Source organism: Eriocheir sinensis, chromosome 3, assembly GCF_024679095.1.
Source record: "Eriocheir sinensis breed Jianghai 21 chromosome 3, ASM2467909v1, whole genome shotgun sequence".
NCBI classification, from domain to species: domain Eukaryota; kingdom Metazoa; phylum Arthropoda; class Malacostraca; order Decapoda; family Varunidae; genus Eriocheir; species Eriocheir sinensis.
In genome coordinates, this window is record NC_066511.1 from 28,581,218 (window position 1) to 28,653,306 (window position 72,089).

Genomic DNA, 72,089 nt, shown 5'->3' on the forward strand with positions numbered 1-72,089 from the left:
GGAAGAGTAAGTACAATTTTCTAAGAGTGAGGGAGAATGTTTTAACGTTAGGCAAAAAACAAAAACGTCTATCTAAAGACGTTGCCGAGAGAGAAGGAAGAAAAATAAAGAGATCGATTGAGAAACGGGAAAAAAAGGGCGGAAGAAGACACATGGCGAGTAAGGCAAACAGGCAAAGTGTTTAGCATGAGCAAGAGTTTACTTCGTTATCCGTCCTATTTTGGGTTAAGGAGAGACGACGCCCTGTTTACACGAAGGATGGAAGGTGTGTGTGTGTATGTGTGTGTGTGTGTGAAAGAAATTACTAAAGACACAACCCTTTCAAGAACGAACACGTAATAATCCGTATAAGATGACACGCCAGAAGTATTTATAGACAGTACAATAATGTCCAATTTATAAACGGATAACGTGTCTAAAGGTGGCTCAGGAATACGTGTCTTTCCTCACGACACCAAGCTGAAGAGGAGAAATATGGATGGTTGTTGAGAGCTAGCTATATATACTAGTCACTCGCACGCGCTGCTCTCACCACGGTCAGGCTTACACACACAGACACACACACACACACACACACACACACATAAGGTTCAAGTTTTAATAATACAAAGTGAAAAAATATAAAAACTCAAAACCAATAAAATACTATATACATTAGGCTCTATAATAAGACAAAAAATCGATATACATACCTTTTAAACACAAATTACGTGAAAAAAACATCAGAAAAAAATAAGAAAATCAAAGGAAATTAAAAGTATACTATAACTATTCATATTACCCTCAATGACGATACATGAATATTAGGAAAACCTTAGCACATACACAAAAAAATACTTAAAATAAAGGGAGATATATTACGGAAGACTTTCGCAGCTGCTTCCGTGTATGGGACAGCTGCACTACACTTGCTGCTCCTTCTGTCTCCAGCTATAAGTACACTTGCTGCTCCTTCTGTCTCCAGCTATAAGTGACTTTCCTCCAGAGTGCTGCCCTCTACGTGGATGCAGCTTTAAGAGTATACCCCATTACAGAAGACTACGGCCCATGTTCTTAATGTACCGGGCTCCCATTACGACTGTTCCAAGGTCATAAAGAAGATTAACCGGATTTTCACGAGTGATTTTCCCATTCAAGATGTAGAAGTCGAATAAAACTATCATTAGGATCACAAAAGTCCATAAAAATCCCAGCAACTTAAACGAGAGACTTTTCAAACAAGCGAACTGAGATGCCGATACGTTCAAGAATACGGTCTTATGATCTCCCTTTTCTCTCAACCAGCAATTCAATATAACAACAGAAAAAATAGAAAACCTTTTTCAATTACAAAAATGGATTATTCATCGTTCTTTTTACACTCTTCCTCTCTCGCGTCTCATCACAGCTGCATTGTCTTCGCCCAGGAAGAGGTGATGCAATTTCCATTACGTTTACTCCTCGAGACAGCAAAGAAGAAAAGCCCCCACGCACACTGGCCCCACGCATTCCCCTTCTCCCCGCCTCCTCTCAAGTAGTCCCTCCACGCACACCTCTCCCACCCTCGCCGCCTCCACCCCTTCCACCTCCTCGTCAGTAGGTACACCGAGCTCCTCCTCCCACGTCCCTCGCGTTCACCTTTAATTAACCTTATTACTGCGCGTTGCAACAGCCGCGTGAACAGGCCTGAGAGTGTGTGTGTGTGTGTGTGTGTGTGTGTGTGTGTGTGTGGTGAAAGAGATGACAGGGTAAAAGTATGTGGAGAGAGAGAGAGAGAGAGAGAGAGAGAGAGAGAGAGAGAGAGAGAGAGAGAGAGAGAGAGAGAGAGTGCGCAAAACTCTGCCAGTACACATTGCCATGCACACAGGAATGAAAACCCTACAAGCACTACACGAGGGGTGGCCGGCAACAGGAGGCAGACTGCAGGGTGGCCAGGGCAGGGCAAGGAGTAAAACAGGATCACTTCACAAATTGATAACTAAATGCCAGCAGACGGAAGGCAAACAGATCTTAGTGTTGTTAAAAGGCTTGAGGTGATACTTCAAAGGTGGGTCTCTGTAAGCAGTCTGAAGAACGTGGAAAAAGTGGAGGGAAGGTAAGCAGCCCCATGCAACACTCCGGCCTCCCTGCGCCTCGCACCGCCCGGGATATGCTCTCCTGAGGCATGAACAAGTAATTGTTTTCAGAGGTAAAATTGCGCTGAGTGCAAATAACCCACTTCATTACGATGAATTTATTTCTAATTAAAACCTTAAATATGGTACTAAGAGCCCACAGTAATTGTTTCATTAGGTAATTAATAATTTTCTTTCGTAGTAAAGTAATAAAAATATATAATGATATATACCTTCCCCTGATATATATTTGTTTAGGTCTTCATGTTAGTGAGATTGTTCCCAGCCGATCAAACACTTCCAAGAACAACATATTCAACAAGAAGCCCTTGCACACCTAATAACACCCTAATTGCAAGGCAAATTCAGCGTCAACATATAATCTTTATTTATGATGGTGTGTGTGTGTGGGGGGCGCGCACAAGCACGAGCAAGGATGAATAAACTAACATTCGGTGTGCTAATATCACGTAACACAAGATCTCGGCTGTTGATGCGCAACTCTTTTCTACAGAGAAAACCTTGAAGCAATTTCTGCACTGCAGCACACAGAATCTGATCACGTAGCAGCAAATTTTTTTTTAAATAAATAAATAAATAAATGCCGATAATTCTCATTAACTACCATTTTAGGATAAATTTTGGGCTGTAAAACCGAAATAACAAATGATAAGAAATTATACACGCCAGTTGTGGAAATCCTCCACCTAAAGAAACACCTTCACTGCTTAAGAATATTTTTCTTTTATTGTCATCGTTTTCATTCTGCCAAGCATAGCGTACTAAGCTCGCCATGCCCATAGAGGGAGATAGAGTGGAAGGTGCCAGAATTTTCTCATTTATACACTCCAACACGACCACCGCGTGTAACGAAACACACGAGAAATTAATCCAGACAAGGAAAGGTTTTGCCGGCCAAAGAGGTACCTACCCTCCCTCGCAAAGTGAGTTATGGGAGGCTCGCCCATCAGGCAAGTCGCTGCACTACAGACGAACTACAGCACGGCCTGCAGACGCCACGCAGCGCCTCTAAAACTTTAGGATTCATAGCGAGGGATACAAGGAGCTGCGAGGGATGGACGAAGGATGAGGCAGAGATGAGGGAATGTGGGAGAGGAGTAGGTCATGAAGGCTGAGAGAGAGAGAGAGAGAGAGAGAGAGTCGATGAGTCAGGGTTATCTCCGTGGATGAGTCTGCATAGCCTCGCCTTTACGTGTTTTAGGGATCAAGTCTGCGATGATTGAATGGGAATTTCCAGACTTTTTTTCTTCTTCATTTAAAACAACTTTTACTTACATTGTACATTCGTCCTGGCATTCACTAGAGATTTCCCACAATCTCTCTCTCTCTCTCTCTCTCTCTCTCTCTCTCTCTCTCTCTCTCTTCGAACTTCTGTAAATTTCTTCCTTAACTTCTTTCTTTCATTAACTTTTTCTTCTAAGCTACAACCACTTCGCTCTCTCTCTCTCTCTCTCTCTCTCTCTCTCTCTCTCTCTCTCTCTCTCTCTTCCCCCCCTTTACTTGCACCACTACCCTATTGGCCATTCCAACACGCACTCACTAGCTTCCTGACCCCAATCGTGCACTGCAATCATAAATTTATCCCCATCGGTATTGTCTCACTTTTTACCTCGCACCTACTATCCCCATTCCACACAGGTGAATGTGCAAGAAACCCATGGACACGTAAACATTGAAAGGCTAAACCAAACACCCATCACCACCTAACCTGATATATGGAGAGCTACAGTGGGCAGCAAGAAAATGGAAGCTAATGGATGGGGATGTTTTCTAGTAGGCTAAAGATGGCGAAATGAGGGTATAAAAATCATATGAAAATGCTAAATCTATGTATGAGACAACGAATGGAAGATGCATTAACAACAATATATGAAAACAAAGCATCATAGAAAAGAAGGCCGAGAAGCTACTGTAACGATGGAGAAAAAAATACTATAGCTACTATGCCCCTGCAGAATCTCTCTCTCTCTCTCTCTCTCTCTCTCTCTCTCTCTCTCTCTCTCTCTGAACTACCTAAACACCAAACCATCAATCAGCTTCCTCTCTTCCCTTCCCTTTCATCCCCAAAAATAACAACAAACAAACAATCATTCAATCAACCTAGATCCACGTGGTCACACACACACACACACGTATAAAGTGACACCCAGCCAAGCACAAGGAAATTATGGCAGGCAAAATCTTATTGAGAGGTAGCAAATGTCACTCAACCTTCACACACCCAACTCCTCTCCCACACCTCTTCCCTCTCCCACCCCACAGCTGCCAGCACCACCCACCCTCGCCACTCCTCCCTCACTCGCTCGCCGGCTAACCCCGTTTTAGTGATTGCTGGTCGCCCCGTGCATCAAAGCAGGTTGTCAAGGAACACAGTGGTCTGTTACCGACGTAGACTCTTGTCTGTTGGGAAAGTTTTCTCTCAATGAAATGGTTCCATCGAGGGACTGACCGACAGTCCCTTGCTGGCTAACTGGCTGGTTGGTTTTTAACTATACTTGGATGGTTGAGAGCCGAAACTATCAAAAGTTCACTGACAGCAGCAGTGAAATTCACGTTAGTCATGTTTTGTGGGAAAATTACCAAGTGACAACGAGTTATTCCTTCGCAGATTGCCATTAAATGTCCCGTAAATGATTGGTCATTCAGTGACCAGTCAAAAAAAATAGAGGAACTGGTTACTCTACCACACCAACACAGGACCTTTAAATTTCCAAGTTCATGACAGACCTGCGTGGTCGTCCGGCATGCCGAGGTGACAGTGTACAGGTTATTCACCGCACAGAAGGAAAACAAAAGTGTACACGCGTGGGATAAAACAGAGCCACACACAAAATAAAAGCACCGGCCGGAGGTACTTTCCCGTTACTCCCACATTCAGTGATGCATACGGAGGAAAATCGATGGTGACAGTCGCTGCTATGCACGCTGCCACAGCCTACCTCGGCGTGCCCGGGCACGAGAGGTCTCGCCAGCTGGACACTTGGCTGGTGGCGGCACGGGCACCACGAAGCTTGGAGTCACCAGTGACAGTGACGGAGGAAGGAAGGAAGCGAGTCCAGTCCCGTTAGTACGAACACTCACTTGTACAGCCAACACTCACCTTGCTTCCGGACTGGCATCTTGACAGGCCGATATATCCACAGAAGAGGACGTAGGATTTACCAAGCGAATGTCTCCACGAGACTTGACCACCGAGAGGCAAGGTCAGTGTTACGATGCCTTCGCCACCACAACACTCAAACCATCGACCCGGCACCGATTTTACAGGAGTTCTCACAAAATCACACTGAAACCATAATTTCTGCACTGTCGTAGGGAACAAGGGGCACTTTAACAAATCAGTGGGCTACACCTCACGCCAGAGACCTTCACTTATCTGCACGTACACCGGGGAAACACTCAGCACGGCGGCGACAACCGAGGCTCGCCACCCTACAGTGATGGCGCTCGGCGGACGGGGAGTTTGCGCTCTGACCCCTCACACGGCACACGCGCGCACACATACACGCATACATTTTGTTAAGTGCTCCCAAATAGACAGTTCTGCCTTTCTCTAGTATACCGTCTAAGTAACCTTACTACGCAGTTATTTAATCATTCATCAGATGTAAGTTCTGGAGCATCGTTCTTTTGGCAACTCGAGTCCTGGTGGTGGCAGTCTCTGGCAGGTCTCCTGGATGAAGCCTCATCAGCTGGAACGCGAGTTGTCATGTTTGGATATTTTCACTTAATATCTGCAAAGCTTTAAGTTAAGCATTCTCCCAACTACTTTGAAGAATTAAGCCTCTGCGACTGGAGTCTGTTCAGTGTGATGGTGGGTTCCCTGAAGGATGAGGTGCCCCAATGTGTCATATCGTACTAAGTTTGCTGAACTAAACGATCGGATTCAGAAATTTAAGTTCAGGTCGTTTACATCACCGAGCCGCCGGTTTTACTACAAGTATGACATGCGGTAGTATTACTCGACAAGGCCCAAAACTGCTTCCTATCCCATTACCGCTAAACATGGACTGTGCCATAACACAGATTCTCAAACTTCCCGACTGCCGATCAATATGTAACACACCAGTACCGCCCCACTTTGTCTCGCTCCTGAATGAGCCCTTCGTCACCACCCCCCCCCCCCCCCCTTCCAAATTGATTTTTGTATATAGCACAGTAGTGTTCCAACCACTGGGTCACTCACCCAGCCTTTGTCGGCGCTTTGAAGCAGCCGTGCTGATTCAGAAGCGCACCCTGTCACCTCTGTCGTACTAAGACGCCACTGCATGCACTCCCTGACCGAGCCTTCAACAGTCCACACCATAAAGCAGTGGTATTCATTGCGCGGCTCAGAGCCAGCTGGCGGCGTCATGACTCAATCAACGGCTCTCGAAAAAAATATAAATTAAATTAAAAAAAAAAAAATATAGAAATAATTTAATAATTTATCAAGAAAGATATATATTTTCATGAGGTGAGAAGACAAAAAAGTCACAGTAAGTAACATTCTAACATCCCTGCCCTAGTCGTACAGAAATCAGAATCATACTACTACTAAACTCTAATTACTATATTATATTACTGCATTGCACTCCTTAGCCTTAATAGTACTAGTTAATTTAACTTGCAGTAGCTGAGCTGCTGCTATCAATGTGTTAAATCAATGTGTTCTACCAAAAAAATTAGAATAACACTGCCATAAAGTGTCTTCCATTAAGAATTTGAAGAATTTACATACTAAAATGCTTTCACTGTAATTTGATGTTAAATGGTAGTCACCCATTTCTGTTGAGGAGCAAGAGTGAGGAGCACACGTGGTCCCCTTTTTTAAGTGTACTTCCCCAAATCTCTTATAAGGCAATGAAAAATGCCCTGTCAGGCTCCGGTCTTGGCCTTGCTCAGGCCGAGATTTTTCCACGACATTGGAGCGGTTACTGTCCCCCCTTGAGCAAGGGGGATGGGGTGTGTGGCGTGTGCATGGAGGTCCCAGCAGAACCCAGAGATCGACTATAATCAGCTTCCTCTCATCGGGAGGGTACTTAATTACTGACGATGAGGAGTCCAGCTAGTGATCAGCCCGTGGTGAATTACCCACTGTAGTATAATGGGTAGCGTGCTCGCCTCACAACCGAGGGATTCCGGGTTCGGTTCCCCAGCGGAGTGTCCATTCAATAGTGAATGGGTACCGGGTGTCAGTCCCTGGTGTGTGGGGGCGTGAAGTTTCAGCCGTACCCAGAAAGCAATCACTTCTGAGCTCTGCACTGATCTCAATCGGGGAGAGTACTGACTGAGGAATGCGAGTCTATTGCGTGGTCAGACCATGGTAAATTACACACACACACACACACACACACACAAACTTTAGGCTGTCAGTCCTGTTCCGTAGCATTTTTTTTTTTTTTTGTGCATGTAAATGACAGTTTTGGTAATGGATAAAAAGTGTGATATAAATCCCTCTCAAAGATACTCCAAGCTAGTAATTTTCATGGCCTCATATAAATTCTCATTGTTCTAACATTTAGAAATAAATTAAGTAACTGTTCCGGGATTCGTGAGACATTAATGATTTCGGAAAGTTTCACAACTTTTGCGAAGTCCTTCGGAACCCATTAAAGGCGACGCTGTAATGATTGAACCAGCAATTAATGAACGCTCGTGGTCTTAGCACATCAAGGTTAAAGATAAAACAATGAAAATATATGTATTGCTATCCCTAGGTAAACTATAATGGATCGAGTGTACTCCAAGCAAGCACCATACTGGAGTGACGAGAGGACTCTTTGCTTCTATATAATAATCGTGTGACTGAAATACCCATACTTTCAATTAATTTGCATAAGCAGCTATATTATTGAGAAAAGGGAGGACACGGGTTTCGCGTCGAGTAGGGGAAAAGTCTCGTCCGGGCGCGTTGTCTCTACAAGGATAGCTGCTCCAGGCAGTATGGTTTACACGCAGAGCTTTGGCACTCCAAGTTCCACCCTAGGACCGACCCATGCAACTACAGACGGAGAGAAGGGGAACATAAAACCAGACCGTTACTCCGTGGTGTGCATTGTGCCCCGAAGTAATGAGCCTTATTCACTACAGGTTCAATGCCTGAAATGATGGAGATGAGCGCCGACGCAACACGCACCTACAGTCCCCCTGACTTAACCTTTTACCTTATAGAAATACGTAGGGCGGTCAGCATTGAGAATAGAGACTAACAATATAGACAGAAACCGTTCAAGAGACCGTCCATGGTGATTTAAGAGTTAAAAGATATAGTTGAGACATCAAAATTAATAGAAGCAAATAGATGGAAGTCCAACGTTGCAGAAAGACCCATAAAAGAGTTTATGAGCAAAAACTTAATCAGCCAAGCGAAAACAAAAAGGTAGTCTTGAATGAGGAGAAAGGATAAAAAAAATGGTAAAAAGGGATCGGCATGAGCAATTGAGCAAGAAATCGTTCTTGGGGGTTTACGACGAGGTTCAGAGATAGGTAGATGATCAAGGGCGGGCGTGCCACTGGGTGGGAATAAGAGAAGGTGCGAAAGAGCCAGAGCAGGAAGCAGGGCAGTAGAAGGAACATCTGAGCAGGAGGATGAGAGGTTGAAGAAGTGAGGAATGAAGAGGCAAGAGGGAATCACAGGTAGTCATATGGAAAGGGGTGCTCGAATAAATTTGTAGTCATGAAACAGAACAGAGAAAGAGGGGGAAGAGGGAGAGGAAGGATTGGAAGGCATGATGATTGGAGGAAGGAGCAGGGGAGTGGAAAGGTCGGGAGGACAAAAAGTGGTTAAATAATCCCCCTAATCTGGGTAGCTATGATCATATAACTCTGCTAGGGACACAAGAGATCGCTACCTGTGTGGAAACGAGAAATAATGACACAAAAATTTAAACAAACTCACACTGCACCATTTTTTTCTTCAACGTTGTTGCAAGAAAATGGAATAAACTCCTACCTTCAGTGATCCACTGCAACATGATTACTTCAATTAAAAACAAACTCGACCGCCACTTCCTCCATCTTAATATTCGCTAATAAGGCTCACACTAAGGAAAAAAGTGGACAGTGGGATTCTCAGGGAAGGGTAGATTTGTGGGACAAGGACTGGAGCCTAAGGCTGGAGAGTAGACATAAGATCTTCCCTCTGGCATCAGGCAGTGATTCCCCCAAAGCCTCGCCACAGCAACAACAGCCTTGGAGAGGATGGGGAGGAGGAAAGCAGAGCAAGAAAACAGCGCACCAGGATACTCTCGAGAAATTAGATGTGAATAGAAAGAATAAGAGTGATTTTTTACTTTTCTGCATTATTAGTGGTTACCAGTAATAATGATAGTAAAGGTATAGTTGAGTCGAAAGCTATGCTGTGCGTAGCCTTGGCGCTCATCTCCGTCTCATTGATCCTTTAGCCTGTGATGGGTAAGAACCGACTACCCTAGGAGAAAGGGCATTACATGACATATGGGTACCTTCAGCTTACCTTCACATGGTTTCCCGTGGCACACATTTAATAACAAGCCTGAGAGGGAGAATGAACAGCTGAGTCGAGTTGAGCCGACTGCCCTGGCCTGGACTGAATCAGAAACAGTGTATTCATTAGCTTGGCATTTTAGCCACTACAACACGGAGGCGACAAAAGAACAGTGTTGATGTTGACTGATTCTTTGGTCTTGAAGTCCAACAGTTAGGTACTCTTCTACTCCCCAACAGATACTAAGAACCAAATATTCCTGCATGATGGCTACAATGTACTACATTATTAATCTTGACCGAAAAGAAAATGTAAATAAAATGAATGCAAATTAAATGTATGTAAATCAAATATATACTAATAAAATATGCAAAGCTGAACAAGTACCCAAACAGTTAAGTAATTTTTGGTACATAACTACCAACAAACTATACTTCTAAGGCGAACCTTCAGCTGGGTTTCAGCAAGTCACCTGAGCAGTAGCATCTTGGCCCTACCTTCCACCATAAGCATGTTCCTTCTGTAAGTTTTGGGTCTGTCTCTAAATCATAGGTATCCTGATGCCCAGAAATAAAAGAATAGCATACAGATATATACAAACAAAATTTGAATTATGTGATACACAGGAGTGAAAGAAAAGCATACTGAAACATATACACCAACACCTCCACAAATTAATGTATTGATACCCTAAATTGAAATATATATATACATTTTATAGATATATGGCATAGGAATACTTAATAGACCTGAGTTCCCATGCGGTGTCCCTATATCCAGATATGAAATAACAGTATTAGGATACAGGCAAACACAAAAAGCTCCCAAATGACCCAAATTTCAACTTAACTCAAGCTCACCTTCATTGTTTACTTTGTTATTTTTTCTAATAAAACCATTTATTTTATGATATACCACATCAGTGGAAAAATTTTCAAGACAGAAAATTACACGGTGGGAACAGCTTATTGGTACATGTTACCCAGACTAGCGTACAATCTTAAGTACAGATATTAACAAATGAAATATTGAAATTTATCATAATTTTATTATTATATATGCATACATATAAAAAATTATAAACTTAATATATATGACCCTTATACCCAGAGATGATAAGTGGGTTTCAAAGAAAAGTATATGTACACGGTTTAATTTTCGTAACAGGGTCAAAAAATAAAATATATGTTGTATATTTAAGAAAATTATGAAAAAAAAAAACGAACATGAAACACCTTAATACATGACTGGTGAACTGGTTGACACTGACATGAGTGGTAAACAGAGAGCTGCAAGGCTTCACAAACTACCTTCAACTTCCTACAGGGTGACAGACAGCCTCAACTTTCTGAAACTTCGGCACAAAGAAGCAAAGGATTTAGAAGCTGTTGTAAGAGTTCCACAAATCCAAAAAACTTCATGTTCCATGTTCGATTTTTACTATGTACTGTATATTTAAGGGTCACATCTGATTATTCTGCATTCCTCCTTCCAACACAATCTTGACAATGAGCTTGATGCCAAACCATCCTGTCTAGCTGTTAAAATACTGTAACTCAAAACATACTATCCATAAGAGCTCATCCCTGAAATTAATTAGTTATAAAGCAGATTTTAAAGTACTTAATAGTTACTACTGTTGATATGTGAAATACCAATGTGATAATTTTTTTTCTAAAACAAATGTAGGCTGTTTTATATATATATATATATATATATATATATATATATATATATATATATATATATATATATATATATATATATATATATATATATATATATATATATATATATACACACACACACACACATACTAATGAATTTATTAATAATGGCCACAGTTATTCATAAAGCTAGAGTAAAATGACAATTAAATATTAATACTTTGGTAAAGAGTTCACAGTTGTTAAACATGAGAAATCAGCATAGTACAAAATAATAATAGAATTAGTGACTATTGTGATACACTTGCATTCCTGTAATTATATTGTTATACATACCTAATGGCTAATTAGGCCTTAATTACCCATTGTTTACCTCAAGGTGTCCCAGTTATGTTACAAAAAATAGTAATATACAATATGCTTTAAGGCACCCTAAGGAACAAGGCATTCTGAAGTGTATGAACATTGACTTACACTGTAATAGAAAAAGATATACAATATATATATGTATATATAGCATTTACCAGGACCACTAAATTTAAATTAGGTATATTAGTTCTAAAAAGAGTTATTTATCCAACACACAAGGTTGCAAATAAGCCTCAAGAGAACTAACTAACTAAATAAAGGTGATCTGTGCCACATGATAAAGAAAGCGTCTTACACTATTACTACATAGTAAAACTGGGAGAGAGAGAGAGATAGAGAGAAAAGGCTCGTTGCTGTTTTTTCTGGAACGTGCTGTGGTGTGTTGCTTATCTCACACTCCCGGTTTAAGGCCACTTCGGAGAGTAAACAACTGATAAGATACATTGAAAATGGCAGTTGTTAGAGTAACAGACATATAAAAAAAATCAAGGTACCTACATTGCAATACAAAAATAAAAATGCTGTGTATATCTAAAGAGGGTTTTCAACTAAGTAAATTCATAAAAATGGACCATATTTTTGTAGTGAAAGGTCTCCACTCCCCATTTTGCTTTAAGTAAGTGAGGTATCTGAAGTCAAACTGATCATATCAGGGAAACATGTATTCTCACATGACAAAATTCATAGGGAACAATTATTATGAAGTAGACCAATTGTGATCAGGGGCAAATTTGAACAAAATGCATCATTTACATAATCCTTTCCTCAAATGAATCCCACTGAAAGACAAACTCTGAATATTCAAGAATACACAATACTCACAATCACACTTGAAGTAGATGAGAAATGTTCAATTTGTACGCACCAGGCACACCTTTAACAACGAACCTTTCTGTGTGGAGAGAAATGTCTGGATACAAAACAACTGCAAACATTAACTATACCTATAATAAAAAGAGATAAATCATCTTTGAGGCAAACACAGTTCATCCAACAGTCTGAGTGTACTTGTACAGTCCAAGAGCCCATGAAGCTTTCCACACATCTATAAACTCCAGAGAACTTACATGGCTCACATGTGGTCATGCAGACTAGCCTTCTTAGCACGCCCTCCTAAGCTGTCTGAATATTGGTCACATTCCTCTACAGTCTACTTGAAAATCCTTTAATAAAAACGTGGACAGTAATTGATCCTTGTGCTCGTGACTATGAAACTGGCAAAGCATCACAAATCTTGGAAAGTAAATCAGGTTAAGTATACTGCTTCAAATGTTAAAGTCTAATATAAACTATCAATAATGAGCAAATGAACCAAACACATCTACATTAATAATAAATGTTAAGTGAATTGGGCACAATGTAACATAAATTCTTTTGATTTTCTTTGGAACAGAGGGAGATGCAAAAGAGGGTCAAAAGAGGATTTGATGGCTGTTCACTATGATCATCAAAGCCCTGCTCTCTTGCTTTCCTTTGCATTTGTTCACAAGGTTTAAACTTATCAACCTGCTCGACATGTGTTACGATTTTCTCTCAAACAAAGCCTGTCTTTATGAATATAAAGAGACCAAAGAATAAGATTATTAATGCTAAATTGGCAGATACATTAAGCTGCAAGTACAAAATTCTTGTATCTCTTATAAATCATCTTTGTAAAGACCATCTTACAAACATATTCTGAGTCTAGAGAAAAACAATCTTTGGAAACAAGCCTGTGCTTCTCTTAACAAACAACCACACCTGCCTGTATCTTACGTAGCCTGTGTGCACCGCCCATGGAATGTCAGCTAGACTGACGCCTTGAGTGAAGCAGATAACACTCGAGAAAAATCTGGTGGTTAGGCAAAAAGAGTAGTGGTAACAATCAATACATGTCAACATAGAAACAACAACTATGAATGCACAACTACTAACACAGTGCATACATGCAAACCCATGCTTCATAAGTCTTATCAAACTATGGGATCAGCTAAGCCCATCCCTGTAAAAATATGCACTCCAGCATTACATACAATGATAAGTAATTACATAGGTACTATACTACAAACTTCATGGTTGTCAGTTTCTCTAAACAACAAGCAACTTCAGTACGTCAAGTAGCCAAAGAGTTTGCCCCAACCCACCTCCCTTCTTTATAAACACTAAAATATTGGAAACCCTACAACAATAACTTTATTAGATATCTAAGCTGAAATCAGATGAGGTACTAACTCTGCTTTTAAGGATAATTAAGACCTTATTTGCCTTATCTTTTTTTTCCACAAGTGACTTTACTGTTACCAAGATGTTGTTTTGGAGCTGTGAAACAAACAAATAAATAAAACTATCATCATGAAAACATGATAGCCATGATTTGAAAGTAATAAGTATGTTATAAAACCCTATGAATACCAGCAACAGTAAACACCACTATAAAAAAAATCTGAAGGTAATATAACTGGCATCCCTATGTAAGGTGCAAACCATCATATGGTATGCTTAGATAAGAATCCTTTAGATAAATCTTTGGGGGTTCACTTAATATTGCCGTTTCCTTTGACCTACTTGTCAAAGCCATGTTGCATAAGCTGCTCAATGTAAGCAGAATAAACTTTGATACAGAATTCACAGAAAAAAATACATCATGCAGAAGACTTTAGCAATTTACAGATAATTTTCAATGAATGTACTATTAATACAGTTAAATAGGCAGGTTCACTCTTTGAAAATTAATATATTATTTGAGAAAACTGTAACATCTAAATAACATCTGATGTAGGTCCATGTACCCTATCACAAATATAAAAATGTGGTCTCAACTTGATACATCATTCTGGGAAGGAAGAAAATAACCATGGCACTTCAACACATTTAGTTGAACTACCCTTACTAGAGCAGAAAAAACATACTGGGCCACACTTCAAAACACAAACTTACTTGCCAACGCACTGTATTTGGGGGACCTTTAACAGAGTCTACATCACTTTGATAAAACTATTTCTACCATACTGAATAAAAGTCCTTAGCCTTGTTGTACCATTACTTGTACCATATCAAACGCTATGGTGTGAGGATAATGCCTCTGAGCTTCTCATGACATATCTTGAGCCCAAAATAGATATGCAACTTGCTTTCCTTCCTTGATAAAGCACACCAAAGAACAGACAATATTCAGACACAGGACTGTCCTTGAGATATTGTATACAGTTTCCTTGCTTCTCATTATTCATAATTTCCCTGACAAACTTTTTATATCACTTTCATTTGGTATCAAACTTTTCCAGTTCAACCATTCCACATCAAACACAATGCAGTCCTGACTTGAATAGCAGTGCCATATACATCTCCACACCATACACATGTTGCCATTACATTTAACCATAACAACAACTTTCTCCAACGTCTGTTTCATGCTGTATAGCAGTGGTAAGTGGAGGGGCAAAAATTGTGCTGGATTAAATTCAAACTCATCTTAAAATAGACCATAATAGCATAATCCATTTTGCACCTTAAGATGCATCAGCATACACACTGTTTCCATCATCCTCGACTATAGACTGGAAGGTTTCCATGGTATGAGGGGAAGTCTGGCCATTATCTCCTGTATTTGCCTCCTGAAGTGCCAGGGTGGGTCTTGCCTGCCTTGTATTGTCCAAGACCTCTGCCTCCTCATTGTCCCCCTTCTCTCCATTCAACTCCACTTCCATATTTTCTGCCAGGCTCTCTGCATTGCTATCGTCGCTTGCCTGGCCACCACCAACATTGTTCCCGGGTGGATTGGAGTCCTCACCTGCAGGATCCGCTGAGGAAGGGTTTGCCGAGTTGGAGTCTTCACTGTGATTGGCATTAGCATTAACGTAGGAGGCAGTGGCAGCTACTGTGGTGTCACTGGATGTGGTGGTTGTGGGTGTAGTTGTGGTAGTGGTAGTACCATCAGTGCCCAAGAGAAGTGCCACACGCACTTTGTTCTTTCCATTATCAGTGACATGGGCAAAGAAGGTATTTGTGTCCACTCCCAGCCTCACTGCTGCAGCTGTCAAGGAGAGCTCCTTGTTGAGTACCCTTTGGATGAGCTCCTGTGCACGGGCCTCCTCCCATATGGAGCGCTCTTTTTGGGCTGCTCCACCACCTCGTCCCTGCTTGTTCACCTGAAGTAGACAGCATCCAATTCATACAGATGATCTAAGAACTAGCTGTTTGCTGACTAAAACAAATATAAATTATTAATGCCATCCAAAATAACTTAAACAACATTTATGTAAATTACCTAAGAATTTTAAATTTACTGACCACAAAAGCAGCTACTTAGTGTTGATTCTTAAGAGGACAGTATTTCTCAAAATTATCTAAGAATCTAATAAGTGCTGATAACAAATAATCAGCTGAAATTGAATTAAAGAAAATCTTTCCTGTTAAAAATAATCTGAACTATTCATATAGATGCTTGCAAGAAACCAGTGACATGCACTAAAGGTTATTGAATATTAGTCTTATTACTCAAGTATTCTTTGAATACATATAACTAAAGGCATTTTCCAAATGGACAATATATGATTTTTTTTTTTCTGGAGATATGTTCAGTGCTCTGAAATCCATCACAAATTTGCTTGTTGCTGCATTTATTTAAGATTTTTTATCTGATGTCATTTAGTTATTCCAACCTCTGCTAACAAGTTTTGCCTGATTCACCCACAAAATCACATTAACACCTTGCTACTGTACTGTCAAATTTTTCAATGACTTCCAACCATTCATTATCCGAACATAATACTGTATGACTGCTCATAGCCATGAAAATCTAAACCTCTGAATTCCAAATGTCTTGCACTATATCCTCATTTTTCTTGGTTCTTGCATTCTCTCTTTTCATTACTCTTGCATATATTCTACTCATTACATTATATGATTTTTTATATGGCCTCATATGTCTACATTCTTCAACAATCTCATTGCAGTAGACTCCCCTGTCTTTCAGTATGGCTTATCATCATCGTTTCATCCCACCACACCACCTAACAATCAGCCCAATACATTTTTTGCACTTCATACACAACAGACAAGTTTTTGATTTTGATAAACAGTAATGCTGATGGGGAGGACCATAAAAATGGGACACGGAAATTCTAATACGTGTATTTACTTTCCAATATTCATTAAAACATGTGATGCTACATATCCACTGATCGAGACGTCTCAATATATCCTGTATAAACAAAGCCACTATGTTCTGTCATCACTTAAAGTTCAGTGTATCTGTCAAGTGGTGCCGGATCCTGATTCTGGTTATGAGAATATAAAACATCTTAACATCCTGACTTGGTACTTTATACATGGAAAAATATACATTCTTGAGCCATAGCTGGTACTTATGTGTCCACAAATAAGAATATTCTAATGCAGTGGTTTTCAAATTATTTAGTATGACAGCACAATAAGAAACAACTAATATTTTTGCGGCACACTTGCCCTTTTCCATATATATATATATATATATATATATATATATATATATATATATATATATATATATATATATATATATATATATATATATATATATATATATATATATATATATATATATATATATATATATATATATATATATAAATGGACTTGTCTTTTCCTTTTAAAATATATTTAAATTTCATTATTGATATACAGTAAACCCTCAGTTATCCGGGTGCACCGTATCCGACCTCGCCCGTATCCGGGAGTTTTAAAAAATATTTGATAAGTCATGGGCCGCCAAAAGTCGTTCAAATTGCCCATGCGATGCCTCAAAGCTCTGCTCTGGCAGCGTACCGCACCCACAAGGCACGCCCCAGCTTGCACGTAGCAATGATATTGATGTCCTGGTGTGAAGGTTCACAGGAAAGCTGTGTGCTTCGCAGTACAACTGGCATGTAAACGTTCTTGCTGAACGCTGCAGACCATATCAAACTGACGAGAGTCAAGGCAGTGCAGGTTTAAATGGCAGGAGTGTCAAAGGACTGTTTAAATGAAACACAGTGCAAACCCTAGCTTAAGCCATGATGACTGCCTAAATCCAGACTGGACTAGGTGAGTAGGGCTTCGTCCCCGTGGAGAAGGCATGCGGGTCCGCTAGCACTCCTGCAGGAGTGAGGGCGGAATAAGAAATGCGGATAAGTACTGCCCTCGGTCCGACATGTGAAAGAAGGATTTTATCATGCTTACAGTAAGGCGAGTAAAGGGGCCCGCAGGGGTTTGGGAGTCCCGTGGGCCAGCCCGATCTGGAGGTGCGAGCTGGCCGTAAATCGTGGTTACTCCTTGTGGCTGGCCTCCCCATGGTCCCGCTGGATGCACTGTGCAGGAGGTACCCACCCCCCCTGGCTCGCAAGGGCAACACAGTGTAACTAAACAGCCACAGATCACCGCGCAAGCGGATGTGCCAGGTTGTCATGACTCCTTGATAATGACAGTGCCTCAGTATAGGCACTCAGTAACCCACGCAGCTTGTGATATAGGCCTGTCAAGGCAGGCTGCTGACGACTTTGAGAGGCAGCAGCGCTCAGAGGGTACCGAGAGACTTCACACAAGTCTGGGTACTTCTCTTTGAGTGTTGCTGCTGTGATGGATGGATTTAACAATACTTATTGCTGTAAAACATTATCGGCAGCGGTTGGGAAAGTCTTTCTCTTACTTACATATCCCTTCATCGCCTGACCCTTGCCTGCAGGGAGGGACGCTGCCTCCTGAACGTCGTGAGCCTTGATAAAGTTGTCATGGGCCACGTGGCTGACACACTACCCAAGCTCCATCAATGAAAAGGCACTTTGCTTCCTTTCCGTTACCTGCTTGCAGTAAACTTTAGCATATGGAGAGAAAATTAGTGTAAAGTAATTATGTAGGGGTGGAGGGGGCAGATTCCATTACTCGCAGTGCTGCTATCTTTCTTGTGTTATTACACACACACACACACACACTAGGATGTAGTTGCTACAATAAATGTTCTGTACGATATCAAGGTATTGTGAATATAAGTCATCAATGATTATTAATTATAGTTCAATAACATTTAATTTAACCGAAATACTTATTGTTGATTAAAAAAATAATACAGTAAAATACTAAGGCCATGTAAACGAGTTTCATTTTGCTTGAGAGTCAAAATAGGTTTAGAGAATATTGTAGGAAAATGTCTTCAACATATTGTAATGACATTGGTACCAATGAAAATGAAGACTGTGTAACCTTATAAATTAGGCTATTAACCTGTAGCGTACTGGCCAATTTATATATTTTTTACATCCCAGTACCAGCCTTTGGGCGAGGGGCTTAAAAAATGTTCCATGTGAAGGGAAAAGTGGAGATATGAAGAAAAAACATATGTCATGGACCTATTTTTCGCAGGAGACCTCCATGCAGTGTTACAAAAGTGTGGCTGGAAATGGCCCCAGTGATGGTTTATGGAGGATTTGACAAGTGAGAGGCCAGGTAGCCCATTTTTGTTGCACACAGGTGTAGAGTACTCCAGAGAGCACCATTTCATGGAGTATAAGTGTGGGATTTTCAGAATTTTGGCTCACTCATACACATATAATACCTTACACAAACGGTATTTTCTTCACTCAAAAACTTATTGACAGGTATGTGCACTTTATTACTGATTTATTTTCAATAAACTAAATTATAAATGAGTTGGTAATTGTTTCTCAACCCTCTTAAAATATAACATACTTACAATATTCACTATAATATTATTAAGAATTACGTCAATATCGCATTCCACTATTTACACATGCGTCTATATCGCATGCCATACACTATACCACACTAATACTTCACGAGAGTGTGGTATTCTCTGAAGCACAGGTCAACACACAGCCCCACATCACACTCAGGACAGTAGAATCTTGTGTCCTTTCTGCGGCACTCTCTGCGTGATGTGTGTGCACACACATGGCACCTCCTGGTGGGTTTCTCCTTTGGGGGGTTTGGTGGGAAGATTGAGAAGTGGTGTTCACTCTTCTTCCTTGTTCCATAAAACGTGCGAGGTGTAGAAGTTGTAGCAGTTGTGGTGGTGGTAGCAGCGGTGGTGGTAGCGGTGGTAATAAGAAGCCGTGAAGTAGACATGCAAGGTAACCCTTTGTTCACCACTTCCTTTTCTGTGTTCAGCAGAGCCAGGAGGATATAGAAAGGCATGATGGGTAAAGCCTTCAAATACGTCACCATCATCCTTTGATGAAAAATAAAAAAAAAAAAAAAAAAGGAGCAGATATGCTAGGAAACACACGCTTGGCAGGGCTGGGCTCGGGTACGTACGATGTTGTTGGTAACAAAGGCGGCTCAATATAGCCTATATCCTCCTCATCTGGCACATAATCCTTGTCCGAACTAGAGTCTGACAGTGCTCCCATGTCTTCTTCAGATGAGGAAACCTCAAAATCACTGTCTATCGCCCAAGCCGTGGCTGTAGCTAAAGGAATGGGCCGCGTGCTACATCCACTGTACCAGTGTCTAGCTAGCGTGACGTGCATACACGTCGCCAGTATTTCCTGCGTCCATAAGCGCTGACGTGTATATGCATCAGCAGTATTGTATGGGTTAAATAAAGATGGACTTAACTCTACCTAGAGGAGTTTCAGCTGAAGACACTTCACATGATCAAATAGTAACCTAACCTATCACCGCTGAAATAGTAATATTTCCCCGTATTTTAAAATCTCAGAAACGAGTAATAATGGAAACAGTTACCAGAGTGATGATTAGCAAATACAATCTAAAAAAATAATGTTAACTTTTAGTGAGTTGGGTGTGATTCTAGTTTTACCAAGACAGGTATGGCTCACCAAAAGCTAGCTTCTGTTCATCTAAACTCCTGTAACACGTCCAGTCTATTAGACTGTGGCCTTGACATGACTGTGAAATATCCATTGTAAGTCTGTTATTACAGCTAGAGCCCTGTGGGAGAGATCACATCCAATAATTTTGGCTATAAGGGCAACAGCTTCCCTCATCAGCTGCGATGTCTGGACCTGAGGTGATCGATTGTTTCAGTCCTTGTAGCTGTGTCTCTCACAATGATTTCCATAGACAGTAAAAAGGGAGGGCGGTTATGACAGCAAGACACACACACAATGGCAGTATGTGTCTTGCAGTCATAAATGATTTTTTTTTTTTTTTTTTTTAAACACCGCGGCCTATTGTGCCGTTAGGCTTTTTCACCGGTGAGGTCTGATGGTCGGGCCAGCCCACTGTGGTGCAGACGAGTGTTTATAGTGGCACCATCTTGTTTTGGCTCATACTGCCCCCCAGAGCTCATCTTTGAGCCTCTCTTTGGAGAGGTAATCTAGAGTCCGGGTTGATAGGTAGTCTTCAGGGCAGCATGTGGGTAGTCTTAGGCCATTCGACAGTGACTGAAAAATCCAAGCTGTGTGGTGGCCAGGATTCGAGCCCGTGTCCCTCCTGGATCTCCCGGACGCGGTGCGGGCACGCTAACCACTCAGCCACCGCCTCCCCAAACGTTTTCCGTTTGGTTTCCTCCCAAAATGACTGACTGTTAGCACATCTGTCTTCTCAGCGGCCTTACAGTTAATTTATAAACTTTGTATCCCCTCTGTGGCATGTTGCTACAGCGACTAAGCCTGATGGGCGAGCCTCCCATAACTCCCTCTGCGTGGGGGGTACCTCTTTGGCCGACTGGTTAAGGAGTGGCTCTCCTGTCTCGCTGGTTGCAGGTTCGATCCCCGGCGCCGGCAAAACCTTTCCTTGGCTGGATTAATTTCTTGTGTGTTTCGTTACACACAGTGGTCGTGTGGGAGTGTAGTAAAGAGAAAATAAGGGAGTTTCACTGGTGGCAAGGCGGTGGCATCCTTTCCTGTGATTCTGTTGTCACCCCAAGTGGGTAACAGGTAGAATGATGGCCCATGCTCTCTGAAGTTCATAGAAAATGGGAAATCTCAACATACAGAAATTAATCTACATAGGAAGGGGAGCCGTGTAGTGCAGCGACTAAGCCTGATGGGCGAGCCTCCCATAACTCCCTCTGCGTTGGGGGGTACCTCTTTGGCCGACTGGTTAAGGAGTGGCTCTCCTGTCTTGCTGGTCACGGGTTCGATACCCGGCGCTGGATTAATTTCTCGTGTGTTTTGTTACACGCAGTGGTCATGTGGGATTGTAGTAAAGAGAAAATTTGGGCATTTCAAAAGCAGCCGAATCCACTTCCATAATAGGTAAAATTATGTTTTTAATACCTCAGTTCAAAGTCGGCGCAGTGCTCGACGGGCCATTAATGGCACCCAGCAGCCTTATACACAGGGCCACCTATGTCGGTACTCTAATGGCTCTTTGTCTCATCAACTCCCCTCCTCTTACTGGCAGTCTTCTACCTCTTAAATTCTGCTGTAATGTTGCCTCTCTATATTCTATTTTCATGCTGGCAGTGGTTCTGAATTTGTTAACTGCATGCCTGCCCCCCTTCTGCAGCCCCATTGCACACGATTTTATACTCCAGCTCATCCCTATAATGTCCAAATCTCTTATGCAAGAGTTAACCTATACTGGTAAAACCTGAAAGAGGCTTTTTAGCCTGTATTTCCTCCTGCCTACAACGACCTCTGTCAAGAGGGGAATATCAAGATGCCTCTCTACCTAAAACTGATCTCCCTTTTGGCCACTTTACTCTCTTTTATAGAAGCACTTACCCACGAGTGTTTGAGATAGCCAAAGACCTCCCGATACCGCCCATACAAGGTACCATATGACACACCGAGGAGTTCTGCTGCACTCTTCATATCAATTTCTTTGTTCTTGATGCCTTCCAAGATGCGTCTAACAGCAGGTTCCTCCCAAAACTGTTGTCTTGTTCGGAAGCCAAGATAGTCATTCAGCTTGAAAATGGTGTAGGATTTCAGGAAGTCAGCTATAAAAGAACATGATTCAAGATTACATCATTTATCATGTAAGATTAATCTACATATAAATATAGTTGCTTCAATAGTTTATGTGAAGATTTCACAATGACCCATGGGAATGTATTACTGTTACAGTAAGGAAATACACATGATGGAATTTATTAAAAAAATGACCTTTTTTTTTTTTTTTTTTTAAATACCCAGGTAGAGGGACAAGGAGAGCAGTTTCAACATACAGTAAAACTTCTTTTAGTGGGCAAAATAGAAGAGGGTTTTACTGATGTAACAGACTTGCCAGCTTATGGAACTGGCCTCTCCACTGCCACCACCACCACCACAAAAAAGCACTTACCAAGTCTACAAACAAGAATAAGGTGTAATCCAAGCAGAGGGAGGGCCTTTTGGTAAAATATGAAGCTGTTAGGGGGCTTGTGAACACTTCTGAACATAACTGAGCATGGAAGTCAGTGGGCAGCATTGGACACTGACGTGTTTTTAAGTCTCTGGGCACTTAAATGTGTCATATTACTGAGAATTACTTACAAATACATGTTTCTTTCACTAGAAATTGAGTAATGAAAATACCAATCACAATCAGGAAATGAACTTTAGTTGGTCAACTGATGCAAAAAAAAAAAAAAATAATAATAAATAAATAAATAAATAAATAAATAAAATAAATAAATAAATAAATAAATAAATAAAATAAAAAAAGGAGTGTGGGCATCAGTGAGCAGTGTAGGCCATACACACTTTCAATTTTAGGGACACTTAGATATCAACTTACTGCAGATGGCTTACTAATGCATGTTTATTTCTATAAAGATCTGGTAATGAAAACATCAAAAGGGATGCTGGTGCATGTAATCGAAGGATGTGCAGAGTGAGCAGCATCTGCCATTTTCATTTTTAATTTCTTTACTTTTTGCCATCACCCCTCAGGGACCTCATAGCAGTAGTGTAGCACCCAGGGTCAGTGTATTATTTTCCAGAGCATAACATGGTTATTAAGTAATGCATGACTGTATACACATACACATATACACCACTCAAAGCTGTCCACAGCAGACAGCAAAAAGTTATGTGTCTGAAAGGGGCCTTTGGATATCCAAGAGACAGCACACTGCCAACTAGACTATTTCCAATTTTTCTTGCATGTCACAATGACAAGCTGCCATTCTGGGTTTGGAACTACAGCAGATGACACATTGCTCACTAAACTAATTATTCCAACTTTAATCCAGCAGTTCTAAAAAAAGTAAAATAAATAAATAAATAAATAAATAAATAAATAAATAAAATAAATAAATAAAATAAATAAACTACATTTTTTGACATATTGACTTATCTATACTTTCGACTTGAATTTTTTTTTACTGTATAAGCAAATTGATGGAAGCATGTAATCATTAGATGACAAAGCAACAGTCCAAGCCATTAACATTTAAGTCTGTACCTCTTGGTAAAACTGGCAAAAATTTATGGCGTATGATAATGAATGGCCAAGAAGCCCCACACAATCATATGCAATATGTGTATGTATGTGCATCCTTTATTTATAGTCTTCTGGTTGGCCAAATACCCGGTATCACTGCTTTTATACAGCAATTAGACTGTTACTTATCATCAGTTTAGGTGATCCAGGTACAAAGCAAGAAATAAAAGTAAGCATTTCATAATTTATGGAAGACTTACGCAGCTCTTGGCGGGCATTGACCGTCAGTTCATGAGGAATGGGGGTGAGGACATTCTGCATGGGGGAGCTGGTCGTGGCAATCTTATCTTGTGGGCTCATAAACATAGATGAATGGGGAAGCTGCTGCTGTTGTTGCTGCTGCTCTTGTCGCTGCTGCTGTTGCTGCTGTTCTTGTCGCTGTTGCTGCTGGTGGTGGCTCTCCTTCTCCTCTTCCCGTTCATGGCGTGCCATCTTTGTAGGTGGCTCATGGATAGTGGTTGCTCCTCCACCTAATGCTGCACTTGTTGCTGATCCCCCTCCACCAATCACACTGGCCACCCCAGCTGCCTCATGCTCTTGGCTCATGCGCTTGAGAAGGTTTGCTCGTCGTTCATCTAGACCCAGACCCTGGAAAAGCATCAATATTATGGTGCAACGTACCTAACTATAATGCCATTGCCACCTCTGGAACTGAGTAAGGTGGGAAGGACTTAAATCCAATATTAAGGGAAAATAATGTTTCTTTAACCTGTTCGTGGTCAACCACGTCACCTGATGTGTTGATGTAGTTACTCCTTCTGGTCAACTACGTCATATGATGTTTTTTTTTTTTTTTTCCACGCGAATGAAATGCCTCTAGCGGTTTATAATTACGTTTATTAAAGTGTCAGGCACATTTTCTCAAGTGATGACTTTATGTGCGGCAGTTTTATTGGTTCAGAGCATGCTTATACAGTATGGCACGTAGATGTCGACTTGGCGCTCTCACTGATGAGCAAATTCAGCTTCATTTCAATGAAGAGGAGGGTGATACTGACAGTGAATCTACAATAGATGATAGTGATAAAGATGAAGATTATGTTTTTCAAGAAAGTGAAGAAAGCCAATCAGCAAGTGGATCTGAATATTATCCAGCAGACACAGCAGCAGCTGACTACTACTCTAACATATGCTCAGGACCATCACCTACTCAACTATCTTCTCCACCTAATTCCACCTCTAGTTGTTTATATCCACCAAGTGGTGGCAGAACGAAGATGGCATGACGTCGGAGTTCATCAAACGAAGATGAAAGCAATGCATCTCGTCCAAGAGTGACTCCCGCACCCGCCTGTGGTCTCACTCCAGCCAGACAGACGCCTTCCTGCCGATCCTGTAGGTCACGTGTTATGCCACATTTCCTTTTTATGTTTCCTGTTCAGAATTACAAGCCTATTTTGAGACAAATTGTGTTCTTATAGCCTAGTCATACACTATCATAAGAATGTAGTGTTGTGTACAAAAGGAAACAATTGTTATGCCACATTTCCTGTTTATGTTTCCCGTTCATAATTATTATTTTGAGACTAGTTGTGTTCTTATAGTGATACAATATCATAAGAATGTAGTGTTGTGCAAAAGAAAAATAATTGTTAGAGGAAGATTTGAAAATATCATCTCAGTGGTGAGATTACGTCTGGCAGCGCCGCGCCACAGGTGCCAGTTAAATGCCGGCGGGGCATTTAAAAAAGGTAAGGAGGAAATTTCCATGTTATTTTCTTTATGTGGAGATAATTTTGGGTTCATTAGGCCAAAAAATATGTTTTCCATTTTTCGTGACTACACACATTGTAACATAGGTAACCATGAATGGGTTAAATGAAACCCATTCATTTATTCATCATACCACAATGTGACACAGATAGAATTAAATAAATGAGAGAGAGAGAGAGAGAGAGAGAGAGAGAGAGAGAGAGAGAGAGAGAGAGAGAGAGAGAGAGAGAGAGAGAGAGAGAGAGAGAGAGAGAGAGAGAGAGAGAGAGAGAGAGAGAGAGAGAAAAAAATAGTTTACCATAAAATAAACAGGCTTGAGGCATTTTCTACAGTGGAGCAAAATAGGAACTCAAGGGCAATCAATATAGGGAGTCCCTAGGTACAGCCAGAACAGAATACGAGATCACTCGGCTACAACTAAAACAAAATGTAATAATGACGCCAACATAGGCGTCGTCGTATATGCCACTGGCGCTTCATGACACTGACGTCGGCGTCACCGTATGGAAAGGGTTAAGTGCAAGTTTATGAGTGGGACAGGCCACAGAATCTAAATATTGTGAAGACTATAATTTAAATCCTGATGTGCCCTATCATCATCAAGTGCATTTCTCTCCATTGACAACAGTGAAAGCAGCCCTCCTTTCAGCAGACAAAACATTCACCAAACGTTGTGCAACGTTACATGACAGAGCAAAGTGTGTGAGGATGGCGGTGTTAGCCAAGCTGCCCAAGATGTTGCGCAGGGGGTTGTGCAGTTGTAAATAAAGGTGGCCGCAAATATACGTATGGTGGACCAGTGTTGCCTATGCTGCACCTTCTTATCTTCTATGAATGTTTTGTTTAACTATCATTACTGTTTCTGGTGAATGATTGCCTATAAGAGCTGCTGAGGAAATACTGTGGGGGAGCTGTTATTATTGGTAGCCATTTTTTTTACACTAAGCTGATCAACTGTCCGATTAGGATCACCGCTCCACCTGCAGGGAGTTGTGCAGCTAACATGTGAACCAAACCTGCATGTGTGTTTTTTATGATAATGGTCATGCAACCTTGCAAGAATCCCCCAGCCATCAGTGAGCATAATCAGTTGCATTGTGAGTGTTATAATAAGCATAGTATGTTAGTACAGTGTTTGGTGGGAAAATATGTGCAAAGAAAAGTATAATAGGCACAAAATGTAGGCAGATCAGGCGCTGAATAACCAATTAGAATTATTTCCATTGATTCCTCAATTCAGCAATCATGCATTTCGGCTATGACACACAGTTTCATAACCAATTAGGTGAGATAGCAGGGGGATGGGTGTAGTCTTAAGCCACTCAACAATGACTGAAAATTATCAGCTTGTAGCAGCAAGTGGGACACTTTGAAAACACTATGTTTGAAAAGGCACTTTTGCAGCATAACAACACACTTTACTGCTTCAAATGGTTCCAGTACAGCCTGGAGCAGCCTTCCTTTAAACAAAGATACCCAACACTCAGTTTTATCCCTCCTTAAACTATACCACAACATATTTTTGTTTACAACAAGGAGTAAAAAAAAAAAAAATAAATAAATAAATAAATAAATAAATAAATAAAAATAATAATAATAATAATAATAATAATAATAATAAATAAATAAACCTGGAAATCATTGGTCCCACACAGAGAATATAAAAAGTATCAAAATCATGGTCAATTTAGGTTAGAGAAATGTTTTGATAATCCCCTCTTGAAATGGTTGAGGTAAAGGGAAGGAGGTAATACAGATGAAGGAAGGAAGGACCCTAACAATAGGGTTTTGGAGAGCACAGGGAAGAACAGGAGTAAAGAAGTGTGTACAGCAGGACTGCAGAAAGGAGGGAGACATGCACCTAGCAAGTTCAATGGAGAAGTCATCATGAAAATAAGGTAAAAGATAGAAAAGGAAGCAAAACTGCAACAGAACTTGAAGTAGAAGGCAGTCAGAAAGAGGAGAGGAGCTGATTAAACAAAAAGAACTGGACTCCGTGTAACCATCATACACATGGGCATTTGAAAGGGGGAAAAGAATTGTTGGAGATAAAGCAAAGTGCCTACACTGAGGAAGCTGATTTAGCAATAAATTAGATTCAAAATTTACAGTTGAGATTTGGAGTTAGGAATAGACTGAGAATATTCAGTATAGAAGGGAGCAGCTGTGTGTTATTGAAAAATAGGATGAAGATGTTTGGATGGTTGTGTCAAATACTTATTCATAATCATTACTAAACAGAAGATTCTACATTATGGAGTTTTATCATAAGGTGGTACAGCTACACCATTAACCAATAATTAGCTTAACTTACCTCTGGCGTTAGCAGTGCTGCAAGTGGGGCAAGGGTGGGTGGCGTGACCAATGGTGCATTGAGGGCTGTGGTGAGAGGAGAGGAGGTGGGAGGCATCATCTGGGGTAAGGTCGCCTGCAGAGGGAAAGACAGATGTAGATCAATCTGAGTGTTTAAAGAACTGATTTATTCATTGGACTCGCTATATATTAAGTGGATTGGATGAAGAAACTACAATTTGACTAACTGGCTTTAGAAACTGATGACACCACTTGCATGAAGGCTCTTGAACATGCTCTTACATTACAGAAGAACCTGGAAGTTAACAACCTAAAAATCTGATCTTAATGTCTGTCCAATGTACACTAAAAACAACTGATAAGTGACTGAAAGGAGAGAGAGAGAGAGAGAGAGAGAGAGAGAGAGAGAGAGAGAGAGAGAGAGAGAGAGAGAGACAGAGAGAGACAGAGACAGAGAGAGAGAGAGAGAGAGAGAGAGACAGAGAGAGAGAGAGAGAGAGAGACAGAGAGAGAGAGAGAGAGAGAGAGAGAGAGACAGAGAGAGACAGAGAGACAGAGACAGAGAGACAGAGACAGAGAGACAGAGAGACAGAGACAGAGAGAGCACAAAAGGTTCACTACCTGACTCACTGTAGACAAACTCAGTAAAAACAACAACTTCAGATTCTCAATATTCACACCATTATTAGAAAAGTTTTGATAATTGAGTTTTATATGGAAAAAAGCTCTTAGAAAATTTGACAATATCAAAACAAATAGCTGAAAATGCTCAATCATTGTAATTTAAGGCAAACCTTGTAAAGCACTTGCAGAAAATGTGGCAAAAGTTTTGAATACATAACTGCAACTTCTTTATAGAAGATGAACATCCTTCAGTGACCTGAATCCAATCAAGGGGCAATCATTTCATGGAACTCAATTGTACAGTGGGGGATACCTGTATGCTGTTTAGAAGGCACAAAGTATTTTATTTATTTATTTTTACAGCAAGGGAGACAGCTCAAGGGTGCAAAACAATAATCCAACAAAAAACTCTGCTAGGCACTGCTCCAAGTGGTTATAAAAGTAAAAAAGAAAAAATTAAAAGTTTGCAATTTTTGCCCATTCTTCTGAGTATTTGCTGACTGTAATTAGGTTAAGCTGAAACATTTTAACCATTGGAAAGGGAAGAAATAATAGTAAATATCAACAAAGAAGATCTTACTTTGTTAGAAAGTCTCATTACTGAGAAAATCATATCTGAATTCAATGAATATACAATTGAAGTAACTTCAAGTTATTGTTTAGGTTATGGACAATACCACTGTGAGGACTTCATGTTACAGTTAGAACAGAAGAGTATCGTCAGATGCATGACAGCAAGGAACAAATTAAAAATATATACAAGAGGGTCTTGCTTTGTTAAACAGAAAGGCTTGAGATTAGCATACATAAATTTATTGAGTAGCTAGATGACTGTAAATGGTAACTTCAGAATCTGCTTTAGAAGACTTCAGGGGGATGGAGGTTGTGCCATGATGAAGGAATAATAATTTATTTAAAAACAGATGTAAGGGCTAAGGGGGACTGTTATTTTTTTCCCCAGCTGTTGAAGCTCCCTCAAACCCCTCCTTGGCACCACCACTGACTACTGTTTGGGTTACAATTAAAAAGTTCTGTCAGGCTTAGGGTATTTTCAAATACATGACAGAAATTACCAGAAAGAAAACACCATAAGGTGAAAGACTCTCCTTTGCTAGATAAAGTGTCAAAAAGACTTCAATGGGCATGGTATCATGGGGGAACAAACATAAGAACATAAGAACGTAAGGAGTCTGCAAGAGCCCAGTTGGCCTATACAAGGCAGCTCCTGTACGAAGGAACATATTTTCTTTCTTTGTTCCATTCTTTCAACACTAAACTGAACCATTTCTCAGTCACATATGCAAAATAATATGAAAACAATTAGCTGCCAAATCCCATGCAACCATCACCATCATCTACTGGGATTGGAAACACCAGTATGGACATGCAAGTAAAATTACCCCAAGCCGCAGGATGGGTGGGATTGGGTTGGTTGTCTGTGCCGCAGGCTGATCTCCTGACACCTCTGCAAGACCCTTCACCTTCAGAGTCTCAGCAGTCTTGAGGAGGCCTGACAGCATGTCCTGCAATGGAAGGAAAACATCCATTGCTAAAATGTTGTTGTCCCAATGTCATGTCAAGTTAATAACTATTTTCATTATTTCAGCAGTATAAAGTTGTAATAGGAGGGCCTAAAATGTGAAAAATATGTGAATGTTCTCAGGTAGCAGCACCCCCCCCCCCCCCACACACACACACCTCTTTCCTCTATACATGTATTTTTAACTCAAACAAACCTTTTGTTACTAACTGCATATTTCAGGCACTAATTAGATGCTACTGTACTTACCTGTGTGATGTTGATTTCTCCCCTATACATGAAGTTGACAAGTTGTGAGACATGAGTGAATTTCATATCCTTCAGGATAATGATTGGAGATTTATCTGGATGCTCCTCAAACAGCTGCTCAAAGTAGCTACTGCAGGCTGACAGCACAACCTGTGGAATGCAGCATTATAAGAAATGTGTGGAGCAAAGCAAAACCCAAAATATTACAGTATTCCCTGACATTTGCGGGTTTAACCCTTTCAGTACATGACACAGACGTCGGCGTCACAGTATGGAAAGTGTTAAGAGGAAATGGAAGAGGATTAATCCTCTTCTAATCCTCTTAATCCTCTTCTAATCCTCTTCCATTTCCTCTTAATTCTCTTCTAAACCTCTTAAGAGGAAATGGAAGAGAATTGAGAGGTTTAGAAGAGGATTAATCCTCTTCCATTTCCTCTTAACCCTTTCCATACTGTGACGCCGACGTCTGCGTCACTGTATTGAAAGGGTTAACCATTCAAGATTCACAAGTGTTTTGAAGAACCACATTAACATTATTAATGAGCAATTTCAGAGCATCTTTTGGATATCCTACAAATATGAATCATGAATTACAGTAAAGTTCACACCACTTATTTGAAGACTGTGATGATGTATGGAGTTTCCAGGTACCAGAAAATTTTAGTTAATTTTTCATCACTAACAGCTTAATATGCAATGGAAGAAGCACTTATGATTATTCACTGGTTTGGTACCCTGACAGAATGTTGAGGGTTAATTGCACTGTATTTCAAGAATATAAAATCATAAATAGCAGTTCAACAATTAACTTAATATTGTTGGGTTATTTCAGTTTGACCAAACACTGGTGGTTAGTTTGTATTATCTATTTTGCCTCACAAACCCAGCCTCATACACTACCCGAGTGTATAGAACTGCATTATTCACTTTTAGAGCCAATTAAAGTCTTGCCCTTTATCAACAGTGGGTACATTAAATTATTCTACTTTATTTGTACATATTATCTCTCTTCTTAACCTATGATCAAGTGGTACAAAAAGTCAGTTATTATGTGTAGAATGACATCCACATGATATAAATATATATAAACAGGCCAAGTACTTCTCCCTCATATCTTGAATTTTTTGATCTGCTGACTACTGAAACTAACACCACTATACTTTATGGCTGTACAGATATATGATGATCATCAAGGACTAATGTATATGCAATATTAACTACACTCTGACAAAAATACCATGATCTCAAGACAAAATACTGAGAAAATTGGCTGGATATATGGGGCATAAAATATACATAAATGTTGAATAGTGTGGAAAAGGGTTGGAGCCCAAGTGCAAACCATCTTTTGTGGATATAGGAGCAAAAGATGGATATGCTGTTGAGAGCAAAAGATATAACCAGTAAGAGAAGTTACTGTCTGAGGAGGAAAGATTATTTTGCAATTTGCTCTCTCTCTCTCTCTCTCTCTCTCTCTAACATGCATAGAATCCCACAAACACATACTTTGTATGTTTGCTAGGTAGGTTAAAATCCACTCAGCCTGTTACCCATTATCAGTAAACAAATTTAGCTTAAACTTGTTGCCTTAAGCTTGGGTGCCAATCACTATGGTCTGCTGTTCATTAAGCCCATGATCTAACATGCTCTCTAATATTTTTGCCAGCTGGGAAGAATCATGTAATCAAATATATTTTGCTTTAGTAACATCCTATAACTGACTAATAATTGCCAATAAATCAATGATGCAGCTGCCTGTTTCATTCTGTCACAATAAGCAGGTTGGAAGTAGGGGAACAAAGATGTTGCCATTAAGTGAGCATTATTTTCAAAATCACTTGAATGATCTATATATAGGTCGATTGCCTGCCTCCCCAGCTCCTAATGCAAGCTTAACCAGTTAGAAGTTTAGCACTATGAGCTAAATGTAGCAGGGGCATTATGAAGTAGGTGACAGGAAATAACATTAAAATTACTAAACCTAATATTAATGGAATAAAAAATTACATGTTTGAGCTTTACACCACTAGCACCTTCCACACCTAACAATGCTGGTGTGCAGTATCACAAATGTGCATCCAACATATCTTGAACATAACAACATAGCTGATGAATGACACTCAAAAGAGGGCAGCGTACCAGGCCCAATGAGTGCTTGCCATCCCATCACCCTCCACGAGACTGCTTCAGATATACCTCCTTTCCACTTCCTCTTGAGCCTTTTCTTTTCACACATCAATATTCATTTCTGGGTAGCTCTTTCCCCTCCCAGCATCCCAAAGCACTCTCTCCATCTCCCAATTTGAATTTTGCAATGACTGTAAAACAGCATTTATAGCCATATAAAATATAAAATAACACATTGAATATGACAGCCACAACTGTGGGTGGACAGGACTGATGAGTGGAAAGTGTTGACATGATGGCACATGACAGAAGAAAACAGATATGGCTAATGCTTGACTTATGATGAAGTCTCTCACTGCTCTTAGGGATAGAATCCCAATGACCCCATTTCCCTACCACCTCTCTCACACCAATATCTATCTATTCATTCTGGGGTAGTAACTTCACCTTCCATTACTACAAGTAGTAATTCCTTTTCCCCTGGAAGCCTCTGGATGGCCAGCAAAACTCGTGTAACTTCCATCAAAAGAGAAAGTGGCCATCCATTTAAGACTGCCAATAAGGTAAAAATACCCTAAAAGTACTTACAAAATAGTGATGATAAAACATAAGGCAGCAGCATGCATTGGATATACCAACATATAAAGAAAACTGAAGTATTGTTAAGAGAGCAGCTTCACTGACTCCAATGTTGAATAAAACTAAATAATGTCAAGATTATGCAGAATTTATCAAACTATTTACAAATTGTAGGACTGCTGATGATATCCTAATGCAAAATACAAAACAATCATCATACAGATTCAAATAAAATTGCTGCTCAAAAACTGACTCAATAAATTATGCTCAAATCATAGCTAATCCCTGATGAACTCATCACAAAATAGTTATCACCTTCAGTATGTTTTATACCATGTAAGTGAAAGATAAAATCTAATTAATGACTTACAGAAAAGATTTGTAGCTCAGCCAGAATAACTTCATATACTTTTATCTAGGTCTATTGCTACTTGATACTCAATTACTTTATCTATTACCTATGTTGAAAAGATTTACAGGAATTTCATGTGATCTATGATCATGTAAATAATTGGTGAAAAAGGTATCTGTGAGCAAGAGTATAAAATCAGGCTTATTTTTGGCAACAACATATAATTCTACTTAGTCCTATCAAATATTTGATGTAGACGTAATGAAGAAAGTAGATGAAATAAAGAGGTCATATGAAAGTGTGTGTGTAATTCACCACAGCTTGATCACGAGCCAGACTTGTCACAGCCAGCAAGTACCCTCCTGATTTAAGCAAATCTCATTATAATTGTTCTCAGGGTACTGCGCATAAAACACCCCATCCCTGTTGCTCAAGGGGGCACAGTACCCACTCCTTGTCAGCAGAAAAATTTTGGCCCAAACCTCTGCCTGCCAGGGAAGTCTTAGTCCACTAAACTATTGGAGAAGTGTGCATGTGTGTGTGTGTGTGTGTGTGTGTGTGTGTAATTTTCATACATGGATATTTCCAATTAATAAAAATGTAAATCATGGGATATATGTAGGTGCCAATGAAAACAACGTAAATAACCCTATCATAAGTGATATGAATATGTCATGTAAACATAAAAAGGTTGTGCTAGAATGGGGGCCTCTAGGAAGGAATGACAAAGGTGACTACCTTGTGGAAGTCTGTGCAGAGAAAGGGTCGTTTCTGGCAAACACCTTCCTTGAGCACAAGGTGATCCACAGGTACACCTGAAGAAGAAGAGTTGCAGGAGAAGAGAAAATAGGATCCATTGATCATAAAGCTGTATATGAAAGCTTGAAAAAGGTAAGGGCCATTTAGTTAATTTAGTTCTAGATTAACTATGTGAAGAGTAAAAAGCTCTGATGAAGAGTGTATTGTCAGGTAAAATTTTATGTGAAATGGGATGTATATGAAACAAACTATTAAGTTAAAGAAGACAGAGCAAAAGCAGGGATGAGGAATGTGCAAAACTCTAAATCTTGGTGAAATCAGGCTGCCATAATAGTTAGATATACATAAGATATCATCATGCCATTACTTGGTATGTAAATAAGTAAAGGGTGCTATGAGAATTAGTAAACAGCCGTATGTAATAGCTAATCCAATGAAAAAAAAATACACCAGAAGCGAAAAACTGGGTAAGAATGAAATACATGTTACCGTATTAAATACAATATCTTCCATCTTTAAATCTCTAACACAAGTGCATGGGCACACACGCACAGACAAACACACATGTGAACACACACACACACACTTCACCTCAAAGTATAAAGGGCTAAATGGCAACAAAAACTTGGGAATGAAAAAATCAACACAGTAGGGTAGGGTAGGCGGTGGCTGAGTGGTTAGCATGTGGGCCCCGCATACACCGAGTGATGGACGACGAAGGTTCGAATCCGCTGCTACCACCTTGGATTTTTCAGTCACCACCGAGTGGTTTAAGACTACCCACATGCTGTCCTGAAGACCACCCATCAACCCAGACTCTAGAGGAAACTGTAGTTACAAGCATGCAACCAAACTTAAACCACACCGCAGCCAGCCACCACCGTCCCCACCAGCGCGAAGGGGTTGTAGCCTGGGGAAGGAGGTGATGGTGGGTGGTGGTGAGGGAGGGGTGAATGGGGGATGGATGGTGTGTGTGTGTGTGTGGTGGTGGTGGTAGGGTTTACAGAAGCTTAAAAAGAAGGAAGAAGAAAGATTGGTCATACTAGTAGAAAATGGAAGATGTGACTTCAATGTAGCTTTCAAGATTAGGTTTCTGAGTAAATGGATCGAAAGGAAATGGTGAGGTGATGTAAAATCAAAGGTCAAGAGGATAGGATCAATGTCAAAAATGATAAGCATTCTAAATCAGTGAATCAACTCATGCCATAGATTGGGTGCAGAGGTGGTAGGAATGAAGAATACCTCTGAATATTACAATGTAGTGGACAGAAGTGGATATGATGAATGGAAAACATGAGCATAGCTCCAATAATACATATTGCTTGACAAGTAAAGATAGATGAATACACATATACAAACTCAAACTCCTCTTCAGTGGACAGACATACTTAACTGCAGAAAATATTATCTGACATGGCAAACTGGGTTTGAAATTTTCAAAACACTGACCAGTTGGCATGAACACCATTCAGCTTCGAGTCTGGGTTGAAAGCGGTTATATCAGCTGCTAACCACACCACATAATGGAAGACTTTCTAATATGAATTTTGGTAGAGGGCAGCACTGTATCTGGCCCCTCAGTGTGAAGGAGACAGAAATTCAATACCTCTTATTTGTTCTCTAAAAGGGCTACAAGGATATTTTATACAAATAATTAAAATTATCTTGTATGAAATAATGGTAGAGAATAAATCATTGCTCACCTTCCTCTTTCTCTTCTTCAAAGTTAAGCCATTCTGCTTCAAACCTGATAGCTCAAATTTCTTACTGACATCTTTTTGTAAATTTAATGCATATGCCACTGAAATCAGGCTCCCAGCCGTATGTGACCATGCTAGTGCATTAACTATGCACATGTATCAACTGTTGGCTTTGTCTTTTGGCAATCATGCACTTAGAATTTATGATGGTATACTTGGTAGCCCAGAATGTCCCACATACGAGATTGAGTTGTGGTTACTAGGCCAAGCCAGGCCAACATTTAAACTAAGTTTAATATATTTTTGCCAAAAGATGAAGCTATCAGTCTGTAATGTGCTTAGTTTATACACTACAATGGGTTGCAAAGCACTGGAAGCATGATTTCACTCACCTTTGCATTGTATTAATAAGAAATTTGGGCTGCCAGGTTTGCAGGAGACTGGCTTTGTTTTGCAAGGAAAAAAAAAGCAATTAAAGTGAGCTATATTTTCATACAAAATAATTTTAATTGTTTAAATAAAATGTCACAGTAATTCCAGAGAAGCAAATGAGATATATAGCAATTTTGTCTTCTTCACACCAAGGGACCGGATGGCACAGTGTTGCCCCTCCTTACATGGAGTTTGGAAAGTCCCCCATTCCCCAAGTTGATTGCAGGTGTCCCATGAAGCTTGATGCATTACAGTATTTCTATTTGATTATTTCATGGTTATGTAATATATGCAAATTAAACATCTACAAGACCATTACATAGTGGATTCCATACACACAATTGAGGCGTTACACATAAAAAGGGTCCAATGCACCACCAGTGGCCCAAATTGATTAATTGCACATAACCATACTAAAACTATTCTTCTATGCACTGGGCTTAGATTTACAACCGTTGCTCCACTGAATGTAAGGTTATATATAGTCCATGGAAAAAAATTATGCATATTGCAAAACTTCGACTGCACCTTCTGGCAAGTCTGAATTATGGTGCATTGGACCTTTCATAAGTGCAATGCCTCAAAGCAGCTCTAGTGTTAAGAAATTTGTATTTATATCGGTCTTATGCAGTGCGTGGAAAGTTTGACTTCCTGACACCCAGTGAGCTTCACCAGTCATAGATCTGGTGCATAAATAGTACCACTCCAGAACAGGTTAGACATTTTCAGTATTACTGGTACTAGAGGCATGATATTTGGCAAGTTACATCCACCACCTACTAATCATTTCCTGGTACTTGCCATGTAAATACTTCCCCCTGTCACCTGGCAAATTACACTGATTGCACTGCAGGTCTAATATGAACCAGACTGTAACACATGCTCACAGTTCAAGCCAAATTTTCAAAATTCAGTAACTAACTTTCAACATCACTAGACATGACTCTCCTCTCAATGGTCAATATACTGGAGACTTCAGGTAAATAAAGATGGTGGCTTTTCTATGAGATATGATGAGGTATTAATAACTCTGTCAACCCCTTTTCTGAGTATTTGACAAACAAATCCACTTAGAAAAGTATTGTTTCTTAGTAGTAACAGTATGTCGTCAACTTTTTCTTTGTCTAGCTTGCATCCTCTTACCATAATAATAATAAAAAGACTGGTCTCTTTCCTAACATACTACCTGACAGGCATCACTGGTTATAATTGTGAACTGAGCATCTGGCAGTCAACATTTGTTTGTTTACCATTAATTCAAGTGGACACTGTGACAATACAATACTGCTAGCTATGTAATATTATTGTGGATATGTCAAAGACAAAATTTTCTTAGCCCCATTATATCACATTTGTATGTCCAAGGGAAGCAGAACAGGAAAGGGAAGACATGTTGTTGCATGTTGCAGTCATGACTCATGGGGCTGGCAGGAATGAAATACACTTTGCCTGGTTTTGAGTAGCTTATACAATGGTTACTACACAAATATGCACAATATTTTTTCCTACAAACAAATTTGAAGGAAAAGAATCCTTAGATATGAGCTAAGTCACATAATATACAGCATAGATATAAAAATCAATACTCTTGTTTACACTCTACCAAGCATACAATGCAAGAATCCTAATAACTGTTTAGTCATTCCCATCATAAATTAGTTCCTTAAACCCACTGTAAGCGTGTTGTTCACTGACCTTGTGTGCCCGCAGAGACTTGCCCTCACAGGCCAGGGTCACATCGGTGAACGACTCAGATTGCAACAAGCGGTCGAAGGCTCGTAGCAGGTTTGACTGATGGTTGTTCCATTTGAGGCAGTACTGTTGGTTCGCCATTGCGGACGGGGAGTGTGGAGAATCCTGGGGAGTAACAATATTTGTCAGGATATTGTTGAGAACTTCTGTACATGACTAGCTTGCCAAAATCAACATAAATATGGCTGCATAAACATGTACAACATACTGAGGATCCCAGCATCAGCATACAGCAGCAAGTAAAGCAGTGATAGCACAACACTTCTGTGAGAACAATAAGTTTTGTGCTACAAGACAAGCTCCTCCCCACCACTCAGCCCTTGGACCAGCCTCTGGAGCACACACTTGGGAGGAACAATGTAAAACAAGCAAACAGGTATACACTTCTATAATAAATCTATACATAAAATCAAAAGCATGCAAAAAACATTCAAAATGTATATAAAAAAGGTATAAATGGTGCAGATATCTTAACAACTACATAGTCATCACTCAATCACACAAAATATCCTTGCCAACAATTACGTATATAATATTCACCCATGTATCAATAATGATTTTCTTGTTCTTTTTAATATTGCATGAAATTCATTATACATATGATTACTGCAATAAAAAATATTTATAGTGCTAGTAAAAAGATCAAAACTATAAATTATCAATTACATAACATGTAATATACATATATATGAACTGAATCTAAGATCTCTTCTATCCCATAAATAACACACATGGATGCATCTAGAAGTGCAATCCTATCCCTGCACAGAAGCAAAAGCTCAACAATTGCAATTGCATAAAATCAGCCTAGCTCTCAGTGGTCAAGAAAGCAAGGGAGGAAAGGTGTGTTCCAAGCAGTAAGGTGGCAGTAAGAGTCATAATAAGTGTGACTCATCAAGCTGGAGTAGGAGTAGCAAGACGCTTATCCCCACAAGTGACTCAGAAGAGTGACACTCACTAACCTTACTATCAATAAGGACATTCTCCACTTTCCATGGAGGAGAAAGCCCGGAGGAGGAAGCGTCTACAGAGGGACACTCAGAGGCTATTGGCTGAGGATCACTAGAGCCGGCCAATGGACAGTCCTCCATTCCCTCAATGTCAGGTTTTGGGATAATGTAACACGAGATACACTTCCGCAAGTGTCTCCTCAGCCTGTCAACTTTTGCACTAACCCTCTGCTTACAGTGAATACAAATCACAACATAATGTTTGTCATCAGTCCAGCGTTTGGTAAAGTGAGACCACACAGAATCGCTCCGCCTCCCAGCTTTACCCTCTCTGATGCTCATGTTCCTTAAGTAGAGAGAGAAAGAGAATGAAAAGTTTTAATTATACACTCCTTGAAAAGCACATGCTGTGAGTTATTACTCCAGTGCCTCAAATATTCACAAGTAACTAGTAAGAGCAATAAAAAAACTTTACAATGTATCATAATTGGGGCTTCTAAATGTTGTTTTCAATGTTAGAACAAATATATCTATATTTACACACACACACACACACAAAAAAAAAAAAAAAAAATAAATAAATAAATAAATAAATAAATAAATAAATAAAATAAATAAATAAAAAAATAAAAAAATAAAAAAATAAATAAATAAATAGATAAATAAATAAATAATAATAATAATAAAATAAATAAACTCAGCCGACCCTGAAATAGTTTATTTGCCCTGAAAAATGACTTAAAACTAGTGGACAAATTAGGAAACCACACTTGAAAGAAAAAGCTGGTACATTGTCACGCACAACTGATACATGATATTAGTTTATCACCCTTTAGCACACTGTAAATGCTTACGCTACTAGTTTTCATTGGAAAAAAGATGACCAAATTAATCAGAACTAATACATATTCTAGATATTAATCTTTCTTTTGTCAAAAAACAAAGGTGAAATTTAAAAGCATGACAGAGGATTTGTTTCATCCTTAACAGTATAATAAGAGTGAAACAACACTGATATATCACTACTCTCATGTTATCCCGTGTTCATATTTTAGAGATCTCCATAGGCTATGAGATGACAGTCCTTTTCTAAAAATACTGTCATATATGGACCAAAATATGTGGTGTAAAAAATCCAAGCACATATAGGTAAATTATATTCTTTACCAATTCCCATCTTCAAATAAACCATTCAAATACAAATAATACCTTTCTCAATAATAGTCTCCTCACCATCCTCACCTTTCAAAATAATCAGAGCCACAGCATTTTCAAAATGGCAAAAACATAACTTCATTGAAGGTAAAAAACATTATAAAAAATATGTACGGTATGTTTGTATCCAAATATTGAGATACACACAGAGCTGAGGTCTGTGTGGGTTAGCCCACAGGAACCCGCAATGTGAGGCACGTGAGGGCGTAAAATGAAGAGATTTTTGTGGGTGCAGTACGGGTGCAGATTATACTTTGAAAATGCCTGCTGGTGTGGATGTAGCTACTTGTTGAAGGTGTGGAGAGGACGTGGGTTAACACGAGTCAAGATGGGCTGAACAGGGCAGCTGCTTTCATGAGATTATGGGGGTGGGGCTAGAAGGTCATGGGATTGACTGGAGGGGTAGGGACAAGTGTTTAGTGGGATATGAAAGGATATAAAGGTAAAGTTGGGGGCATACGCTATAGCTGCACGTGGCCTTGGTGCTCATCTCTGTCGCATTGGTCCTTGAGCCTGTGGTGGGAGGGAACCCATTACCCTGGGACACTGGGCCAGTGTGACATCCGGGTTACCACAGTTTACCTTCCCCAGGTTTCCCCAGGTACCCATTTATCGACCAGCCCAAAAGGGTGGATGAACAGCTGGGCGAGCTGCATGCCGACTGCCTGGTCCGGGATTCGAACCTGGGCCCGCGGAGAAGTAGCCTGGCACACTGACCACTAGACCACGGAGGCGTATAAGGATATAGGTGAAGGAATAATGCTTAGGTGAAGTGAAGTTTAAGTGTGAAGGAGATACTGGCTGTTCAGCTGGGGTTGGGATAGGTGCAGTCATCAAACTTTCAGGATGAAGGTTAGAGTTAGGGAGATGGGTTGAATCATGATTGGCTTGGAATCTTATCAAGAGTGTTTGACCAACTGGGTTTCTGACTTGAGATGTAAAACTAGACAGGCCAAGGGAAGAAATAAAAAGAAATACAGGTATACAACATGCTGCCCCTATAGAGGAAACAGCTGGTGAGGACACAGGAGAGATTGTTAAACTCATCCAACTAAATATACCTCACTGGAAATGACATGCACCTATTACATCATGTGTCTTACTGCATACTCCCTACCTAGGCGTGAGTTTTGCGAATGAAGTGTGGCCAATGATTATAATCTAGATAATTCTTTGTCTTCAAGCTAGATATCTCTGTGGCTGAGAGGGAAACTTGAGTCTGATGGTGATTATGATGACACCAATGCAATAGAAACTATTAAATTTCAGCCTTTTGTTTGATTAAGGCAATCATTATATTACTTACTTAGCTATACAGCAACTATATACATATGAGCATCAGGAAAAACTGCACAAACACAAATACAATTAAATGCCACATAATTTTTTCCTTTTCTTATCAGCAAACCTGAAGCATCACTGGAGGACTATGAAGTTATGCAGACTTCATCATTAACACAAAATTAAAGAAACACAAAGTCCACTGATCAAAAAACGTTCATGCCAAGAAGAAAGTTCACCCAGCAGTACTAACCAAGTACAACTGCTGTCAATCCTTGCTACATCATACATACCATAAAGTCAAGGCAACCACTATGCCAGCCAACTATGGGCAAGATTATCTAATATATAGGTTTATCCTCAGAAAATCAACATTGGATTGGAAACGAGTGAGTGGTGAGTTTCATAAATGTTCAGCAAATGGCAGGGGACATGATGGAATGGAGGAATGGATGTGGCCACACCATTATAGAATAAGACAGTGAGAAGAATCAACTCTAGCAATGAGCCACATGGAGATGTGTAGTGAGTTGAGGGGGTTCCTTAGCAATTACAAGCTATCATCATGGATGTAGAAATACTTTCAAGTACATACCTAAATTACACAATTCTTACGATATCCTAGCAACTCTAAGAGACCCATTTGATTTTGCTTATGAGTGCTGCCCTGTAACAGCCATATCCATCACTAAAACCAAGCACAGTATCCAAGAGACACAGTTATGGGTTCCCATACCATGTTAATTGTAGGAAGCAAACAAATGTGAGCAGGAATGCTCATTGACATCAAAAACAATTTTGTAAAATGCACCTTTTTACTAGAAAATTCAGTCTACTGTGCAACGACAAAACAATAAAATAATAATAGTAATAATAATAATAATAATAATAATAATAATAGTAATGATCCTAATGTCCTCTCCTAACAAAGCACGCGATGATTATCTAACCATGTCAGTGTCTTCACTGTAGCTATAGTAGTAACACCTAGTAGGGGTTGCATCTTCAAAACATCTGCAATATAATTTGAAATACTAAATGGCATGACTGTAGCTTTGAGTGAGTGTTTCATCTTATTTTCCTGATTGCATACCAGAGTTCGTTTCCAACATCATGGAAATGTTTATCATGTGAATTCATTGATTTTACGAGAATAATTGTAATGAATTAAATAAACACCTATGCAATGTTTGGTGTCATGCACATGCTGGAATGTTTGCACTTTGAAGTCAAACACTTTAGTGATAAGACGACTGAGGACCCAACATGCCAGAAATGGAAATGGCCAAAAATCACTCCCAGAGTTCAGCAATGTTCTGATACAAATTATCTAACTTATTATCAATGCTACAGTAAGTATTTCTGGTAGAATTCTAATTCTAATAATGGCAATGATGACTTTGGGGATTTTTTTTTTTTAATTAGTTATTAGGATGATTTTTCAGAACTGAGCTTTAGGAGTAATTTCTGGCATGTCATACATTCTTGACTGATGTATATAAATAGCCTGTACGTTAAATAAGCATTATTCAGTACAAAGCAAAGCCCGTCTACCTATCTTTCTCTATGGGTGTCTGTGCTATAAGGTCCCTATGTCCCAATAACACAATTGGATTGCAAATTAATGACAGAAATCAAAGTCAAACAAGGTGTCTTCCTTCAAGAAGTTGGTGTTTGATTATTAATAGCATGAAGTCACAGCCATTTTCTTTGGTGTAAAGTTTTACAGAAGCTCGTCTTGGACATCCGAACCTTACGGCTGTGACAACTCACCATCGAGTCAAGAGATGAAAGCAGTAGTATTTATATATATTGGATTTTAACCTTTCATTCAGTAAAATAAGGGACTTATATCCAAATTCAGGTTATAGGGCAGGAGCTAATATAGTGGGAAAAAAAAAAAAAAAAAAAAAAAATAGGGGTGGAGGTTGTCATGTTGGACCCTTAAGACACGCATCCCATCACTTGATGGCATAAGTGAGCTGCCCCTCCTCTATGCACTGTCGACATAAAATAAATGTCATAATAAAAATAAAGTAATGATAAAAAATAATAATTAGGTAGCCTATATATCATCTTTTTTATCATTATTATAGAAATAACATTCATAATATTTTATACTCCAACTAAAAAGGTGGTATGTACCCCACCACCCGTTATCTGATCCCCTTACCATGGCAACATAACCCTGTGTGGTAATTTGTACCCAATGGCTGAAAGCTCTTTAGTCTTCTCCGTCTGTGATCAATGACTGAAGTCACCGAGAACCATGTACTGTACGACTCTTCTCAGAATCACAAACTTACAGCCAGGTCTTATGCATATCTGCTATGATAACAGAGACTAATGAAATGAACCCAAGATAACACACGAGTCAAGTACAACGAACACCTTGCGTCAGTCTAACTTTAACAAGTAACAGCTTGAGAATAAGGTAAAAGAATATATCACAAGCAGAGCAGTGTTGTTGCCGAGATGTATATAAGTGAGGTAAAGCTAGGGGCAGATGTTGAGGTGTGTGTAGCCTCAGTGCTTATCTCCTTGGCCCTTGAGTCCTCTACCCTAGGCATAGGTGTGAAATCTGGGTTACCACAGTTTACTTTTCCCATGTTTCTCCAAGTACCCACTTATTGGCCAGCCTCAAGGGGGGATGCACAGCTGGGTGAGCTGGGTGTAAACTGCCCCAAGTCAGAATCAAACCTAGGCTGGGGTGTTCATAGTCCCACCACAGGAGCATTATGTGATGAATGAGATTTGATAGCCAGTGACACACTTGTTAACAAAAAATGACCGTATTCTTACAATGAAAGTGGAGCCTATGTTTTGTCTGCATTTTTCTAGTGGATATTTAACCCATATAGAGATATAAGCTAATACTGTATTAGTGAATCTAAGGAATCATAGGACTGGCTTTTTAAACTAGTAATGAAAAGTGAATGAACATTTTCTTTTCTTTCCTACAGAATAGATTTCAAAGTTTTGATTTCAATATAAGAGAAAAATACGGTGATCATATAGAAAGGAAAGTCTTTTCAATATTTACAAGTTGGACCTGTGGCAGAAAAAAAAAAGTTGAACACCCTTATTTTATGATAACTTCTTAGCATTAGTCTATGTCTCATGTAGCTACTAGGCTAGCTGGAAAAAAGGAGAAAAGGATATAATTAATCATTGAGAGCAGAACTGTGTCATTGCTGGTGTGTATACATGCCAAAACTATGAAGATTAGTAGAACCTGCAAATCAAGAAATGTACCAAAATTATTTTTACACATACCGTAGTTAATATAACAACTTGGCTAATAACAAAAGTACCTTTCACTGGTCAACATCACCTGGTATAGACATTACCATCCAAATCTTGTGGTATCAAAGTAATAGTTATCTTTGAGTCCTTAGACAGAGAAACCTAGCTTCTAAGAGGTATGCTGCTCGGTACAGCTAACAAGAAAACATACTCAGTTACTTTACTTATTTAATAAATACGAAATCAAAGTTGTAGGTCACTCCTAAGATTTGTATAGGGTGGTCAATATGAGGTGGAATGAGGGACATAACCTGGAGTAAATGAAAACCCTTTGGAACATCCATTTTAAAATTCATTTCAACAACAATGCAAGCACTTGTCACAAGCCAATATCACACAACAAACTTAGGTATGAACATATACAACATACTTATATGGTACCAATCATGATTCCTTGATCCAGGACAGGCAGCCTCTATGAGGTGTGCTTCTTGTTACTAATAGCAGGGGGGGGGGGGGGGGGGGGGGCAAGTGCAGTTACTTTATTATTATTACTTGTGTAATGAATTTGAAATATATAATGATATACATTTACTCTTAAAGTATATAGGTAGCCTATGATACACATGCTGTCTCTGCTAAAAAGCTTTTACATTGGAAATGAAATTACATCACTTTCAATCACTTCAAAAATTGCTTGACAACCCTATGGCACAGAAGGTTCCTTGTGGTTCTGTTTGACTTGATGTAAACCTTCCACACTTTAGTCTCATGGAGGAGCCACAGGTTGTTGTCTGGCCACCTCTTGGGTGCCAGAGGAGAAAAAGTTTCAGATCTCTTGATTCAGCAAATTGTGTGTATTTGTGAGAAATTTATTTCCCATTGCCTTGGATGAAATGTCACAAAAAACAAAAAAACAAAAAAACAAAAAAAAAAATCCTTGTAGCCACTTGAAAAAAAAAATATTATTCAGAATTTTTTTTTTACCGGCACAGTTCCATGGCATAAAACTTTTCTAGTGATAAAGCAATTAATAGGCCTTTTTTGTTCCTAAAATGGGAGTGAGGTAAATATAAATGAGGAAAACATGATCATGAACTGATAAAAAATTGCAGTAGTGCTGATAAAATAGACATCTTGATGTAAAGTTCCCCAAGGGAGTATGCCTCACATGTTTGCACTAGTTATATGCCCCATTCCTTTTAAAAATTCCTCAAATGGGTAGCAACAGTACAACCTCCAGTCCTCTTTCTTTGCTTGCACACTTCCTCCATATTATGGATTTTAAGAGGTAGGTTATGAGGATTTGAGTGATGGCTAGCTAACATATTACAGAATAAATGTGCAAATACCAAAGTGCTTGAATAACTAAATGTAGCTATATATTCAAACTGGTACTCTGAAATGCATATTACGCCTATGTTTGACAAGTAAGGTAGAGATGAAGATACACATTGGCATACACATTTCATGTGAGAAAAGACTAAAATCTTTTGAGAAACTCTCTCTCTCTCTCTCTCTCTCTCTAAACATATCATGTATGTATATATAGCTATATATACTATATATATTTAACGGTATATATATATATATATATATATATATATATATATATATATATATATATATATATATATATATATATATATATATATATATATATATATATATATATATATATATATATATATATATATATATATATATATATATATATATATATATATATATAATGGGAAAGTTTGTTTAAAGTATTAGTACGCCAGAGTTCTGAGCTTTCCCTGTGGCTGCAAGGGCATCACTATCACACACTCATTTAGACAGCTGAAAGGACCAATCAATTAACCTGTTATAAAGACTGGCCTTGCTGTTACCATTTCACTGCACAAAGTCATGCAGACACTGTCTCTTGCCCTCCCTTGAAATAAATGAAAGAAAATCTCAGTTCACTTCAGATATCAGTACATGTTATTGTCTATAAGTAAACTGTTCAGCAGAATTTTGTAACCAAAAATAAGCCAATGTTTGGGGGAGCCACTTTCTGAAAATATTCATTGAGCAATGGTAAAATAGGGGATTGAAGCAAATAAACATTGGAATCACTGAAAAAAGTAGTTATATGCCCACACAGATTAGCATGATAATCACTCACCCAGAAGGAAGAGCAGCAAGATTGAATCCATTATTACAATGAATGTCTTGGTATCATCATTATCCCCACAAAGCACCACCAACAACACGGGAGCAAAACAACACATCCAGGACACAAGCGCCCGCACACACACACGCACGCACGAAAACACACAAAACACACACCCAGGAGACAGCAGCATTTGTGACAGCAATGGTAGCTGTAGATTTTCACGCCCACATACACTGACACGACCCCTTATAACTTGCGACAGCGACAACCTCAGAGCCAGGCCTAGGCTGGAGGGGTCGGCGGCGGCGGCGGCACACACTTGGGGCTTCATTGTTTTTGTTTCCTTCGTCAATAACAATGAGTAACACGCTGACTGTTTTCTCCTGGGGCAAGCACCAGTGGTGGTGGTAGTGTAGGTATGCAGTGCTTGGCTGGCTGGTTACTACTGGCCACTGTGACCACACACTGTGCTCCTCCGGGTGCCTCACGGTGTCAGGCGAGGAGGAGGTGCCCAGCTATGACATTACTGCTGGTCACACTCGTTGGTCCTCCTCCCTGGTGTCCCTCGGTGTCACAGGAGAGGAGGAGGTGCCCAGCTATGCCCTCCTCCCCTGGTGCATCACGATGTCTCAGGCAAGGAGGTGCCCAGCTATATCCTCCTCACGGTGACACAGGCGAGGAGGTGCAAAGCCATGTCCTCCTCCCCTGGTGCCTCACGGTGTCACAAGAGGTGGTGCTTAGCTATGTCCTCCTCCCCTGGTGCCTCACGCTGTCACATGAAGAGGAGGTGCCCAGCTATGTCCCCCTCCCCTGGTGCCTCACGTTGACAGGCGAGGAGGTACAAAGCCATGTCCTCCTCCCCTGGTGCCTCACGGTGTCACAGGAGGAGGAGGTGCCCAGCCATGTCATTACTGCTGGTCACACACACTCACTGGTCTTCTACTCTTGATGCCTCACGATGTCTGGTCACACACACACACACACTCGTTGGTGCTCCTCCTCCTAGTGTCTCGGCAAGAAGGTGCCCAGCTAACACATTTACTTCTGACACATCAACACTCACAATAACCACAATAACCTCATATAACACACACGTAACAGTTTCTACTTCGCACACAACTTAATTTTTCTTTTTAGGTCAGGCGCCGAAGTCCTTTTTTGCCCCCTTTTCACGAAACTCTTAAAACTATTTCATAAAACACAAGTATTATTATTATGCATACATACCTTAGGAGACATAAATAGCGGGTCTACTGCTGCAGGGGTCGAGCCAAGACTCTATCTCCTCCTCCCTCAAATTCGATTAATCGCCGACTGTGCTTTCATTTTCCTGTTAATTCGCTTTTTTTTCCTTTTTTTCGTTTTTGGGTCGAGTTGTTAAGGAGGGTCAGGACTGCCTTCCTCCCAAACACTGATTTCACCGTTATAATCACCGCTTGCCCCGTCTCTTGTGGTGCTGGCGCGATCCAAAACGACTCCCACGTCCTCCCCTTACCTTGAACCCAGTCACTATGGCGCCTTTCGAATTTTATTTAGATAATTTTTTGCTCAAAAATATTCCGACCCTCGTCCCTCTGCCGGCAGCCCGACACACTACCGCTGGCCGGCCGCACGAACCTTTGGCTCACGTGCTGCACGGGTATTGATTTTCATCGTGCATGCACTGAGACGGCACGCTGGTATATATCTAAATAAGCTGGTATGTGTAAATACCGTCAACTATTCGATATGAAAGTTGCATTTCGCGAATGTTGAGTACGACACGTTTTCCTAATGCCGGCAGCTACACTAACTCCCAGCCACCCGAAAGATAATTCATTTCACTTGCTCGAATAATTTGCATAACTCACTCAAACTTATGAAAAACAAATGGAAACATATACTAAATAACATTATTGTCAACAGCTGTAGTCGTTCTCAACTCCTGAAAGTTTGGAAATCACTTCAGAGATACGACACGTTTTCCCGGGGGCGGCAGCCACATGCGGCCAGCCAGCTGATATTTGAGTGAAGGGAAAAGAAATCTTAAAAACGTAGCTGAACTTTGAGCTTTTCTTGCCATATGTAGCTCTGAAGGGGCTTAAAATGGCTCCAATAACACGAGAGACATTTCCACATGGCCTAGGGACCGATAAATAAAGCTGATACAGTATTGGCGCTAAGCAATGGCTGGCGACTCTTTGGGAAAGGGGAGGAAGGGTGGGAGGGAAGGGGTTTTGTGGGGGTGAGTTGGGGGGAATAATAAATTTTTATATGGCCTCTGTGCCTCAGATAATGGAGAACGCCGGCATTCCATATCAGGTGGGGTGGCTCGCCTCGCTCTGCCTCACCCACCGGGAAAACAGAAGAAAAATGTTTTATATAAATATTTATAACCACGGCAGCATTGTTCATAATAAGAGATCGACCTTGTCTGAATTATTAATTATTTCGCATCCATGCTAGAAAATGAAAATCAATATACGCTGTAACTCCGTACGGCAATACTGCTAACAGGAAAAGATATCCGAGTACGTGTGTCCGTATTCATACTAATAGAGGAAAAATATACATAACCTCATACGGCAATAGTATTATTCAAAGAGGTCCCGTGTAATACTCATTTCGTATTCGAGTCAGTGTTGGTAAGAATGACGAGGAGTGGGCCCCATTGTGATTATAAACCCAGCGTTGCCTAGCGCGACAAACCCGCGGAAACGAAGCCCGGAGTACGAAATGAACACCAGTGGCTGAGTTAGAGCAAGGGAGGGACTCGCCTGGTCCTGGCATGATCTAAAATTAGCCATAATTCGAAACAAAAAGACCCGGCCCGTTCCTGGTGGACTGCCAACGTTGCTTCTTTGTGAATTTTGGCCGGGAAGTTGCCGCAGTTCAAGCTTTTTTTATGTACGTTTCGCGTCGTTTTTTTCTCGTTTTATCATCGTGGCGAGACAATGGCAGAAGATCTGAAATGTTAGACGGCGGGCCATTGTGTGTGGAAGACAGCCGTGGGGTGTATAAACGGTGCGATATACTCCCCGGCAACATCAATACATAGTCAATACAGGTGGAGCTGCCTATCCCCAACGAAATATTAAGGTTAACATGAATCAATATGGAGCCATGGCCACATAATTATCCTCAGAGTAATCAATTCTAGATAAAGGTTGGCGGCCCTGCTGCCGCCCCCCCTTCCCCTCCCTTATTCCCTCATTCCCTCCCTTCTTCCCTCCCTCCTTTCCTCTCCATCATGAAGGGTTGGTAGACCTGGAATAATTTTTCTCACCTTAATTTTGGCTAAAACGGAAACGCCTGTCAACCTCGGGAGTTGTTAGTTTGCATCTTTTTTTTTTTTTTTTCCCCGAGCATTTTGAGTCGAATCCACCTCCTCTTTGTTTGGCGATGACCTGTGTGTGTGCTGCGAGAAAACAATTCCTGCCTCATTATAATAGGGTAAGGGGGAGGGATGTGAAACAGTACTGACTTCACTTTCACCAAATGTCAATGTTTTACAAAATGTATTTACATCACCAACGCCGGTGACTGTGGCGGCGACGGACTGCGATAAGACTGGCTGGAGTATTAACAAGGGCGAAGAAAAAAGAACGGCGCTGGTGTTGTCTCTCTTGAAGTTTTGGCAGAGAGAGAGAGAGAGAGAGAGAGAGAGAGAGAGAGAGAGAGAGAGAGAGAGAGAGAGATTTAGGGCAATGTGCATTAAGATGTTTCCGTGACACGAACTAAACTTTCTACATACACAAACTTCGGCGGATATGATGAACTAATGCCATTTTTCTTTTCCGTTTTTTTTTTCCATTTTTCTTGAAGCAATATTTTAAAATTATCGCCATTTTTTTTCCCTCGCAACAGATTTATCCAGTTTTCTACCTATCTTAGCGTGTGCCTCTACCTCTATTTTCCACGTAGTATTAATGTCAGGTATGACGTTCATCAAGCATGGTATACAGGTAGAGTAGCATGTGTACATTATATTTCGCATATATAATGCCTTCCCTGAGCGTGTCCACTAGGGAATGTAATCGCACTATCAGGAAAGGGAGCGTGGGGATATAACTCGAAAAAGGTGTGTGAGTGGGGAGGGAGGATACAAAAAGGGTCATGGGTTAAGTTTATTCTTTTCACATCAACATCGTTCTTGCTTTTCTGTAAATTACTTTTTTCTTCAAAATTTTAGTATCACAGTTTTGTTCGTGACGAATACAACGTACTGACTTACACAGGCACACGTATACATAGCTATATATACACATACATGCTTACGTACATGTACACACACATATATACATACATACGATTACATCTGCGTGACTTTGGATAATTTTAGGTTAGTCTTTGTTTTGCGTGCACAAGGAATGATGAGTCTAGGTGGTTGGAAGTCTGTATAGTAATAATAATAAATCCTTGTGTTAGACGTGTGTGTGTGTGTGTGTGTGTGTGTGTGTGTGTGTAGGTTTGGCAGAGAAGCAACACTACCTATGTAAGTGCCTGCTTTGTAAGAAAATAATAAAGATGACTATATTGGTGGTGAGTTTTCATGAATATTTGTGAGATGGAAGCAGTCTTTTTTTTTTAAGATCGAACGAAGTAAATTAAAGCGTCTTCCTTTTTTATGGGTAAAGAAATAAGATGTAGATAACTTGCTCTTATAAGAAATCTTTTTTTGTTGCTTTTATTTCTTGTCCACAACCTGAAAATTTTAAAGTTACCATTACAACAACACCCAACACCGACTGGCATTTCTAATAAAACATGAAATAAAAAAGAGGGAAGGAAAAATATACCGTCTTAATATCTCAAAACCTATTTATTTTTATCCCTTCTTTTGTGCGAGGCCGAAACAAAGCACCCTTTTGTCCTCTACTTCTCCTTCGAACTGTACGTACTTTTGCCCTCTCCTCTATACCTTCCCCTCCTCTCCTCCTTCCACCTCCCCGCCACCCTTCTCTCCTTTTCCATTAACCCTACTCGTCTAACTTCTCCAACTCCCCAAGCTCCGCCCCCTTCCCTTCCCTTCCTCCGTGACGCTCATCCCCCCGTCACACACACACCAGAAACTAAATTTAATCATTCATTTGTCTCTTTTTTCCTTAGAGGGCTTTTCTTATTTGTTCTTTAGCACTTTGTCTCCTTTACAACACACACACACACACACACACACACACACACACACACAGGCGGGGCGGGAGGGTTAGCGTAGTATTGTGTATTGTTACTTATAAAGGACTGGACGGTGAGGCCTTACGTAATAATAAGCTCCTGTTGCTCAGTTCCTCAGACGTAGCTATGAGGAGATTGGATTACGCTGCCTGAACCCGGATAGAGATAAGTCCGTCCAACGTGTATTTGTTCCTGGTCTGTAAACATTTAAAAAAGGTAGAGTGCTGTTATTCATATATCTATTTACTTCATTTTTATATGGTATTATTCCCCTAATAGACGATCCTTACCGTAAAATTATAAATAAAATAAAAACTTGCACTATTGTTTTATGGTGAATTTTAGGACCGAGACGTATACTATTTATTTGACTTTTACTGGGCTGTGACGGTCTGATTTCTCCCATACTTTCCTCCTCCGCCGTGTGTGTGTGTGTGTGTGTGTGTGTGTGTGTGTGTGTGTTTAGGTAATAGCTTTATGTAGGTTACGCTTCATGTATACACTGCTAATTCATACACCTGGGTTGAAGAGGCAAAATGGCGGAGCAAAAACCGTGTCTCTCTCTCTCTCTCTCTCTCTCTCTCTCTCTCTCGACCGAAACCAATTAAAGAAGACGTCAGCATCTGTTGAGAAGCCCCTTGCCTCGCCCTCCACCTGAAGCATCCCTTTCTAATGATCGGAGCGCTCTCTCTCTCTCTCTCTCTCTCTCTCTCTCTCTCTCTCTCTCTCTCTCTCTCGAATATGGAGTTATGAACAGGGTCACCTTTCTCAAACCAAATAATTTTATCTCAGGAGACGATGATTTTGCCATTTTCCAATAATAACGCCCATAAAAATCTATAAAATAATAATAATAATAATAATAATAATAATAATAATAATAATAATAATAATAATAAAATGAAAATAAAAATAATAACAATGATGATAAAAGCCGGTATAAATAATCCATTCTCGATAATACAATTCTCAGCGTCAGTAGAGGAAGGAGGGAGGGGTCAGTTAGTTTACCCTCCTCCTCCTCCTCTTCCGCCTTCCTCCCCTTCGCTTCTCCTCAGCAATACTGATAAGAGAATTACACTGAGTGGCAAGGAATACACTAGATTAGAACTTATACCAAGGTCTTTATTACTACTTATTGTTTTTTTTGTGTGTGGGGGGAGGGGGGAGACATGTATTAGATCTATGCTAGTCTGAGAGAGAGAGAGAGAGAGAGAGAGAGAGAGAGAGAGAGAGAGAGAGAGAGAGAGAGAGACCTTGTAGTGATTTTCAATTTTCTGTATTTTTTTCTAACATCTTTAACCTTTACGCAGCATATCACGCACAGATTCATGACTGCAAGGTGATGGATGGGTTAGTTACGAAATTGTTACCTTATTTTTTTCTTATTTTGTTGAGACAAGTGTGTGTGTAGTAGTTGTAAGTAGTAATCAGTGTGAGACTCAAAGTGTGGTAGAAGAAGAAAAAGAAAAAGAAAAAGAAGAAGAAGAAGAAGAAGAAGAAGAAGAAGGAAAAAAAAAGAAGAGGATGATGATGATTATAATGATGATGGAAAAGAAGAAATAGCAAAAGAAGAAGAAGAAGAAAAAAAAAGAAGAAGAAGAAGAAAAAAAAGAAGAGGGAGAGAAAGAAGAAGAAGAAGAAGAAAAAAAAAGAAAAAGAAATAGAAGAAGAGGAAGAAGAAGAAGAAGAAGAAGAAGAAGAAAGAAAAAAAGAAAGTAAAGATGATCTATAATAATAATAATAATAATAATAATAATAATAATAATAATAATAATAATAATAATAATAATAATAATAATAATAATAATAATAATAATAATAATAATTATAAAAATAGTGGTAGTAGTAGTAGTAGTAGTAGTAGTAGTAGTAGTAGTAGTAGTAGTAGTTGTAGTAGTAGTAGCAGTAGTAGTAGTAGTAGTAGTAGTAGTAGTAGTAGTAGTAGCAGCTGCAGTACTACTACTACTAAAAATAATGAGAAAAATGAGAAAAATAATAATAAACCCCTAGACTCCTAGAGGAATCGTCCAGGGGAAATTAAGAATGAGCTCCGGGGGGCAGCATGAGCCAGGCATAGATGGCGCCACTATAAACACTTGCCTGCGCCACGACGGGCTTGGGCCGACCACCAGACCCAACCAAGAAAGCCTACCGGCGCAACATGCCAGGATGTAAAAAGAAAAAAAGGAAAAAGATTGACAATGAGGAGGAGAGGGGGCGTAGGTAAAAAAAAAAAGAACAACAGAAGGGGAAAAATGAGCACAATAGCCTAGCATAGTTCATTAACCTATCAAAGTGAAATTAATCCGCACTACAAACCCGCTCCTGTAGGCGCGTTAGCAATATAGCCTTGATAATTATGTTACCGGCGTGCGTGGCGGGTTTCATGATGCCTCTGAAGTGCGGAGAGGAATAAAAACCTGAATGCCTCAGGAACACCTACAAATCAACGAAATATGCGACACGTTTGCGAGCCGGCGCCGCGGATGAGAGCCGATCACAATGGGACAGGTGTGTTATCATTCAGGTTACCACGGCTTACCTTTTCTCAGGTTTCCCCAGGTACCCATGCAGTATTATCACGAGTGCGAGTATATATCACAGACTATATGATTTCACTTTCTGGTCCACCATTAAAATTTCTGAAAGATTTTACATCCTCTCTACTACTTCCTTGGCTATTCAAACCATTCCTCTCTTTCACCATTTTTTTTCTCTTTCCGTATTTTTTTCCCCTCCTTTTCTTTCTGGTATTGCATGTTCAAACTTATTTTCCATTTACCCTTGCTCCTCTTCCTCTTTTGTTACCGTTTTCTTATTCCCTATCTCCTCCATTCTTTTTTCTTTTCTCATTTTATTATTCTTTTCTTCCGAGTACCGCATCCTCTCTCTTACCCCATATTTTCCCTTACTCATTTTCTCTCCTCTTCCTTCGTTCTTACACGTCTTCCTCTCCCCAGTTTCCTATTTTCCCCTGCTCCTCCTCCTCCCTTGTTACCGTTTTCTTATTCCTTATCTTTTCTCTATCTTATCTCTTCTTATTTTTTTTCCGTGTGCCTCATCTTCTCCTTTACTCCTGATTTCCCCTTGCTCATCCTTCTCTCCTCTCCCTTCGTCCCAACACCTCCTCCTCTCCCTAGTCATCAATGAGTAGTAACAACCCATTAACCCATTAGTCTGGATGGCTAACCACATCACAACACGGGCTATTATTGTATAAAACCTGGTTTATCAGGATTATTCTATTATTTTCCTCTTCAGGGCATTCTGCCAAAAAAAAATCTGCCCATTAGTTAGCAGCGGTCAGCCCAGCCTTGATTGATTGGATGGGGGCATGGGGGGGGGGGGGGGCGGGGGCGCGATGGGGGGTCATGTTTCCCTGTCCCCCTCAAACCTCCTCCTTCCTTCCCCTTCCCGCAATAAATATCCCGCTATTTTCGTATAACAAGACGGACAGATTTAGGACTGCGGAAGGAAGGGAAGGGAGAAGATGGGAAGAGGAGTGGAGGGGAAGAAGAGTGGAAGGGAAAGTAGAAGGGAGAGTTCGGAAAGAGAAGTGAGGTGAGGGAAGGGAAAAGGGGGGGGGGGGGGGCGAAGGAAAGGAAGGGGAAGGGAACTAAAGTTAGGGAGGGGGGGTAACAGAAGGGGAAAATAAGTGAGGGAGGGGAAGGAAAAGGAAGGGGAAGGAAAGTTAAATGAGGGAGGGAAGAGAGAAGGGAAGGGAAGGGGAAAGAGAAGGGGAGAGAGAGGGAAATGAAGGAGGAGAAAAATTTAGTGAGAGAAGAGAAGGGAAAGGGAGAGGAGGGAAGGGGAAAGGAGGGGAAGGAAAGTTAATTGAGAAAAGAAAAAAAAAGAGGAGGGGGAGGAAAAGGAGGGGAAGAAAGTTAAGTGAGGGAGGGGAAGAGAAGGGACGGGGAGGGGAAGGAAAGTGAGGTGAGGGAGGGGAAAGAGAAGGGGAGGGGGAAGGAAAGTAAGGGAAAAGAGAGGGGAGGGGAGGGAAAAGAAGGGAAGGAAAGTAAGTGAAGGAGGGAGGGGAAAGACAAGGGGAGGGGGAGGGAAAAGAAGCGGAAGGTTAGTCAACTGAGGGAGGAGAAAAAGAAGGGAAGGGGGAAGGAAAGGAAGAGGAAAGAAAGTCAAATGAGAAAGGGATACAGACTGGGAGGTGAAGAGGCGTGTGATAGGGGTGGAAAAGGAAAGCGGGGTGAGGGTCAGGAGAAGAGGGGGGGGAGGGGAGAGGGTGGTGGTTGCTAGGGGGACATTACACCTGGAAGAAGAGAGGGCAGGTGAGACTGGCTGGGGTGGGGGGAGGGGGGAGTAGGAGGCTGGGGGGTAGGGTGAAGCGGTGTACCCCTCTCCCTCCTCATCCTTATTCTCCTCCCCCCCAAACGAAGGCATTATTTAGGGCCCCTACCACTTGCTCCTCGGATATACTTGTTCCACCTTCCCTCCCTCCCTCCCTCCTGCCTTCCTTCCCTCCCTCCCTACTTCCCTCCCTTCCTCCCTCCCTCCCCGCATCCCCATCCTTCAAACTGATGATATGAACAAAATGAAACTGGTCGAGGGTTACATTATAGAACCCGAGTGGGGAAGAAATGACCGCCTGAGTCGCTCGGTCTCGGAAGAAATACTCGAAGGAAAAATATGAAATAGAAAAAAAGAGGAGATGTGTTTCGAAATAAATGCTGAATGTATTGTGTATGTGTATTTGTCGTTATATTATTATTATTATTATTATTATTGTTCCGCCAATTAGGTTATGTTTATGTTTTTTTTTTGTTTGTGTGTTTGTTTGTTAGCAGCAGTATGCAAAACACTATTTATTAGTCCTTCATAAAGATTGGCGGCAAGGTGAAGCATCGGTCAAGTCAGAACACGTTATATTTTAGAAAATGTCCGATAAAAATTGACTGAATGATGGCAACTGACTGATAAAAAACAGAATTAACGAGTACACTGTATGACGGTTTTAATACAAAACAAATGTACGAAACAGATATATAATGTGTTATTTAAATTCCGTCATGTAGCCTACAGGCTTTAGGCAACATTACAAGCGTGCGCGCACATATTTGCGTGTGTGCGTGAATGTGTGTGTGTGTGTGTGTGTGTGTGTGCACGATAGTGATCAATATACAACACAAGTGCGTTCTGAGACAGTAAATCTGCCAGGACTGAACGTATTAATACCTCTCCCCCCCAAAAAAAAACCAGGTATATATATATATATATATATATATATATATATATATATATATATATATATATATATATATATATATATATATATATATATATATATATATATATATATATATATATATAAAGAATACGTATCGCTCGCCAAACTGACCAAAAAGCTGTTTTGAGGATGGCTTCCATCATCATTCATTTCGTCAATGTTTATCGGTTTTTATCAGGAAGGGGCCGCACTTCCCCACCAGGTAGCAGCAAACTTCGGCACCCATAGAAAGCACACTCTCATGGGCCGGGCCACCTCCCAACCTTTACCGGCACCCACTGGTTTGCTCACAAAGAACAGGCGGGTTTTTCCATCTGGCCGCCCCAATATAAGTCACTGATTCATTTAATTTTTAATATTTTACTCGCCATCATTCAATCAGTTTTTATCAGACAGTTTCCAAAGTATTAAGCTTTTTTCTTGACCGTTGATACACTATACCATTCAGTTTTATGAAAATTGGGCAAGTACTGTTTGCGTAATCCTACTAACAGAAATAAAAAAATCGAAGCTTCGTAGCAGAGGCGGACGTATGGAAAAACCTGCCAGTGATCTGAGGGCAGATCATGCATGAGTGCCTACACTATAGTGCCCCGCTTCACCGAGCACTGAGTGGGCACCGGGAAGGGATTCCTGCTCCCCGGAGAGTGGTGCGAATCCTCTCCGAAAAAAAAAAAAAAAATTCATGGCTGCCATCTTCATACATTTATGTTTTCTCAAAAAGACGGGCGATACGCATTCTTTGGAATAGGCTGTTTAATTATCATCTTTATATTATTATTACCATTATTATTATTATTATTATTATTATTATTATTATTATTATTATTATTATTATTATTATTATTATTATTATTATTATTATTATTATTATTATTATTATTATTATTAATGTTGCTGCTGCTGTTGTTCCTGTTTCTGTTGTTGCTCTTGTTGTTAATAACAAAACATATTAATAAGAACACTGCAATTATTAAGTGTAAACAATAATAAAACCAGTAACTATGCTGCTGCTGCTGATTATGATGATGATGATATTGATGGTAATGATGATGATGATGGTAATGATGATAACGATGATAACAATAATACAAAAAATAATGATAATAATAACAATAAACAATAACATTAATAACAACAGGAAGAGCATCAACAAAATTAACATACACGACAAGAACAATCAACAACACCTACATTCAATAACCAATGCATTGCACAACTGATAATAGCGTGTGAGTGAGTGAGTGAGTCAGTGGGTGCGTGAGCGAAAGTAAGTGAAAGAGTGAGTGAAACAGTGGGTGTGAGAGTGAGTGGGTGGGTGAGTGAAAGCGAGTGAGTGAGTGAGTGAGTGGATGAGTAAGCAAATTAGGCAAGTACAAGTGAGCGATTGAGTGTAAAAGTGAGTGAGTGAGTGAGTGAGTGAGTGAGTGGGTGAGCAAATGAGGTGAGTGAGAGCGAATGAGTGAAAAAAGCGAATGAGTGGAAGAGAGAGTGAATAAACTATAGTATCATCATAACTGTACCTTGCTTGCTGCCTGCTTGCTACCCGGCGAACATTGTGGAGCCTAATAATTTACAGCGAGAAGGATGCTTTCGCCCCGACGGGAACCTGTTTGACCGAGAGAGAGAGAGAGAGAGAGAGAGAGAGAGAGAGAGAGAGAGAGAGAGAGAGAGAGAGAGAGAGAGAGAGAGAGAGAGAGAGAGAGAGAGAGAGAGAGAGAGAGAGAGAGAGAGAGAGAGATTATTGTCCTAGTTATACCTCATATTGTTGTCGTTAGTATTTACTGTTTAATGATCACTATTTTTTCATTGTATCGGGCGGAGCAGCAACGCCATTCATTAAGCATTATTTTTTTTGTGTGTCGTTGCTCTCTTCTTTTACATTTCTATTCACATTCAGTCATGTTTCAAAATAATCAGCCCCGATAGCGAATAGGTTCCCCTCCATAGCCCTGGTAACGCATAATCCGAAACTCTAGTGGAACGAATGCTATTGTTTCATTATCCATTTGCTAATTTGGAGTGAGACATAATGGAAACATATAAAAGATAATGCTAATGAAAATATAGGCGGGCCGATATAGCCATCCAGTTACATACACTAAAACGATAGGTGGCTAAAAATGTAAAGATAGCCATGCATACGTATCCAAAAAAATCCACACAGAGATATATGAGTACACACACACACACACACACACACACAACAGGTTAAAAAATCACCCGTAGGCTTAGTTCGCAATATGTGTGTGTGTGTGTGTGTGTGTGTGTGTGTGTGTGTGTGTGTGTGTCACTGCAGTGTGTTTGAATGTGTGTATTTACTACCACCACCATCAACAACAACAACAACATCACCCCCACTGTCACCAAAGAGCCACGTTATCATCACCGTCATCACCACCACATACATACACAGCTCAGGACGGCCCATGTTTTACTAACCACAATTGACACCCACCTTACAAAAACCCTCATCAACTCCTTCACTAATACCCACATGTCTCCTCCTCCTTTTCCTCCTCCTTCTCGTGAGACGCATTGCAGTTCACCGCCGCCGCCGCCGAGCGAAATCCGTGTAAGGAGAAAACAGAACAAGAGCACCTCCATATTTTTAGCCACCCTGGGGAGGCACGTAATCGGCGTGTTCTACTTTCAAACTCATACGTGTGTGTGTGTGTGTGTGTGTGTGTGTGTGTGTTACGCATACAGACTATAGTTTTCCTTTTATGTATATGTATGCCGATTTCGCTAGGGCCGATCACATATTATGGGGCCAGCAAGGGTGACGCTGATGAACTATTTACGCTGAAAAAAATGGTAGGACCCACATTACTGGACATATCACTAGTTAAAGAAGATAGGCAAAAAAAAAAAAAAAAAGTAAACTGTCGTGTATAGTTAGTGCAAATGAATGTGTATCCGTGCGAACACATCTCTAATATTGCTGTGTATCGTTTGTTTAATTCTGTTTAGCTCTAGTTTATCAACTCATCACTCCGGCAGGTCAGAGTGCGTCTTAGTGCAAAATCGAACGTGTATCCTCGTGTATTAATTTTGCTTTGTCATTTTGAATCTGTTAAGCTCCATACCCTGTCAGAGATCGCGCGAAAAGGGTCACAGCATGTCGTATCTCTTTAGGTCTCTTTTGATCGTCCTGAGTAATCGCCTCGGCAGGTCATGTCGTGTCCTGCGATGCTCTTTGTAGTCCCGGAAGTGAACATTCGTTCTGTTGATCAAAAGTTAGTGGCTCTTGTGTTGAGCGGCACCATGCGCCAGGTGGGAGAGCGGCGGCTGGTGCACGTGTAGCAGACCGAGGGGTTCGACAAAGAAAGAAAAGAAAAGAAAAAAAAGAGAAGGGGATGACGAGGAGGAGGAAAAAATAGATGAAAAAAAAGAGGAGGAGAAGGAGGAGGAGGAGGAGGAGGAGGAGGAGGAGGAGGCTAGGACGAGGCCGTGGCCGTGTGGTTGAACAAAGCACGGAGGAAGGGGGTTGGGAGGAGGCGCGGGTGATACACGACCTGAGGGACTGATGAGCCGAGTCTCGCCAAGACCTCACAGCAAACACAAACACTGCACGGAGAGGCGGCGCATCATGAGCAGGACGAGGGGTGGGTGAGGCCTCTGAAACTAAATCTTATTACTTATCTTTTTGGGACTTCCTTCTATATTTTTTCTTTCGGGAACAGCGAGTTGGGATCCTTTTGAATGTAGATATTTTTTGTTCTTGGTTTGTCTTCTGTACCGCAAAAAAAGTCCGAAAAAAATATCGTGAGGAACTGTTGCTTCTTATCTAATGGATGCTTTTTTTTTTTTACAGCAAAGGAGACAGCTCAAGGGCACACAAAAAAGGAAACAATAATACTAAAAAAAGCCCGCTACTCGCTGCTCCTAGGAAAATATTGCAAAATTAGAAACAAGGAACAGTTTGCTCTCTGTGGCTAACGGTGTTCACAGTCAAATTAACACAGACTGCCTGCCACACAGAGCCTTGAGACTAATTAAAAGGGAGGTTCAAGGTTGCAGTTAGATGAAAAAAACTATCAAAATTCGTGTAATTTTACGTGGAAGTTAAAGAAAGCAAAGAAAAAATAAGTATCCTTGACATTTTAACAGAGTGCTGCAGCCAGGGAGAGGATACGTAACACCGAGATGGTAGCAAAAGATCCAAAGTTATTCTGTTTATTATACCTCTACACCAGCGGCTCAAGGTGTGTGTGTGTGTGTGTGTGTGTGTGTGTGTGTGTGTGTGTGTATCAGTCCACCGGTGCGTGTGTATCAGTCCACCGGTGCTTCGACAACTCTTCCTCAGGTCCCCCCCCCCAAGTCAGGTTAGTTACATTATCTGATCAACATCAACATCATTGCTATTAATACTGTGATTATCATTATTATTATTATTATTATTATTATTATTATTATTATTATTATCATGGTTATTGTTATCATTACCGTCATCGACGTTATCATTATTTTGCAATTGACATGCATAGCTGATAACAGTCTACCTGGGCCCTGAAATCCCCACTCCCTCACTCCACTTCCCCTAGGCCCTTCCCATCCCGCTACCCTTCCTCTTACTCACTCCATTTCCCCCAGTCCCTTCCTCTCCCCCTACCCTCTCTCTCAGGTTCTTCCCCGCCTTCACTTTATTTACCCCAAGCATTTTCTCTCCCTCAACCCTCTCCCCGTTTATACTTCCCTAGGCCCTTCCCTTCCTCTCCCTCACCACACGTCCCCAGTCATACACTCAAGCACCCTCTCTCCCCTCCCCACCACCACCGCTAGCAGGCAAACCACCTCAGGTCTTCCTACTTGAGTCCCCCATAAAGCCAGCATTTTTTTCAGCTTCAGGTAATGGCCAGGTTTACGGAGCATATTCTGGCACGCACACAACAGCAGCACCGTCATCACCACCACCACCAGCAGGAGCACCAACAGTAGTAGGCCCCCCTCAGGGTATGTATACAGACTTGATGGTGGTGCGGGGAGGAGGAGGATAATGGGGGGTGTGAGGTTTGAGGGGTGGGTGGGGTTGGGGGTGGGAGAAGCATGGGGTGGAGGGCGTGGGGACATAATGAAGGGCCGATAAATAATGATCTGTGCTACACCATATGCGGGGAATCCACACACAATTCACGGACGGCTTTCGGTTCTGTTCATTACCACCATTTTGACGACACACACACACACACACACACACACACACACACACACACACACACACACACACACACAGGTGTACACGATTGATGACTTTAATAATGATGGTTTCAAGTGATGATGATGATAATGAAGGTGAAAAGAGACGATGAGGATGGATGGATGGATAGATGGATGGCTGGGTGATGATCTAATAGCAAGAAAGAGAAGGAAAAAAATACAACGTAGTATCTCATTAGCGGATACCTGCGAAGTGAACAAGCACGTGAAAACAACGATGCCGTGAATAGATATCGAGAGTGAGTTTTGTGTTGCTGTCAGACACGACCAGCGGCGTGTTAATGAGGGTGGTGGTGGTGGTGGTGGTGGTAGTAGCAGTGGTGGTGGTGGTGGTGGAGACTCGATATGATGGGATATGACTACACACACACACACACACACACACACCGCTCTGGTAGCTCAATCGGTTAGAGCGCCGCGCTGCAAGGCTTCACAGCCAAACAGGCGGCGGTTCGAGCCCCGCTCAGGGCGGATTCTTTCCGTTGACTAGGAGTGGTTACTGTCTCCCCTTGAGCAAGGGGGATGGGGTGTGTGGTGTGTGAGGTCCTGGCAGTACCCAGAGATCGACAATATGAGCACTTGCTCACGTCGTGAGGGTACCTGCTGGCGAAAGCGAGCCCAACTTGTGATCAGGCCGTGGTGAATTACACACACACACACACACACACACACATGGGATGGAGGAGGGGCGGGGGCGGGTGGAATATACGCGTTAGCGAGTGAAGGACCGAAGATCCTCTCAGACAAAACAATTATTAATATACGTATATATGTACACTCTTGAGAAGCACCAATATCAAATCAATCAATCTCTCTCTCTCTCTCTCTCTCTCTCTCTCTTCACCCCCCCGCCCTTTTTTTCTTTCATAACTTTCTCTCTTGGTTCACTCCGCCAGCCTAAAAAACAGTGATGGGTGCAATCCGCCGGCCTCGAGTAAGTGTGTGTCTCTGAAACCCACGAGGCCAGTCAAAACACGGCAATATTTCACTCGCTGACGTCATGTGTCAAACCAAAAGAGAGAGAGAGAGAGAGAGAGAGAGAGAGAGAGAGAGCGAGCGAGAGAGAGAGAGGGGGGAAGGAGGGGGTGAGAATCGGTACAATGCAAGCTATATACTGTCTTGCGGTCTGCTTGTTGGCTGCTATTGTTACGAGTCTCGTGATTCTCTCTCTCTCTCTCTCTCTCTCTCTCTCTCTCTCTCCTTTCCTCCTCTATTTCATCATTATCATCATCATCTCCATCTTCTTCTTCTTCTTCTTCTTCTTCTTCTTCTTCTTCTTCTTCTTCTCCTCCTCCTCCTCCTTCTTCTTTCCGTGTCCCGTGATTCAATTCGGCGTCACAAGAAAAGGAGAGAGAGAAAGTATGTGGCAACAGCTGAGTTTATTTAGCTTCACGTGACCCATATCCAACAATAGTAAAATGAGGGACAGACCAAAAAAGGAACACAAAAGACGCGTAGTATTTCGTTAAGGCTCACGTCGAAATTCAGTTAGTGTGCAGGCCAAAAAAAGTGATCGCTCTATCAATCAACCAACCAATCAATATATCTGTCTATCTAATTATCTATCAATTTATCTATATTCACACACCGCAGAACATGAAGTAATATGGAAATAGTCAAGAACATTCGCAATTCATAGTTGGTAGTGACAGTGTTTTTTGTCTCTAGTGTTCTCTCATTTTTTGTTCTATCGTTCACGTGGTAAGTCGATATTTTGGGGAGGAGGGAAACTGCATGTACATAACTGTATAGAACACGTCGTCAGATTTGATGTTTGACAAGAGGGTGAGTGACAGCTACAATCGCACATCTCCAAATCTATGACAAATCTATGATACGATTTCTGCAAACACACACACACACACACACACACACACACACACACACACATACTAGCACGCACACATTTCAGGAAGTTAGTTGAGTTGGCTGTCTGTCTGTTGTATCAGAGTCCATGGCGTAAAGGTCTCACAAATGTTAACGCCTGACACCACAAAAAGTCAGTCAGTCATCGGTGCATACGACGCCAAGCTATTGGGAAAGTAAACAAACACACACTGACAAGCCTGAAGGAGAACGACCGGCGCTTTTACGTCAACAATGTCATGGAACTGACACTTAGTTGGGGGAGAAGGGAGACGACCTGACGTGAGATACAGGAGGAGGAGGAGGAGGAGGAGGAGGAAATCGAGAGATGATGATGCATGAACTCTAATACGTTGACAGTCATTTCATTTAGCTTTCCGTAACGTGAGTGGTGACAGAGTAGGTGCCCTCTTAACTTAAAGATGTGATTATGGAAACACTATCATTAGAGGGGGGAAGGGGTGGACGTTGACTGATATGGGAAAAAAAGCAGCAAGAGATGATGGATGTATAAATATTGAAATCTTAACAAGAGTTCCCGTGGCAAACAGTAGCTAAGTCTTACGTACCTTAACAAATTATTCACAGTCGCTATTGAGAGAGAGAGAGAGAGAGAGAGAGAGAGAGAGAGAGAGAGAGAGAGAGAGAGAGAGAGAGAGAGAGAGAGAGAGAGAGAGAGAGAGAGAGAGAGAGAGAGAGAGAGAGAGAGAGAGAATGGAAGATGGATAAAATAAACTCACCATAATTTCAAACATCAAAACTTCTACTCACAAAACCGGAATATTCAAACTAAGTCCTGCGCCTGTTCTGCTCTCGCTCTCTCTCCTTGTGGCATTTGAGGGAGTCTGAGAAGCAAGACATCGGTGACATTTCCCTTCCGTCGAGATAAATGACAGGAAGAGAGTAACGAGTGGACTAAGAGCTGCATGATGGATAGAGAAGAAGACAAGAGGGATTGGGTGATTGAGGGAGAGAAAAGAAAGAATGGAGGAGGGAGAGATAGTAGGAAAGAGTAAGAGAGGGAGAGGGAGAAGGAGAGGATGGAGGAGGGGAGGGATGCTAAATGGAGTGACTGAGGGAGAGAAAAGAAAGAATAGATGGAGAAAGAGGAGGAATAGTGGGACATAGTATAGGAGGAAGGGAAAGGAAGGATGGATGGAGGGACTGAGGGATTAAGTGATTGAGGGAGAGAAAAGAAAGGATGGAGAGACGGAGAGAGGAAGGAGAGTGAAACAGATTAAGTGATAGGAGAGAGGGAGAGATGAAGAGTGAAAGGAAGGGAAAGGAAGGAAGGAGGGATTGAGGAAAAGAGAGAAAAGAAAGGGTGAAGGGACGGAGAGAGGAGGGATATTGGGACACAGCAAGATATATGAGAAGGATAGAAATGAAGGAAGAGGGGGAGGGAAAGGAAGGAAAAATAGATCGAGGGAAGGCGGAGGAGGAGGAGGAGGGGGTAAAAGGGCGTAGGAAGGGAGGGATGAAGAGAAACAGAAAGGGGGGGGGGAGTAGGGGCGAGTAGTTAAGCAGGTGGTGGTGCATATTAGAGTTAATGTGCAAAGGTTATGAAGCAGTGATGCAGGTAGAGCTCAAAAAAATAATGGAGGAATGGAGAAGAGGGGGAATAGATATATGTCACTGTGGAGGGAATGAGTGATGTGTGTGTGTGTGTGTGTGTGTGTGTGTGTGTGTGTGTGTGTGTGTGTGTGTGTGTGTGTGTGTGTGTGTGTGTGTGTGTGTGTGTGTGTGCAGAGGCATGAATATACATGTAATTAGTTAAGCATGAATATACATGTAATTAGTTAAGTATGTGTCACTCATTTCACTAACTTTTCCGACTTGTTAAACGTCACCTGATATTTTCTTCCTCTCTCTCTCTCTCTCTCTCTCTCTCTCTCTCTCTCTCTCTCTCTCTCTCTCTCTCTCTCTCTCTCTCTCTCTCTCTCTCTCTGTCAGCGGAAATATTCCTAGAAAGCAATTCTTCTTCTTCTTCTTCTTCTTCTTCTTCTTCTTCGCCTCCTCCTCCTCCTCCTCCTCCTGTTCCAACTCTCGAAACGCAATAAGTTTCAGGCCACGTCCAAATATTTCTGTATTACGAACAACTTAATATTTTCTTCTTCTTCTTCTTCTTCTTCTTCTTCTTCTTCTTCTACTTCTTCTCCTTCTCCTTCTCCTCCTGTTCCAACTCTCGAAACGCAATAAGTTCCAGGCCACGTCCAAATATTTCTGTATTACGAACACCTTAATAGTTGCTCATATAAGAAAACCCAAACGCTACAGAGAGAATATGAGACAGAAGCAATTTGAAGTCTCGCGGAAACGCCAATATGTAACCCAACACACGACGCTACGATCCTGAATATTGTAGCTACAAGTATATACGACACCAGAGAGACGCCCCTGAGACTTGTTGTGTGCAGAGTGTATTTTTATGAAGACCTAAGTCGGCAAAAAAGGGTGAGAAAAAAATAATTAACGGCAATCAAGTTTGTATAAAAAAATTGAGGCGAAAATTGCATGTGCCTAGAAATGACAGCTTGAGAACGTTGTAAAAACTCCATGATGTGCGGGTAAAGAAGTTCGTAGGTGTAAAATACTACTGACATGCAATTTTAAAAGCCTGACTCGGTTCTGTTAAACTACACTCAAGTAAGGACACGAAGAATCTCTCTCTCTCTCTCTCTCTCTCTCTCTCTCTCTCTCTCTCTCTCTCTCTCTCTCTCTCTCTCTCTCTCTCTCTGTGAGTTTGTCTGATGTATGCTGCTGGCCGGGTCTTCTGCGTGATCATTTCTTGCTCATTCTTATTTTCTAACAAAGTGGTCGTTAATGTAAACTTTTCCGTTACAGATAAGGAAGGATACACAGTGAATATAAAAAAAAAGGAAAAGAAAGAGCAACCTAATGTCAAACCTATATTCAAAGTAGACATAGACACACAGGAAAAAAAAAAAAAAAAGGGTACGACTGATAGGTAATTCAGATATTTAAGCTACGAGAAAAAAATAGCAATAACAACAACCTAGTCTTAAAGTAATCGAGTATTAAAAGAAGCAAAGCGCAACGTTTAACCCGACTGTTTAACCGACAAGTAAAAAGAACAGCAATAACAACCTAGTCAATCCAAATATAAGTAGACAAAATGTGCAATGTTTAACTGACGGTCGGTAAACAAAGTAAATAAAACCAAGTCAGTAAACAAAGAATATAAAGACCAGAACACAAAGGAAATAGGAAAACAACGACACCAATAATAAAGCACTATTCTCAAACCTCAGCTAAATATAGGCAGACACAGAGGGCAGTGACGATGACGCAAAACTTATCAGAGAATGCCGCGATAAGAAAGTGAGACAATCGCTTTTCAGGCCTACACAAACACGCGCAGGAGGAGACGTTCATGCAAACCTTAGCGAGAAGAAAGAGTTCCCACCCTTTCTCTCCTATTTGAGTGTTTGTGTGACGCTAAAGGTGCTGATGGTGGTGGTGGTGGTGGAGAAGAGGAGGGTGAGAGGAGGGGCGAGGGGGGTGTCGTGGCCTCCTTTCCTTGTTCAGCTTAATCAATCACAGGCGCCGCAGTTTCACCGAAATAAAAGTGAATCACCAGCCTAATTTACACACATGAGTTAGTTCAAGCAAAGTTCCAACCAGGCATGCAGAGTTTTTTTTCCCCTTATATTCAGGCGTACAGTTTCGCCAGGTAACCTAATATGTGCTGACGGGGATGCCTTTTGTTGTTGATCACACGTGTCGCAGCTACATCGATGTGAAAATGAATTTAACTAGAGTTCAATCAAGCACTCGTAGTTTGGTTATGGTGTGTCCAGGTGTAAAGCTTCGCCAGGTAACCTTATCAGTACTGACGGACATCTTTTCCTCAGTTCAACCACACAATAATAAAAAAAAGTAAGGAGTTTCATTTACACCTTAATCAACTGCAACAGTGCAGATATAACGTAATAAATCCTCTGAGTGTGCAGCTTCGTCAGGTAACCTTTTTAACACCGACGGACACCTTTACCTCAGTTCAGCTACAATAAATAATAAAAAAATAGAGGAGTTTCATGTACACCTGAATCAATTGCAATAGTTTCAAGCGAACTCAGATATAACTTGTAATAAATCCTCTAGGTGTGCAGCTTCGTCAGGTAACCTTTTAAAAACAGACGGACACCTTTACCTCGGTTCAGCTACAAGAAATAATAAAAAAAGAGGAGTTTTCTTTACACCTGAATCTTATTACAGCGTCATTGCAACCTACCACATACATCGCTTGTAATGAACCCTCTGAGTGAGCAGCTTCTTCAGGTCACCTTGTCTGTGCTTTTGGTTCCAGCACGGAGGCGATCATCCGGCATAAGGAATGAGTTCGTCTGTATTGTCATTCAGATTCGCTTTCTCGCCACGCCCTCGGACTACGGCCGAGATTCATGGGCCGGGAGGTCAGTCGTAAGGGACGAGTAAGTTTATTTTTTATTTTTTTTACAACAAAGGAAGCAGCTCAAGCCCCTCCCACACACACACACACACACACACACACACACACACACACACACACACATATATATATATATATATATATATATATATATATATATATATATATATATATATATATATATATATATATATATATATAGATATATATATATACATATATATACATATATATATATGCCCGCTATGCTCTGCTCCTTTAAAAGAAAATAGCCGCAACGGATTCAGTCTCTAAGAGCGAAGAAAAATAAACTAGTATGCGGAATGAGGAGGATACATGATGACTCGATGAGGTATAGCAACATAAAAACAAAATTAATAGAAGTTGGAGGAAATGAAATGGTTTTACCTAAAGGAGCAGTTAGTAACCTGATGAGGGGAAAAAAAAAAGGAAGAACACCGACCGAGGTGCATATGCGTAAAAGAGGACACAGAGTGCGGTAAGTGAGAAGAGAAAACACAGAGGGTATATCGGAAAGGAGGAAGGTACGCAGAGGGATGAATGACCTGAGTAGAGATGGGACGCAACATGAGGCGAATTCGTAAAAAATAAATAAAAACAAAACTAGATAGGTAAGCAAAAAAAAAGTAAGGAGGGTACATAAAAAATCAAAAGGGTACTACGTAGAATAATTAACCTGGACCCCGAATGGAATAGGTATGAAGAAGTGTGGAGTATGAAGACCTGTAAAACACCAAATATGTAAATGCTATCTAAGACCCTCCCCCCCCCCCCCCTAAAAAAAAAAAAAAAAAAAAAAAAAAAAAAACTTGCGAAAGAAGACGATCACTAATGGCAGCATGGAGAGAGGGACGAGGTAACACCAATATGGAGCATTCAACGAGCCGCATGTGGAGAGAAGCAGCGATACAGCCAAGTTTGCTTAACCCAGAGTTGAGGAGAAAGTCTATTGGTGGGATTTCTACAAGCAAACGAGCGTAGGTTGCGTGGCGGCGGGCAGGTGGCACAGGGGGGGGAGGCGAATGTAGGGGGCCGGTGGCTAGCTGAGAGGGAGGTCGGGAAGGAGGGGAGGGGGCGGCGGCCGGCTGACTGTTGGCTTAAGGCATTCAACCCGAGTGATTGGTCTCTCTCGGAGGACTACCAAAAGGGAAACTCAAGACACCGCTGCCCCGCCGCCAGCCAGCAGCAGACAAACGCAGCCTCGCCCTCGGCTCGGCTCTCCATCAGTCCGAAAGATGCACGCTCACTCAGCAAGAGGCGGGCGATGCGGGGCCCTCACTGTTACAATGTAGCTGATAAACAATGAGGCGGTATGTTGGATATTTTCTTTGTGCACGCAACATATTCTTCCTCCTCTTCCTCCACTTGCTTCTCCTTCTCCTCCTCTTTCTCCTCCTCCTACTCTTCTTCCTCCTCCTCCTCCTTTTACTTCGTCCCCCCTCCTCCTCCTGACCGTAAACCTAAATGGCATTGCGCAGAAGTGACTGATAATAGTTTTTTGAACACATAATTTTTGCTCTTATTTTTGTTATTTTCGTTATTCATTCGCACGTTTCATTTTAAATTTCGAATAGAGTTAATTTCAGACTTTTATCTCTTTTCCTTTTTCCTTCTTCATGTCATGTGACTTGGAGAGGAAAATACGATTACGGATTGTGATCATAAATAATCGTGTCGAGCTTTGGAGCGAAACTTTCAGCGCGTTCGTAGGAAACAATACGTGAAAAGGTTGAGCTCTGATTATTGTGTGCAAGCAACAAAGCGTTTGCGTGAAAACCAACACACACACACACACACACACACACACACACACACACACACACACTACAGGATTCTCATAAATCAGAAGCATTGCTATGACGCGGAAATACACAGATATATTTATCTAACCATAATAATTCACACCGTAATACATATTCATACTCTTTTCGTATCCATATTCATTACACATCGCTTCAAAACACACTTCTTCCTTACTCTTTTTTCCCCCATCCCTCTTCTGTTATAGTTACCCTTCACCCCTTCCTTCTTTTCACCTATCACATCAATCCTCCTCTTCCCTTGCCTCTCTATCATTTTTTTCAAACCTTCCAGCACATACCTTCCTTGCTCACCAAATCCATCCTAAACACACACACTTCACCCCTTTCTCTTTATCTCCCAAATCTACCTCTCATCTCCCTCCATTTAAACATTCAACTTCATAACACACCCCTTCCAGCCTTCCTCTATTCACCCTCTTTTTTTAATTTTTTTATGAGTCCCAACATGACACTCAACCCCCCTCGCGCTTTCCCATACTTAAAATCCTCGTATGACTCCCTCTTCCCCTTTCCTTTATCGTCCCTTTGTCAAAACATTTCTCTCTCTCCACCACCCATCCAAACTCACCCACAATATAACAAAAGCTTTTCTAATTCCCTCATCACAGACTTTTCTTTTATTTTCTCTTTCTGTCCACGCAAAACACACTCACAAACCACTAAAACCCTTCTCGTGGCCTCAGCTCATCACACTCTTCTTTTTCTTTTTCCCAGTTTGTGATTCGCTTACTAAGAGTGAATCTATGAAAGAAAAAAGGGAAGGAAAAATATACCAGCTAAATAACAAAGTCAAAACTCACCGCCCTTGCTTGGTTAATCGCCGGAAGTACTTACTTTCACTCGTTTTATGCCAACAAGTAACAATTATTCTGTTGTGACGATGGTGATGAAATTCGTGGTGGTAATGGTGGTAATGGTGGTGATGGAGGTGGTGATATTGTGGTGGTGGCGGTGGTGAGTGCTTGAGGTGATGCTGGTTGTGATAGTAATGGTTGTAGTGGTTGTGGTGATGGTAGCAATGATAGTGCTTGTGGTGGGGATGGTGAGGGTGGGGGTTATGTTGGCAAGGCACCACATATCCCGCTGAGTTATAACCTAGGAGACCTTTTTTTCTTCATTATTTTTTTTCTTCACACCGAGAGAAACTGCAAATAAAAAAGGGGTGGCGGCTGGGAGGGGGCGGATGGAAGGAGGGGGGAGGGTATGATCGATAGACAGACACGAAAAAGTGGTGAGATTGGTGCTTGGTGATTTAATGATGACAATGCCGAGTTTATGAAAGATTACCCTGCTGGACGAGAGAGAGAGAGAGAGAGAGAGAGAGAGAGAGAGAGAGAGAGAGAGAGAGAGAGAGAGAGAGAGAGAGAGAGAGAGAGAGAGAGAGAGAGAGAGAGAGAGAGAGAGAGAG

The 72,089-nt window shown here is 40.8% G+C and overlaps 1 protein-coding gene across 11 annotated transcripts; it reads right to left on the reverse strand.

The window, feature by feature from the left end:
* Positions 1–10,594: 10,594 nt before the first annotated feature.
* Positions 10,595–48,525, reverse strand: LOC127007503 (ataxin-2 homolog). Of its 11 annotated transcripts, none has more exons than XM_050878635.1 (9): positions 48,419–48,525; positions 39,051–39,384; positions 38,032–38,193; positions 30,388–30,537; positions 29,999–30,121; positions 27,976–28,089; positions 24,149–24,536; positions 22,244–22,461; positions 10,595–15,724 (listed from the first exon to the last, which is right to left on the reverse strand). In XM_050878635.1, exons 2-9 carry the CDS (start codon positions 39,378–39,380, stop codon positions 15,086–15,088), a joined length of 2,124 nt encoding a protein of 707 aa, XP_050734592.1. In that variant the 5' UTR covers positions 39,381–39,384; positions 48,419–48,525; the 3' UTR covers positions 10,595–15,085. The 11 variants fall into 11 exon arrangements, with proteins under 11 accessions (XP_050734592.1, XP_050734582.1, XP_050734601.1 ...); XM_050878625.1 differs by having other exon boundaries at positions 48,151–48,523; XM_050878644.1 differs by lacking the exon at positions 48,419–48,525 and adding an exon at positions 47,856–48,055.
* Between the last annotated feature and the right edge of the window lie 23,564 nt (positions 48,526–72,089).

Coding starts and splice junctions, on each gene's coding strand:
- LOC127007503 (XM_050878608.1), bottom strand. CDS start 47,254: ATGAAGCCCCAAGTGTGTGCCGCCGCCGCCGCCGACCCCTCCAGCCTA. Junction 30,538..38,031: donor AGTCTCTGCGGGCACACAAG/GTCAGTGAACAA, acceptor TGCATTCCACAG/GTTGTGCTGTCAGCCTGCAG. Junction 22,462..24,148: donor CAATGCCCGCCAAGAGCTGC/GTAAGTCTTCCA, acceptor GTTCTTTTATAG/CTGACTTCCTGAAATCCTAC.